This window comes from Rattus rattus, chromosome 15, assembly GCF_011064425.1.
Source record: "Rattus rattus isolate New Zealand chromosome 15, Rrattus_CSIRO_v1, whole genome shotgun sequence".
Classification (NCBI taxonomy): Eukaryota; Metazoa; Chordata; class Mammalia; order Rodentia; family Muridae; genus Rattus; species Rattus rattus.
This window is the reverse complement of record NC_046168.1, coordinates 29,010,034-29,070,981: the sequence shown is the minus strand read 5'-3', so window position 1 is coordinate 29,070,981 and position 60,948 is coordinate 29,010,034. Positions and strand designations below refer to the sequence as shown.

General features: G+C 42.4%; 1 protein-coding gene and 1 non-coding gene across 2 annotated transcripts; one reads left to right on the top strand and one right to left on the bottom strand.

The window, feature by feature from the left end:
* Positions 1-4,878: 4,878 nt before the first annotated feature.
* On the top strand, positions 4,879-40,956 carry Psma8 (proteasome 20S subunit alpha 8). Its single transcript, XM_032886155.1, has 5 exons — positions 4,879-4,980; positions 20,647-20,773; positions 31,595-31,719; positions 36,192-36,318; positions 40,835-40,956. Exons 1-5 carry the CDS (start codon positions 4,879-4,881, stop codon positions 40,954-40,956), a joined length of 603 nt encoding a protein of 200 aa, XP_032742046.1.
* Trnaa-agc lies at positions 22,057-22,129 on the bottom strand. The gene has a single exon. It is a non-coding gene; the product is annotated as a tRNA-Ala (tRNA).
* Positions 40,957-60,948: the final 19,992 nt, after the last annotated feature.

Sequence of the window (60,948 nt, the reverse complement as noted above, 5' to 3'; positions counted from 1 at the left end):
ATTATATAATATATAGTATTATATTAGTAGTCCACTCTATTTTTGACAATGTAAAACCCCTGGAAGTTCTCTCAGTATCTCCAAAGATCAGGAGGTTTCAGTTTGATAACTGATTTTCTTCCAGTTATAGATGGAAATTATTAAATCTTCACGTTACTCGGTGCAAGAAAATCTCTGTCTCTTTCTAGATCTGAAAACTTTTTGTTTGGATATTTTAAAAACCTGTTAATATCAATTAAGTTCTTTGAGTTTAAAAAAAAAAAAAAAAGAACCAGGAATTCCAGTGACTGCATTTTACTGACTGTAAAACACTTTGGAGGATTTTGAGTTTTATTATAAAATATTCTAAAGATTTATTTCTTATGTATGGGTGTGTGTGTGTGTGTGTGTGTGTGTGTGTGTGTGTGTGTGTGTGTGTGTGTGTGTGTCTACAGGGGCAGAAGAGAACACTGGCTCCCCTGGAGGGGTTACAGGGAATTGTGAGAGGCTTGGTTATGTGAGAAGTGCCCTTAACTGCAGCAACACCTCTCCAGCTTCTAATTTTTATTTGCGATTTCAGTGACCTCTCCCTTTCTTCCTATACCAATGTAAGTGGTTCTTTCCCACCAATGAGTCACACAGGTGCAAGAGACAAACCAGTCTTCAGTTGAGTCTGATTTAAGGGGCAGCAGAGCTGCCGAGACCTGACCCAATTGCTGTGCAAAACTTTCAAAGTTAAACAGTTAAAATAAGCAAGGCAGGTTAACGCCTCTGGCGTGTACAGTGAATGTCAGTGGCACGGGCTTTCTTACAATTTACCTGCTCGCTGCTCCTGTTCAGTTTATTTGGAGGCCAGGATGCGGCTTAGGGATAAAGTCTAAGGACCTGAGTTTGGATTCCCAATGCCTATGTAAGTCAGGTGTGGTAGCCAAATCTGTAATCCCAGAACTTCTATCCTGAGATGAAAGACAAGAGAATCCCCAAAATCTTGTGTGCCAGCTCCTCTGATGAGTGCAGCAGTGGTCAAGACCTTATCTCGAAGAAGGCAGAAAGCTCAAGGACTGCCACACTAGATGTCCTTTGTCGTTGACATGCGTACATGCCACAGCACACATACAACACACGCACACACACATGCACACACACACAAACACACACACATACACACACAAACACACATGCACAGGCACACGCACACATACGGTTGTATACACACATGTTTCGACCCATTTCTAGTTTTAAGACTATATCATTATGTTTGGCGATCATCACATTAGATTGGTCAGACATGTTGTAGAGGACATGTGAGAGGACAGTCCCTGTGCCACAGAACACACAACAGAAGCATGTTTGTTGTGTTTGTTGGGCTTGTATTCTGTGCCATAACCTTTGGGACTCAACACAGGTCTAAATGTGTACCACAACATTGGGACAGGTGTTGGTCTTCTATTTTGTCTCTCAAGGTCCACTTTGGTTTCTTAACTGTGTTAGGAGAATAGGCAAATACCTCAAGGGTAAAAGCCAAGCCTATCTTTTCTGCGTTTATCAGAACCGTGGAACTACCAATCTCCATTCTTTGCTAGCATTTTAGAGAGAACACAGACCTTCTTTAAAGACTTATTTTACTTTAAATTATGAATGTTCATATGGGTATGTGCGTGTGTGTGAAGGTACCTGTGAAGGCTGGAGGCATCAGGTGCCCTGGAACCTCTAGGAATTAAATTGTTTCATGCTGTTACTTCTGGTAAGTGTAAGGTAATCTATGCTCAAAAAATTCTAGATGACATACATACATACAGAGAGATAGAAGGAGGGAGAGAGAGAGAGAGAGAGAGAGAGAGAGAGAGAGAGAGAGAGAGAGAGAGAGACAGAGACAGAGAGAGACACAGAGAGAGGCAGAGAGAGACAGAGAGGGAAGGAGAGAGAGAGGCAGAGGTAGAGGCAGAGAGAGAGAGAAAGAGAGAGAGAGGAAGGGAGAGAGAGAGAGGAAGGGAGAGAGAGAGAGGAAGAGAGAGAGAGAGAGGCAGACACAGAGACACAGAGGCACAGAGAAAGAGAGACAGAGACAAAGGGAGAAAGAGGGAGACACAGAGTTTAATATAGCAATTTCTCCCTCATACACCTTTCTAATCTCTAGCCTGTTGCCAAGAAGGCTTTTGGTAAGTTGACATGTGTCTTTTCACTCCTTTCTCTATACAGCTCCAAATGTACATTTGCTCAAATATAGATCTTTGAACTTTTCTGACTTTTTTGAGGCTGAGCTTCCGTGAACCCCTTTGTAGATCATTTTGAACTCCTGATCTTCTTGCCTCCAACTCCCAAGTGCCGTCATGTTGGCTTAAATACATTTAAAAGAGGTATAAACTGGTTCCTGCTACAGCTGTGTGCTTTCTTTCTTAAAAATTTGTCATCTTTTCTCGACTCAATAATAAATAATAATAGCCAATATTCTAAAGAGCTTCCTCTGTTCCAGACGGCCATGGGAGAGCTTACTCAATGATTAATTTTCTTTCACTGCGACAACCTTGTGAGCAAGGAATTATACAGATTTTATAGGTGGGATAATTAAGTGTTAATGAATATTTGCGTACACACGAGCATATCTGCACAAAGATACAAAACTTTTAAGATGGAATTTGTGGAGCCTCGATCTTTAATTTTGTTTTGAAACAAGGCGTCTCTATGTAGCTGCTCACTACCCTGGAACTCACTATGTAGACCCAGGCTGGCCTAGAACTCACAAAGACCCACCTGCCTCTGCCTCCCGAATGCTGGGATTAAAGGTGTACTCTACTGTTCCTGGCCAAACATTCCTAATATTTCTAAAGTGCGTCCTCTAGTATGTTTTACTCTTTACAAAATGCTTTTAAGTCAAAACTAGACAGAGGGCTAGAGACATGGCTCAGTGTTTAAAGCATGTGTTGTCCTTATAGAGAGAAGACTTGAATTTGGTTCCCAGAAACCATACCAGGTGCCCCACACTGCCTTGTATCCCCATGTCCGGTGCTCTGACAGGAACCAATCTTGCTATCAGAAGCCTGTACTCATGTATACACACATCCTCGCTCTGGTCTCACAATGCAAATAGTAAAAAATAATTTTTCTTTAAATGCATAGCTATTCCCTGTACTAATGCTGGCCGCTGGCTTTTCTACCGTTCTGTGACTTTAAAGGTTATGCTTGACCATATAAGGGAGCACTTTAGCATTCCCTAACTTCCTGTGGCTCTAGATTTATTTTTTAAAATAAAAAGTCATAAAACATTTATATCCTAGATATCAACTTTTTGTAGAGAAAATCAAGAGATCAGGAATGGATTAATGTTTGTCAAAGTAACTGAAGCAGGAATAGGTAGGTGTGTTTTGCAAGTGGAATACTCAAGGGACTTAGACTATGGAGGTGGGTGTGGTGGCAACCTATACCTAATAGACTGCACGGAAATGCATATGAGGAGTACAGCGAGTTGTTGAAATCTAGAAAAGCTCTGTGAAGGACGTCAGTGTCAGCTTCCTGGTATCCATTCTGTACTTACTGTAGGTAGGAAACTATAGCCATCAGACTGAACTGGGTACAAGAGCCCCCTCTCTCCTCTATTTTTGAGACTTCCCGTGAATCTATGAGTATAATGAGTTTTTTTTTTTTAAGAGTGAATATTTAGCAAAGTAATCAAATACTTCTCAGAAACTTCTCCTGGCAAATGGTTTGTCCTGATGCAGTAAAATAACTGTAAGAGAAGATGATTTTGGTCCAGAACATACTTCCAAAGGATCAAACTTTCTAAAGAGTGGCTAATGTGGAAAAGAAGGGTTGAAGGGGTCGGGGAGGGATGAATACAGCTTGTTTTCAGAAGTCAACTAAAATCTAGGAATTTGAAAAGAGAAATGAGTTTCTTTGTTCTCTCTCTCTCTCTCTCTCTCTCTCTCTCTCTCTCTCTCTTTCAGTTAAGGTTGATTTCATCAACTTTAAGATCCTTCCCCATGGAAAATGGTATCTAATAAAAAATACATGGCAAGTAATAATAGCTAACTGTACCTGCCTGTTAGTACCCATCTGGAACCATTTTAAGTTATGACACCTATAAACACGTTTTAACCTCAGAACACATTGCTGCAGGTTTTTAAATATTCCCATCTTACTGATGAGGACAAAGACTTGTTTCACAGGCAGTAATGTTGCAACTGGGTTATATGTAACCCTTGCTACAGTTCCACTTTCGACATATTTATCTTTGGACCCTTATTTCTTTAATTAAAACATTATTATATTAATCTTCACCATTCATATTAATCTGACGGAGTATGTTCTTGAGTAAATGCGTTATTTGCCCATAAGCTCTATTTTGTTTACAAAGCGGGGGGGGGGTGTAGAAGAAACTTATGGCATTGGTAAAATTGTAATTTCTTTGCAAACCTGAGCAACTTAGGAAGACTGTTTCAAATTTTAAAGTCAGAGCAAGGGATGGATGTGTCTCAGGGATATAGTGCGCAAGATGGTAGATTCAAAGTCTACTATCAAAAGAGAATCTCACTTTTTTGGTTTTTTTGTTCTTTTTACAAGACAGGGCTGGCTTCTCCGTGTAGCTGTGGCTGTCTTGAAATTTACTCTGTAGACCAGGCTAGTCTCAACTCAGAGATCCGTTAAAGTAAATCTATATATTCTAGGTGTTTTGACATCTTTCCTATCCTTAAGGCCACACAAGCAAGACAGCCAAAGGCGCTCAGACTTGGGGGAGGGGGCGGGGGGAGGAACAAAGTCTGGAACTCCAGGACTTCCGGAGGCGGTTGGGAGCACTTGGTCGTTCAAGAGTAACTACTTCCGAGCGTTAGCACGAGCAGGCCCTGCGGACCCCTGTCCTAGGCAGCTTCTGAGGCCTTGTAGGATTCTTCGAAGGCCTGCGTGATGGCTTCTCGGTATGACAGGGCAATCACTGTCTTCTCCCCGGATGGACACCTTTTCCAAGTGGAGTATGCCCAGGAAGCAGTGAAGAAAGGCTCCACCGCGGTAAGCTGCTCCCCCAGGCAGCCGCTAATCCAGCTCTGGCACCCAGAGCAAAGGCTCTGGTGTGAGAAATATTTCCTTTACTGGGGACACAGCCACAGGTTGGCAGTGGAGGTTACAGAGTTCAGCCCTCTGCAACTGCCTTTGTTTAACAACAGCCACAGACTGGTGTATGTTTCTATTAACTGACAAAACACCTAGAACATTCTACATCGGTGCTCAGGGCCACGTCCTTGCGAATCCACTGACCCAAGGTAGAGTTTGTAGTTCTTTCATATTCAAAGCCATTGTTTAATAATGATAAAAATTAAAACCTTCAAGCACCACCACCCCACCCCCACCCCCCGCCAACACGCCCCCAATCCCAGAACGAATCAAATACTAACTTCCTGTTAGTGAGAGGAACAGTTAGAAATGCTAATCCAAATGGCTTCATTAAAAGTAATTGCTCAGATTTCAACCTCAGTACTTGGCAGTGTTTCAAAGGCCCCCGCCCTCCCAAATCCTCACTTTTGCACTGCTGTGTGTGCACGCACATGTGGGTGTTCAAGTAATACTGGAAATTTCATGAGATTCTACCCTGTTTTAGACTTATGAATCTACATTACCTAAAAACTTTTAAATACCCAGGACAGCTGTTACGCTGCTGCCAAGCTTTAACTGCGTTCAATAATCATCATAATTTATGAAAAATTTAAAGGACAAAAGTGCCCCAGTGAAAGATCTAGCACCCCCCAGGCTTCTGAGCCCTAGTCTATGAATACAGGATATGATTTTTTTTTTAAATCTCTCAAATTTCACGACTATGTTTGTGTGTGTTTTGGAAATTGAGACAGTAGCTATGAGAATTCACAGAACATCTCCCAGTCTACAAGTATCTGCTTCCACTTCTATATCAACTTGATAATGGAAAGAAGTTAATTCACTTTTGTTATAAATCTAATAAATCTATCAAATGTAAAATGGCAAAAATAATTACAAAAAAAGAGATCATTTTAAAAGTATTTTCCTGTTTATGTGGGCCCACTGGTTAAGCTTTGTTAGAACTAGAAGTTTAAGGAAAGCCCGGTATTGCTTAAACCAAAGGGGTACCATTTTGATAAAAACAAAAAGTTATATAGTCCCCAGCATGGTGCGTAGCATATGGTTAGGAAATAATGCCCCAGTTTTAGAGCCTAAAATAAGTAATAGGAGAAGATGGGGGTGTGATAAGAAACCACACCGGCTCATTTAAAGAGCTTTAAGGATGTTACGGAGCTGACTGATAGCTCCTTTGTAAGGAGCTATAAAAGGGTAAGGACATAAACAGACCTGCACTGGGCATCTTTAAGGATACACTGGAAGGATGAGACTCTTACCTCAGAATTCTGAAATTATAATTTGCATCTTTTTATGGAGTTATTCATTGTGTTTCCTTGAGGGTGCTATGACCTTTTACATTGAATAAAGTTATGCTGTTAAATATTGTTGTCTATAAACAGCAGATATGATGGATTACAAGTAAGCCTGCCTGATCAGCTTTGACCGCTATGAAGACATGACATTACTTAGTAAGATGATATAAAAATTATATGGGCCATAATTAGAGAGCCCGGTTCTGCTCCCTGCTTGGTAATTAGCTAATGGCACACTCTGGGGCCGGAGGGAAGGCTTCCTTCTTCTTGGTTCAGTTTCTTTTTCTATAAAGACAAAATATATTTGAATGACATTTTGGAAAAGTACCGCAATCTTAGGAGAGCCTGTGAATCATAGCATTATCATAAAAAAGTTAAAATTTATTCTCATTCTTCGATTTATCCTTTCCCTGACCCTGGATTTTTATGAGTGCTATATTTTAACTTGTTGAATCTCAGCTCTGTTGTATAACTTTCATAGCGTTCCTTAGTCACTATCCACATCTTTAATTAAGAGGTGGCTTCTAGATTTCACTAATCAAGGTTTCTGTCACTGTACACAGAAGGGAAAACATTTGCTTTTCCTTTTTTCCTTTTTCAAGACGAGGTTTTCCTGTGTAACTGTGGCTGTCCTAGAAGCCAGTCTGTAGACCAGGCTGGCCTCAAACTCAGAGATCCTCCTCTGCCTTTTGAGTGCTGGGGACTAAAGGGGTACACCAACACCCACATTTTATTTTTTTAATGTTGATTTGTGTCCTTTGTTTCTTGGTGCTAGATGTCAAACCCAGGGCCCTGAACATGCTGCGTGTGTGCTCTCCTGTTGAGTGATATTTCAGCCCTTACCTCTCCGTTAAGAATCTCCATTCGTAGGCTGAGAAATAGCTCCATGAGCAAAATGTTCACTGTGCAAGCATGAGACCTGGGGCTGAGTCTCCAGAACCTATGTTTAGGTAGCACAGAATGGTGCTACGTGTTTATAATGAAAGGGGAAGCAGAAGGCTTTCTGAGGCTCTCCGACTCGCCAGCCTAGTCTAATCGAACAGAAGGTGTGGATATTTGTACGCTACCCTGTGAGTGCTGGGAACCAAAACGGGTCTTCTGCAAGAGCAACAACAAGTGTTTCTAACTAATCGTTCCTTTTTATAATTTGAGAGATCTGTTTGTCTTATTTCTGTATATGACTGTGTGCACCTTCCTAAGTTTGTGTGCACTGTGTGTGTTGATATCCTCCAAAGCCAGAAGAGGGCGTAAGGTCCTCTGGAGCTGGAGTCGTAGCAGTTATGAGCTATCAGATGCGGGTGCTGGGACCCAAACCAGAGTCCTCTATGTGAGCAATAAAGACTCTTGACTGCCTAGCCATAGCAGTAGTATTTTTTTAGTAAAATAAACATCAAAAATAGCTCCTGCTTCATAAGATTGATGTGTGTGAAAGAAGCAGTACAAGTTAAGATGTAAGTCACATAAACTATTAACTGGAACTGTTACTATCTATGATTCTTCCCTTTTTTGATTCAGTTTGTCTCTGGTCCTTCCAGCATGTCAATTTTCTAAGTCCTTTCAGAAGGACGTACACATGCTAACCTAGATTGTAGGGTTTCACTGAGAAGTGGTAGATACTCTCCTAGTTTTTAAAGAACTTACTGTTTAGAAAGGAATTTCGAGAAATAGAGAAAAGTCCTAGATGGGAATGGTGGTACATGACCATACACGAGCACTCAGGAAGACTGAGTTCCAGGCCAGCGTGGGCTATGTTGGGATTCCCTTTATTATAAAATAAAAAGTCTGTACAAGGCCTAAATGAGTATGATAATAGAGATGGTAAGGAATGCTACAGAAATTGCAGTTACAAGAGAAACCCTCCTTAGAAAGCATATTTAAGGAGCCATTGGAAAGATGGACGTTATCAGGGGAGGAGGTGGAAAGCAGGGGAAGGAGGAGTATTTGAAACAAAGGGAATATCATGTGGGAAGACAAGACAACTACATTGTAGAGTGAAAAGACATTCAGAATGGCTGAGAAAACAATAGGAAGGTTTGAGTCCAGAAACCTGAAGGACCCTGGAAGGATTTGGGGGTGACTACTGTCCCTTTTTAGGTTCTTGATATTTTCTTCTCAAAACAGACTGCATATATATATGGGTTTGTTTCAAGCAAGATGATGCCCATCTGTTTCAGCACAAAGGACAGATGACATGCACAGTACAAATGTCCTTGGATCCTTTTGTCCTGTGTCTTGCTGTTGTCTTTGTTTGCTTAGTGAGAATCTGCTCTACATATGCAAAGTAGGAAGCAAAGAATGGTGACTGAGATACACCCCACCTCCATTTCTTCCTTTCTCCCCCCCCCTTCTTTCTCTTCTTCCCTTTCCCCTCTCCTTTCCAAAGATTTCTCCAGCTACCCTGTGAGCATTGGATGGGATGAGATTAGAACTAGATCTGGAGAGACCAGTTATACCCCTGTGATAATCACATAGATAAAAGCTGTTGCTAGGGCTCCAACAAAAGTGGTAACAAAGCAGATCCCGGGAAACACTGTCCTGACCGTCTCGTTGGTGTTGGTCAGGAAGGAGTAAGAATCTAAGACGGTGCCCCCGTCTGAGTTGAGCTGCAGTTTTATTATGAATGTGAATCGAGTGATACTATAACCGACTTGGTTAGACTAAGGTGTGCCTCACCTCGAATGCTCATGCTGGGTCACGGCCCCTCAGATGAGCGACGCTGATGGTTTACGTCTAAGGGATGAAGTGATGGAGATGGAGTGGCGATCAGGTGGCTCCGATTCCTCATCTTCGCTTGCCCACACCGCTTTCTGTAGCTCCCTCTAGTGGAGCCCATTTGCCATGTCACGAGTGGCCCTGCACAGAGGCCCGTGTTGCAAGACAGTTCAGAAAGCAGCTGTGCAGAGTATAATACTGAGTGTGGTGGACTTGAGCAAGAGGATTGCGAGCTCAAGGCCAGCCTAGGCTACATAGCAAGGCCTTGAGTCAAATCAAGAAACAAACAAATCTAGTATACAACCAATATACGTGTTTAAAACTCAAAGATTGATATTGGCTAGAGATTATATTAATTTAATCTATTAATTAAATTAATTAATAATTAACATTAATCACTAAAATAAAGTAATTAATTAGATTGTTTAATTATATCTTTATTAATTTGTATGTCTAAGTGTGTGTGTGCACATGTGAGTGTAGTGCCTACGGAGGCCAGCAGAGGGTTCTGGGTCCCCTGGAGATAGAGGAGGTTGTAACTCACTCTATGTGGTTCTAAGAAAGAACACTGAACACATGTACCACACGGCATATATGCAAGCAAAAACCCATACACTTAAAAATAAAGAAATTATTTTAAAAACAATTTGGGTGCTGGGAACTAAACCCCAGACAAGTTATACTATGACCACAAGTTACACAAGTACCACAGCACACATGCACATGCAAGTGAGTGTATACACACACACACACACACACACACACACACACCAAGTAAATAAACAATTTAAACTGCTAAGCCAGCTTACTAGCCTCTTTTTAATTTTTTAAAAATAATTATTTAGTTTATGTATATGAGTACACTGTAGCTGTCTTCAGACACACCAGAAGAGGGTATTGGATCCCATTACAGATGGTTGTGAGACACCATTATAGTTGCTGGGAATTGAACTCAGGACTTCTGGAAGAGCAGTCAGTGCTCTTAACTGCTGAGCCATCTCTCCAGTTCCTACTAACTTCTTTCTAAATTGTAAAATTACATGTATGTATTTGTTCAGTGCTCTCAGAAGCCAAAAGATGGCATTGAAACATGGGGTTACAGTCGGTCGTTTGTGTGTATGTGTGTGTGTTACTAACTGACGTGCACACACCACCGCCGCCCCAGCCCCAGCAAAGGCAACAGGTACTCCTAACCACGGCACCGAACCATCTAACCAGCCTCACCCACTGTATTTTAAAGCATGAGACAGAAGCAGGCTCCAAACATTGCAGGCAGCAGCAGACGGAGAGAACTGGGATATTCACTGAGCCTGCAACCTGAGCAGCAGTCTGAGAGCATCTGAAAAACACTCAGAACGGATTGCAGAAGTAGCATCAGCTCTTACTGTCCTTCCAGAGGATCTGAGTTCAATTCCCAGCACTTACACCTGACAGCTCACAGCCATCTTGTAACTCGAGGTGATGGAAAAGATTTGAGAACTACACAGGATTTGGCAAGATGTAAAACAAGTCAAAGACAGTGTCTATAGGGATCACAGACTACAAGCAGCACAACATCATCAGGAAAGACTACCCAGACCCAGGGACCAACATTTGCATCCTGACTCACGAAGAGTGGATTGGTATTATAGTGACCCAGCCTCACAAGGGCCTCCTTAGGAGAAACAGTACCATTAGAAACCAGCCTTCTGAAGGAATGCTAAGAAATTTAACCAACATCTGTCATGAGACCTCGCACTGACAATGAACTACTCAAAGGCAAGAACAGCCCTCACTACTTGACCCCAAAGGACTACTAGATGTGTGACTAGCATATGAGATTCCCACTAGAACTTCCAGCAATGTGATCAGTATCTGGGATCCCAGGAATAAGTGCCGAAAGAGTTGAGGTTTCAACTACCAACCAAGCAGTGTTTATTGGTTTATTTTATGTATATAGATATTTTGCCTGCATGTGTCCACAGAGGCCAGAATAAGGCAGCACCAGTAATCTTTTTTTTTTTTAAATGGAGAATACCAAAGACTGAGCCTGGAATTTGGAACAGAAGCCTAGCAGGGAAAAACAGCACCTCAAATGTACTATGATCTAGTCCCTCTTGAACATTACAAACATTTTCATTAATTAAAATGCTCTGGGCATAAAAGATGGCTCACTGGTTAAAAGTACTGGCTGTCCTTCCAGAGGACCCTGGTGTGAATCCCAGTACTCATGTAGTGGGTCACAAACATGGATGACTCCAGGCCCAGGGTTTGGATCCCTTCTCTGGCCTCCATGGGCACCAGGGATACATGTGCATAGACACATATGAGGCAAAACCCAGACACATAAAACAAGAAATACCTTGAAAATTCCAAACAATGGTTTACCATCTAATGCAAAAAACATGAAACACAAAAGCATCATGTCTCTTTCAGAAATTATTAATCTCAGTAATATGCTCAAATGAGAGTAAACAAGATGATATCCTTGACAAATTCAAAAGAATGATTATAAGTGTATTTGAAGAAATCAGAGAGTATACAAAGTCCTGAATGAATTTAAAACACATGCACACACACACACACACACACACACACACACACACACACACACACACCCCACAACTGGAGAGAATAAGGAAGTAAAAATAGGATAAGAAAGTAGAATTCAATAAAGAGAAGTAGTGAAAGGAATGCAGATTAAAAGTACTGCAAGTGAAATGGTCAGATAGTCTATTAAGATCCATAGAACCCTCGCCGATAGAACAGATCGAGGAAGGACAAAATTCTGGGCATAAAGTAATGCAGAACAATTTGAAGGTTCAGACAATGGCACAGATAGAGAGAAGCTATGTATAAGACACTGTAGATCGATGTGTAGATCTCAGTCAGGGTTTCTATTGCTGTGAATCGACACCATGGCCACAGCAGCTCTTACAAAGGACAGCATTTATTTGGGGCTGGGTTACAGGTTCAGAGGTTTAGTTCATTGTCATGGTGGGACACGTGGCACCTCATAGGCAGACCCGGTGCTGGAGAAGGAGCTCAGAGTTCTGCATGTGGATCAGGAAGCAGTAGGGAGGGAAAGAGCCACTGGCGTTGGCTTGAGTTCCTGAAACCTCGAAGTCCACCCCAAGTGACACAGTTTCCAAAGCTGCACCAATCCAACAAGGTCACATGTCCTAAGCCTTTTGAACAATCCTGTGCTCTATAAGCCTATGGGGAGCCATTTTAATTCAAACCACCACATGCCATTCTCTGACCCCATTTGCTTGTAGCCATCTCATAGTACAAAATGCATTCGGTCCAACTTCAAAAGTCCCCATAGTCTATCACAGTCTCAGCAATGTTTAACATTGGAAGTTCAAAGTCTCTGATACTCATGGCAGTGTGTAAAATCAAAATGAAAACGCAGATCACGTACTTGCAACAAGCAAATGGCACAAGTTATACCTTACCATTCCCAAGGAGAGGAAAGGGAGCCATAGTTAGGAAATACTGGACCAGAGCAATGCTGAAAGCCAACTGGACGAACTCTGCGTCTTTCTGCCTGGTACCAAAGTGCTCTTGAGATCTCTAACCCCCCAGCCGTGCTGACTGCAGCACACTTCTTTCTTTTGGGTTGGTTCCACACAGTTGCCAGCTTTCACTGGCAGTTACCCCCTAGCTCTGGCATTTCCAGCATCTTGGGGCCGCCAAAGCAATCTAGGGTTTACCTCTACTGCTTCATACAGAGGCCTTTCGCAGCCTCACACAGTGGCCTCTGGGCCTCCATGCAGCCATGGTCTTGGCCTCATCAGCTTTCTTTAGTCACAGAAGGCGATTCCACAGTCCGTTTTCTCTATCCTTGACTCTAAAGCCAAAACCAGTAGCCACAGCTGTCAGGTTTTGGTGCTCGCTGGGGCTGGAACATAACCGCATTAGATCAGTTACATAGAAAACATCATCTTTCTCTTTTTGATTGTTTCCTTCACTGCCTATACTTGGCTAGCCTAGAATTCACTCTCTAAATCAGGCTGTCCTTGGCGTCTGAAATCCACCTGCCTCTGCCTCCCAAGTGCTGGGGTTGAAAGTGTGCGCTTTTCGTTAGTCTCTTTCACAAGTAAGAAGTTTATGTGGGTGCCCTGTAGTCACTCCTCCCTTTATTCTTGGTGTTCCTTTTCTTCTCAAACTGTACAGCCTGGGTTTTTCCTTGCTCAGCTTGTCATTTTTGGTATAGATCTGCATAAATGTAGCCACCAATAACCAAGCAGCACAGTTCATACTCGGTTGTCTGGAGACTTCCTCTGCCAATGCTGTGAGTTCAAAACTCTCTAACTTAGCCTCAGGCCTATTTGTTTGGACAAGGGGAGAACACAGCCACCTTCTTTGCTAGAATGCCACAAGAATGATCTCTAGGTCACATGTCCAAATTCTCTTCTGAAACCTCATGAGCTGGGCTCCCACAGTTAAAATCACCCTCAGCACCACTGCCTTCCATGCTCACACTAGTGGAGCGCATTAAGCCCCACTGAAAATGTTCAGTCTATCCAGAGTCCCAAAATGTTCCATAGTTCTCCAGGCAAAACCATGGTAAGGCTTATAACAGCAATATCCCAGTCGCTTGGTAGCAACTTCTGTTTTAGTGTTTCTATGGCTGTGAAGGGACACCATGATCGTGCAGCTCTTACAGAGGAAAACATTTAACTGCAGCTGGCTTATAGGTACAGAGATTTAGTCCATCATCATCATGGTGGAAAGCATGGTGTCATGCTGGCAATCATGGTGGTGAAGGAGCCGAGTTCTACACCCAGATTGGCAGACAGCAAGAAAGGATAGAGAACCACTGGGCCTGACTTCAACTTCTGAAACCCCAAAACCCAACCCCAGTGACACACTTCCTCCAACAAAGCCACACCAATCCAACAAGGCCACATGTCCCAATCCTTTTGCTACTCCCTATGAGCCTATGAGAGCCATTTTCATTCAAAACACAACATTATGGGACACTAAATAGGCCAGACAATCTCCACTCATCATATTATAGTCAAATTATTAAATATACAAGAGAAAAATGATATTTGGCAACTATAAGAGGGAAACACCAAGTCACACACAAAAACAAGCTATCGTAATAACACCATATTTCAACAGAAACTTTAAAAGCTCTGAGTTCTTAGAATTATATATTTCAAGTTCTGAAAGAAAACAGTTATCAGCCCACACTACAATACACAGTAAAGCTGTTGATCATAAATGAAGGAGAAAGAAAAATAATAATAAAAGGCTAAAGGAATTTATGACCTCTATACTAGCTCTAAAGGGATTTTTGAAGGAATCTTTCCAACAAATAAACAAATCTATGAGGCCAAAGGGAAGACTAAACCACACAACAATACAACATAAGCAAACAAGGACTAAGAAAACACACAAAATATTGAAAAATGTCTCTGGAATTAGTAGCAGATTTCAATAAGTCAATACTAGTGATCTAAATTTCTTAGCCTAAAGACACAAACTAGAAGATTGAATTAAAAAAATAGGATCTAGGGGCTGGGGATTTAGCTCAGTGGTAGAGCGCTTGCCTAGGAAGCGCAAGGCCCTGGGTTCGATCCCCAGCTCCGAAATATGGTGTTATTAGGATAGCTTGTTTTTGTGTGTGACTTGGTGTTTCCCTCTTATAGTTGCCAAATATTCATTATAGTACTCAAAGTTCTAGCCAGAGCAGTCAGGCAACAAAAGGAGGTCAAAGGGATACAAATTGGAAAGGAAGAAGTAAAAATATCACTATTTGCAGATAATAAGGTAGTGTACTTAAGTGACCCCAAAAATTCCACCAGAGAACACCTAAACCTGTTAAACAACTTCAGCAAAGTGGCTGGATATCAAATGAACTCAAACAAATCAGTAACCTTCCTCTACTCAAAGGATAAACAGGCTGAGAAACAAATTAAGGAAACAACACCCTTCACAATAGTCCCAAATAATATAAAATATCTTGGTGTGATTCTAACCAAGCAAGTGAAAGATCTGTATGACAAAAACTTCAAGTCTCCGAAGAAATCAAAGATCTCAAAAGATGGAAAAATCTCCCGTGCTCATAGATTGGCCAGATCAATATAGTAAATATGGCCATCTTGCCAAAAACAATCTACAGAATTCCCACTCAATTCTTCATAGAGTTAGAAAGAGTAATTTGCAAATTCATTTGGAATAACAAAAATCTGTGATAGCAAAAACTATTCTCAACCATAAAAGGACTTCTAGGGAAATCACCATCCCTGACCTCAAGCAGTATTACAGAGCAATAGTGATAAAAACTGTATGGTATTGGTACAGAGACAGGCAGGTAGATCAGTGGAACAGAATTGAAGACCCAGAAATGACACACCTATAGTCACTAGATCTTTGACAAAGGAGCCAAAATCATTCAATGGGGGGAAAAAAGACAGCATTTTCAACAAATGGTGCTGGTTCAACTGGTAGTCAGCATGTAGAAAAATGCAAATTGACCCATTCTTATCTCCTTGTACAAAGCTCAAGTCCAAGTGGATCAAGGACCTCCACATCAAACCAAATACACTCAAACTAATAGAAGATAAAGTGGGGAAGAATCTCAAAAACATGGGCACAGGGAAAATTTTTCCTGAACAGAACACCAATGGCTTATCCTTTTAGATCAAGAACTGACAAATGGGACCTTATAAAATTGCAAAGCTTCTGTAAGGCAAATGACACTGTTAACAGAACAAAAAGGCAACCAACAGATTGGGAAAAGATCTTTACCAATTCTACATCCAATAGAGGGCTAATATCCAATATATACAAAGAACTCAAGAAACTAAAACCTGGCGGTTCCTTAGAAAATTGGACATAGTGCTGTCTGAGGACCCAACTATAACACTCCTGGTCATATTCCCAAAAGATGCTCCAACATATAAAAGGACACACATGCTTCACTATGTTCATAGCAGCTTTATTTATAAAAGCCAGAAGCTGGAAACAACCCAGATGTTCCTCAATAGAGAAATTAATACAGAAATGTGATATATTTCCACAATGGTGTACTAATCAGCTATTAGAAACACTGACTTCATGAAATTCACAGGCAAATGTATAGGACTAGAAAAATATCATCCTGAGTGAGGTAACCCAGTCACAAAAAAACCACACATGGTATGCACTCACTGATAAGTGGATATTAGCCCAAAAGCTCGGAATATCCATGATACAACTCACAGACCATATGAAGTTCAAGAATAGCCAAGTGTGGATGCTTCAGTCCTACTAAGAAGGGGAAACAAAATAATCATGGGAGGTAGAAGATGGTGGGAGGGGTTTGGGAGGAAGAGAGGAGGGGGAGGGGAAAAGGAAGGGCATGATCAAGTCTGGGAGGAGACAGGAGTGATGTATAGAGAGCCAGGAATTTGAACCGAGGTCCCTAGCAATGGGGGATTGGGATCTGGGGGTAGCTACCAGAAAGTCCCAGATGCCAGGAAAGCAAGTGGCTCCCAGGACTCAACAGGGATGTCATTAGCTTAATCCCCAACAAATGGGAGGGAGAACCTGTAAAGAACATATCCAGAGGTTAGGCATGGCCTTCCCTTGGAGGATAGGGTCATCCACTCATCTCCAAATTTTTAACCCAGAATTGCTCCTGTTTAAAGGTAACACAGGGACAAAGTATGGAGCAGAAACTGAAGAAAAGGCCATCCAGAGCCTGCCGCATCTGGGGATCCATCACTTATGCAGACACCAAACTCAGACAATATTGCTTATGCCAAGAAGCACATGCTGACAGGAGCCTGATGTAGCTGTATCCTGAGAGGCTCTGCCAGAGCATGACAAATACAGAGGCAGATGCTCACAGCCAACCATTGGACTAAGCACCGGGACCACAATGGAGGAGTTAGGGAAAGGACTGAAGGAGCAGAAGGGGTTTGCATGGCTCCAGCTGCATATGTCACCTAGGATGGCCTTATCTGGCATCAGTGGGAGGACAGACCCTTGGTCTTGTGAAGGCTCAGTGCCCCAGTGTAGGTTAATGCCGGTGTGGGGTGGGGGGTGGAAGTGTGTGGGTGGGTGGGGGAGCACCCTCATAGAAACAGGGGGAGGGGTGGGAGGTTTGCGGAGGGGAAACCGGGAAAGGGGCTAACATTTGAAATGTAAATAAAGAAAATATCCAATAAAAATAAATAAAATAGATCATATAACAGGAGGCAAAGTAAGTCTTTAAAGACCGGGAGATTATTTGACCAAAATGAAAAAAGCATAAATAATAGTAGAAGCTTGGGTATGTACAGACTCGTGAGCTTGAAAACCATGATGAATGAGTCATAGAGGAATAAAAAGGAAATGAGAAGGAAGTGGAAATGAAAACAATATGCCAGGACACAGGCGGAGCAGTGAGCACCGTTAAGAGTTTATAGCTACAAATGTCGATATTGAAGAGCCAGATCTGAAATTAATAACTTAATAATGGATGTTAGAGCCTCGGAAAGGCTCTAACAAAATCAGCAGAGAGGCAAAAAGAATTAAGATCAGAGCAGAAATTAATAAAATATGTTTTTAAAGGCAGACAATCAAAGAGCGAATCAAAGAATTAGATCCAATCTAACTGAAAGAGAGAGGTCTGGGCTGTAACTCCGTTGGTAAAGTGCCTGCCCCACATTGATGAATGCCTGAGTTGGATTCCCTGCCCGGCATGAGCAGGCAGGATAGTTTTCTCTGGAAGTTCAGATCTTAAAAGAGATGCAAGGATCAGGAAGTTAAGATCATCTACAGCTACTGCCCATGATTTTTGAGATCCAATGTGGATAATATGATACCTTACCTTTTCAGTGAAGAAACAGGATAGATTATTTACTTTCCTATTGCTCTATAAAATACTACGACCAAAGCAACTTACGGAAAAAAGTATTTATTTTAGCTTACAGTTCCATAAAAATAAAAGCCCATCAAAGTAGGAAGGCATAACAACAATTGACAGGCATGGTAACAGGAAACAGTACGCATCTTCAAATCATAAGCATAAAGCATAGAGAATGAACCAGAAGCGGGACCTAGTGACACACTTCCTCTAGCAATGGCGCACCTTCTAAACTCTCCAAATAGTGTGACCACTGGAGACCCAGAGTTGAAATACCCAAGCCTTGGGGAACATTCCTCATTCAACTCTCAGAGGAGGATCAGGCATGAAGAATATGTTCAGTGTACATTAAATACTTGTGTGCAAATGTCTAAATTCATAAAATTGGAAATAAAACAGGCATGACAGTGAAATTCAGAAAACTGTTATGATTATTAGAGACTCAATATTCCATTAGATTAGAAAATCCTAAATGTGATTATATATGACTGACCAAAATTAAATCATGAGGATAATATAACCAGATCTGTAATACAGCAAGATTGAAACAGTAATAAAAATTCTCCTGACCAAAGGTTCAGGCCTAGATTGATCTTGCTGCTCACTTCTAGACCACTAAAGACAAACTAACATCACTGTTTCTCAAGCTATTCCGTAAATTAGAAAAGCAAGCAATGCTTCCAAACTATTTACAAATCAGCATTACTCTGTTACTAAATAAGATAAGCGATCTCACAAAGGGAAATTACAAGCCATTCTTTCTGATGAAGATAGATACAAAGTTTCTTAATAAAATACTTGAAACTCAAGTCAAGAACACATCAGGAATTTTATTCATCACAGTCATTTGACTTAGATTCTGATAGGGTTCACATGAACAGAGCAATAAATGTAATACAGTGGACTCTCATCCAAGTACTAACCAGGGGTGACTTTGCTTAGCTTTTGACATAAGTGGTTTCAGGCCAGTGCATTGCGAACCATGTAAGCCACAATAATGTCCAGCTTGTTAAGACATTCTCACTGATGCCATCCATAGTGGCACAAACCTCACGGGAGCAGCCAACCATATTCTGACTATTTACTGCCTGCTCTAAACACTGAGGCCTAGTCTTGGCCCCATAACCTGGGCCAAGAACCTGTAGCTAGTTAGGTCTTGGTCCTATGGGAGAAATTATTGTTATTATTTTGATAAATGGACATATTAGATTAATACAGATACCCACAGTGACTAAGTATCTATACTGTGAGGTGCTGAGCCCTAAGTAGGACCTCGACATCACATACCCTCTTCCCAAGGCTCAGAAATTGTTATGGAAGAGGTGGAGGAAAGAGTGTTAGAGCCGGAGTGGTCAGTGACTGCAAGTAAACTGTTTTATGGAAATAACAAGGCACGGACACATATTAACTCAACAGTGGTTATGACAGCAGGCAGAAACCTATGTGAGCTCAAGCTAGACAGAATCCCAGCATGGAGAGGGACCAAGAGCACAGAGTCGTTCCTAGCAAAGGTTGATTGGCAATTGATGGCTTCCGGGAAAGAGTACGTCAGTTTTCTTTGAGGCCCCTGATAGGTCAGCCGTGCTCTAGGGGCGGGGATGACCAGACATGAACAAATTGGACTCCAGTGGTTTGAGAAAAGAAGACACAAAGTCGCGTGGATAGGCAAGCTAATCTGGGAGAAGTTGGAGGAGAGGTGATGGTCAAAATGCATTATTTGAAGTTCTCAAAGACCTAATACTAAGTGAGAAAAATGGGGAAAAATGGACTCAAAGACAAAAAACACATGATTATTTTATCAGTAGATACAGAAAAGGCTTTTAACAAAATTCAGTATCTCGTGGTGATAAAAGTTCAGAAGAGACTAGGAATAGAAGGAACATATGTGAACTCTATATCGCAAACCTGGGAGCCAGAATTGTATTAAATGGGGAGCAGTTCAAATCAGGAACAATACGAACGTATTTGTTTTATTTACTTTTATCCAATACACAGTGCTTCGGGTCTTAGCTAGGGTGGAAAGATAGAAGAATGACACAAACGTGAGACAAGCAAGAGAAGAAGTCAAATACCCCTATTTGCTCACAGTTGAAAGATGCAGTCCCTCGGGGTGGGGACGTCCCAGTGAGGAACTCGGGGCAGATGAGCACATTGCACCCACGTTCAAAAGGCAGAGACCAGGTCTGGATGACTGCAGGGAAAGGTGCTTGCTGCCGAGCCCGATACCCTGAGTGCTGCCCCCAGGAACCAAGTGGTTGTAAGAGAGAATTGAGCTCCCAAAATTGTCCTCTGACTGAACCAGACACCGGCCATTTCACCTAGGTCAGCTGGAAGCCGGCTTGCTATTGGGAACCCATCTGGCATGTTCATGTGGATGCTATGTTCATTCTCACACAGCAAGGTTCTTTCTCAAAGAGGAGGCATCTCCCAGCCCCAGCCTACCTTGTCAGGATTGGTTCTGCCACTGAAAGGCATCTGCTTGGATCACCAGCCTCTCCTTTCATTCGCCCTAAAGTTGTTGTGTATTTAGGTGTGGTTTTCATGCACCACTGATTGTATTTTCTTCTTGAGGCTGGGGACTAAGTATCTAGTCTTCCAGCACCTGGGCAGCCTGCATTCTAGATGGCTCCTTTTCCGTTTTATTAATTAAGAGAAACCCTTTAACTCTTTGAAACATGTTAGAGTAATTAGCCAGTTTTGACTTTAAATTTACTTTTACAAAAAATGTCTTTATAGGTTGGAATTCGAGGAACTAATATAGTTGTGCTCGGAGTAGAAAAAAAGTCAGTGGCCAAGCTTCAAGATGAAAGGACTGTGAGGAAAATCTGCGCCCTCGATGACCATGTCTGCATGGCCTTCGCAGGTGTGTACTGGTGCTCAGTGGTACCTACCATACTTTCCTGTAGGAGGCCAGTAACACAGCTACCCTGGTGCTACACTTTTGCTTCATTTACTTAAGTACAAAGTATCACCTATACTTAAAGCCCAGGACTCTGTACACTGGGAGTTTTAAAATAATGAACTTCGACAGTAAAGCATCCATGTGAAAGATGGACTTCTCCTTACTGTGCTTTATAGAACTTATAACTTATAGGATTTATAGAATTTTAAAAGATTTTATTTACCTTTATTTGTATAATATGTATATATGTGTGGGTTTCTGCATGTAAGTGCAGATGCCTGCAGAGGCCAGAAGAGGGCGTCAGATACTCCTCAGCTGGAGTTGTGAGCTGCGTGGTGTGGACGCAGGTAACTGACCTTGACTTAAATCTGACTTAATTGGTGAGCCATTCCTCCAACTCCAGTTTGAGAAGGGTGAGAGGGAGGGAGAGTGAGAGGGAGGGTGAGAGGGAGGGAGGGAGGGAGGGAGGGAGGGAGGGTAGCATAATGCCTTCATTGTGGGAGACAAAGACAATATTTTCAACTACCATTCTTCAAAATATATCAAATTGGTGTACCTTTGATTATATGTGTTAGACTGTTTGATTTTAAATGTTGGCTTGAGTCTCATAAACAAATATTCAATGAATTTGATTCAGTATATGTGTTGGTTTAGATGAGAATGGCCCCACTGGGCTGACATATCTGGATGCTTGGTCACCAGGGAATGGCACTACTTGGGGATTAGGATCTGTGGCCTTGTTGGAGGAAGTGTGTCACTGAGGATGGCCTTTAGGGTTTCAGATGCTCAAGCCAGGCCCCGTGTCCCACTCCCCCTGCTGCCTGTGGATCCGGGTGTAGACCTCTCAGGTACTTCTCCACACCGAGTCTGCCTACATGCTGCCATCCCAGTCATGATGGTAATCCACAGCCTCTGAAGCTGTAGGCAAGCCCCCAGGTAAATGCTGTCCTTTATAAGACTTCTGTGGTCATGGTGTCTCCTCTCAGCAGCAGGGTACTGACTAAGACAGTACAGAGTTTCCAAATATCTCTGAGATTACTTTAAATATATCATGTTACATTGTTCTATGTATTTATATGAAGTTGCATTCTCAGCATTGATTGTTATAAAATCAAAGTATTGATCAACTCTGAAAAAGATGGAAGCTGCTCAATGACCAACTGTACCAATTAGTCAACCATTAACTGTGTGAAAATAAACAACTATCAATAGTATGCAAATTTATTTTCTTTTTTTCTTTTTTTTTTGGAGCTGGGGATCGAACCCAGGGCCTTGTGCTTGCTAGGCAAACGCTCTACCACTGAGCCAAATCCCCAACCCCAATTTATTTTCTTTTAATGATACAATTGCATGTATACCAAACAATTATTTTCACAAAATATTTGGTTTGTGTACTTGTTTTATATGTCTATACATCTATACATGTAAAAGTTTCTCTGGTCCAAAGGAGTCATGAGTGTGCAAAGTTTTAAGAAGCCCTATGCCCGACAGACACTTGGCCTTTGAACTACCCTCAAACCCAAAATTGCGTTGGGGGTGGGGGTGTGTATAGAGCTTGTGCGCGTGTCTACGGCTGGGCATGCACAGGGAAGCCAGAGGTGGTTTAAGATAGCTTCCTTTATTGCTTTTCTACTGGATTTTTTCTGGAGGTCTTTAATCTCAGCACTCAGGAAGCAGAGGGTTCTCTGTGGGTAGAGGTCATCCTGGTCTAGTGGGCTGCAGGGCCGCCAGGGCTCTGGGGATCAGGCGTGTCCGCTTCCTCCAGCACTAGGGTCACAGCATGGCTGCCTGTGCTGGCTTACGTGGGTGTGGGGGGGCCAACCTTAGGCGACAGGTACCCTGCAGCTGAATCATTTCCTGTCCTATAGTATTTTGTAAATTTTATAAAGAGTCAAATGAAGTTTCTAAGAAACACAAAGGAGTCTTTTACACTTTCCCTCAGGGATACCATTTTTAAAACCATTTACGTAAGCCAATATAAACTGGCCGAGATTTCAGCAGCTCTTCACACATTTGTATACATGCGATGTTTGTAATGAGACGTGGTGGGGTGTGAGAATGTCCCGCCTTTGTTAACAGCTCAGCCGCTAAAAGATATTTGAGCCATTTCCAGTTTTCGTCCATTACAAGTGAAGTATGGACGTTTAAGTATAAGAGTCTCTGGGAACAGAGGATTCACTTCTCTGCAGAAGATCTGTTGAGCAGTTTGGATGTACTTAGCCCACACGTAGATTCACGCTGTTTCCACTGTATTCATGGCACAACTGTTCTGTCAGCTCAACATAACTCATGCCAGTCCCTTCCCCTTCTCTGACCAGACGCCCACTGGTCGTCTGCTTCTATAATTTGTCATTTTTGAATCTTCTCTGATTCACATGTGGAACCTTTGCTGGCGACCCTTGTTCATTTGGTGCAATTCCTCTGCAGTTCCCCCTGGCGGCTGGAGGTGTTAGCAGCAGCTTTTCCCTTCATCGATGGGGCCTGTTGAATGGGCCACTGTTGTTAACAGGCTACCTGCTTATCTTTGGGCCATTCTAGATTTTGCTTTTTACAGGTAAAGTGTGAATATCTTGGGGTAGGAGTTTTTGGGAATATGTAGTTTTATTTCTGTGAAATAGATACCGTACAATTGCCGGCTTGTGGGTAATACATCTTTAGTGTTTTTTCAGTGCCAGATTGTAAAGTGGCTGTGTTGTTTACGTCGCTACTGTCACAGCATTTGGTTTTGTAGTGACTTTTTTTAATCATTCTTTTAAATATGCACAATATGTTTATTTATTTATTTATTTATTTTTACACGATAGATTTATTTTCTTTTATTGGATTTTTAAATTTACATTTCTTTTTTATTAGATTTTTAAATTTACATTTCAAATGTTATCTGATTCTCTGGTTTCCCATCCATAAACCCCTTATTCCATCCATCCTCCCCCTTCTTCTAAGAAGGTGTTCCCCCACCCAACCACCCACCTCTTCCCACTTACCCACCCTAACATTTCCCTACACGGGGGTGGGGGGGTGTGGGGGGGTGGGGGGGTGGGGGGTTTGGGGGGTGGGACGTTCAGCCTTGGCAGACCAAGGGCTTCTCCTCCCATTGGTGCCCAACAAGGCCATCCTCTGCTACATAGGCAGCTGGAACCATGGTCAGTTCATGTATAGTCTTTGGGTAGTGGTTTAGTCCCTGGGAGCTCTGGTTGCTTGGCATTGTTGTTCTTATAGGGGTTGTAAGCCCCTTCAGCTCCTTCAATTCTTTCTCTAACTCATCCAATGGGAACCTGTTCTCAGTTCAATGGTTGGCTGTGAGCATCTGCCTCTGTATTTGTCATGCTCTGGCAGAGCCTCTCAGGCTCCTGTCAGCATGCATTTCTTGGCATCAGCGATATTGTCTGGGTTTGGTGGCTGTGTGTATATGGGCTGGATCCCCAGGTGGGGCAGGCTCTGAATGGCCATTCCTTCAGTCTCTGCTCCAAACTTTGTCCCCATATTTCCTGCTATGAATACTTTTGATCTACTTCTAAGAAGGACTGAAGCATCTGCATTTTGGTTGTCCTTCTTGAGCTTCATGTGGTTGGTGGATTGTATCTTGGGTAATTTGAGCTTTTGGGCTAATATCTACTTATCAGTGACTGCATGCCATGTGTGTTTTCCTGTGATTGGGTTACCTCTCTCAGGATGGTATTTTCTAGTTCCACCCATTTGCCTATGAATTTCATGGTCATTGTTTTTGATAGCTGAGAAATATTCCATTGTGTAGATGTACCACATTTTCTGTATCCATTCCTCTGTTGAAGGGCATCTGGGTTCTTTCCAGCTTCTGGCTATTAGAAATAAGGCTGCTATGAACATAGTGGAGCATGTGTCTTTGTCGTATGTTGGGGCATCTTTTGGGTATATGCCCAGGAGTGGTATAGCTGGGTCCTCAGGTAGTACTGCATCCAATTTTCTGAGGAATCTCCAGACTGATTTCCAAAATGGTTGTACCAGTCTGCAATCCCACCAACAATGGAGGAGTGTTACTCTTTCTCCACATCCTCACCAGCATTTGCTGTCACCTGAGTTTTTGATCTTAGCCATTCTGACTGGTGTGAGGTGAAATCTCAGGGTTGTTTTGATTTGCGTTTCCCTGATGACTAAGGATGTTGAACATTTCTTCAGGTGCTTTTCAGCCATTCTATAGTCCTCAGTTGAGAATTCTTTGTTTAGCTCTGTACCCCATTTTTATTAGGGTTAGTTAATTCTCTGGAGTCTAACTTCTTGCATTCTTTGTATATATTGGATATTAGCCCTCTATCAAATGGAGGATAGGTAAAAATCTTTCCCCAATCTATTGGTTACCTTTCTGTCCTATTAACAGTGTCATTTGCCTTACAGAAGCTTTGCAATTTTTTGAGGTCACATTTGTCAATTCTTATTTGTAGAGCATAAGCCATTGGTGATCTGGTCAGGAAAATTTTCCCTATCCATGTGTTTGAGATTCTTCCCCACTTTCTCTTCTATTAGTTTGAGTGTATCTGGTTTGATATGGAGGTCCTTGATCCATTTGGACTTGAGCTTTGTACAAGGAGATAAGAATGAGTCAATTTGCATTTTTCTACATGCTGACTACCAATTGAGCCAGCACCATTTGTTGAAAATGCTGTCTGTCATTTTTTCCCCCCACTGGATGGTTTTGGCTCCTTTGTCAAAGATCTAGTGACCATAGGTGTGTGGGTTCAATTCTATTCCATTGATCTATCTGCCTGTCTCTGTACGAATACCATACAGTTTTTAGCACTATTGCTCTGTAATACTGCTTGAAGTCAGGGATGGTGATTCCCCCAGAAGTTCTTTTATGGTTGAGCATAGTTTTCACTATCCTGGGTTCTTTATTATCCTAAATGATTTTTACAAATTGATCTTTCTACTTCTATGAAGAATTGAGTTGGAATTTTGATGGGGATTGCATTGAATCTGTAGATTGCTTTGGGCAAGATGGCCATTTTTCACAATATTAATCCTACCAATCCATGAGCATGGGAGATTTTTCCATCTTCTGAGATCTTCAATTTCTTTCTTCAGAGACTTGAAGTTCTTGTCATACAGATCTTTCACTTGCTTGGTTAGAGTCACACTAAGGCATTTTATATTATTTGTGACTATTGTGAAGGGTATCATTTCCTTAATTTCTTTCTCAGCCTGTTTATCCTTTGAGTAGAGGAAGGCTACTGATTTGTTTGAGTTAATTTTATATCCAGTCACTTTGCTGAAGTTGTTTATGAGACTTAGTAGTTCTCTGATGTAACTTTTGGGGTCACTTAAGTGTACTACCTTATCATCTGCAAATAGTGATATTTTTACTTCTTCCTTTCCAATTTATATCCCTTTAACCGCCTTTTGCCGTCTGATTTCTCTGACCAGGACTTTGAGTACTATGTTGAATAGGTAGGGAAAGAGTAGGCAGCCTTGTCTATTTCCTAATTTTAGTGGGATTGCTTCAAGTTTCTCTCCATTTCGTTTGATGTTGGTTACTGGTTTGCTGTATATGGCTTTTACTATGCTTAGGTATGAGCCTTGAATTCCTGATCTTTCCAAGACTTTTATCATGAAGGGGTGTTGAATTTTGTCAAATGCTTTCTCAGCATCTAATGAGATGTTCATGTTTTTTTTTTCTTTGAGTTTGCTTATATAGTGGATTTCGCTGACGGATCTTCGTATATTGAACCATCCCTGCATCCCGAGGTTGAAGCCTACTTGATCATGATGACTAATTGTTTTTGATGTGTTCTTGGGTTTTATTTGCGAGTATTTTATTGAATTTTTTGCATAGATATTCATAAGGGAAATTAGTTTGAAGTTCTCTTTCTTTGTATGGTTTAGATATAAGAATAATTGTGGATTCATAGAACAAATTGGGTAGTGTTCCTTCTGTTTCTATTTTGTGGAATAGTCTGTATAGTATTGGTATGAGGTCTTCTATGAAGGTCCGATAGAATTCTGCACTAAACACATCTAGTCCTGGGCTTTTTTGGTTGGGAGAATTTTAATAACTGCTTCTATTTCTTTAGGAGTTATGGGACTGTTTAGATGGTTTAACTGATCCTGATTTAAATGTGGTACCTTGTATCTGTCCATTTCATCTAGATTTTCCAGTTTTGTTGACTATAGGCTTTTGTAATAGGATCTGATGATTTTCTGAATTTCCTCAGATTTTGTTGTTATGTCTTCCTTTTCATTTCTGATTTTGTTAACTTGGATACTCTCTCAGTACCCCCTGGTTAGTCTGGCTAAGGGTTTATCTATCTTTTTGATTTTCTCAAAGAACCAGTTCCTGGTTTTGTTCATTCTTTGTATAGTTTTTTGTTTTTGTTTTTGTTTTGTTTTTTGTTTGGTTGGTTTTTTTTTGCTTATACTTGGTTGATTTCAGCCCTGCTGTTTATTCCTCTTGAGTGTACTTGCTCCTTTTTGTTTTAGAACTTTTGAGTGTGCTGTCAAGCTGTTAATGCATGCTCTCTCTAGTTTGTTTTTGGAGGTACTCAGATCTGTGAGTTTTCCTCTTAGCACTGCTTTCATTATATCTCCTAAGTTTGGGTATGCTGTTCCTTCATTTTCATTAAATTCTAAAAAGTATTTAATTTCATTCTTTATTTCTTCCTTGACCAAGTTATCATTAACTAGAGTGTTGTTCAACTTCCATGTGTATGTGGGTTTTCTGTCGTTATTGTTGCTATTGAAGACCAGTCTTAGTGCATAGTGATCAGATAGGATGCATGGGGTTATTTCAGTTTTCTTGTATCTGTTGAGGCCTGTTTTGTGACTGATTGTATGGTCAATTTAGGAGAAGGTACCATGAGGTTCTGAGAAGTAGGTATATTCTTTTGTTGTAGGATGACATGTTCTATAGATATCTGTTAAATACATTTGGTTCATAACTTCTGTTAGTTTCTCCATGTCTCTGTTTATTTTCTGTTTCCATGATCTGTCCATTGATGAGAGTGGGGTGTTGAAGTCTCCCACTATTATTGTGTGAGGTACAATGTGTATTTTGAGCTTTAATAAGATTTCTTTTATGAATGTAGGTGTCCTTGCTTTTGAAACATAGATATTCAGGATTGAGAATTCATCTTGGTGAATTTTTCCTTTGATGAATATGAAGTGTCTTTCCTTCTTTTTTGATAACTTTTCATTGAAAGTCAATTTTATTCGATATTAGAATGGCTACTCCTGCTTGTTTCTTGAAAACATTTGCTTGGAAAATTGTTTTCCAGCCTTTTATGCTGACGTAGCATCTGTCTTTGTCACTGAGGTGTGTTTCCTGTAGGCAGGGAAATACTGGGTCCTCTTTCAATATCTAGTCTGTTAGTCTATGTCTTTTTATTGGGGAATTGAGTCCATTGATGTTAAGAGATACTAAGGAACAATGATTGTTGTCTCCTGTTATTTTGTTCTTAGGGGTGGAATTACTGTTTGTGTGGCTCTCTTCTTTTGGGTTTGTTGCAAGAAGATTACTTTTTTGCTTTTCCTAGTGTGTAGTTTCCCTCCTTTTGTTGGAGTTTTCCATCTATTATCCTTTGTAGGGCTGGATTTGTGGATAGATATTGTGTAAATTTGGAATCAAATTATCATGGAATACCTTGGTTTCTCCATCTATGTTGAGAGTTTGCTGGATATATTAACCTGGACTGGCATTTGTGTTCTCTTAGTGTCTGTATGACATCTGCCCAGGATTTTCTGGATTTCATAGTCTCTGGTGAGAAGTCTGGTGTAATTCTGATAGGTCTGCCTTTATGTTACTTGACCTTTTTCCCTTACTGCTTTTAACATTCTTTCTTTCTTTTGTGCATTTGGTGTTTTGACTATTATGGGATGGGAGGAGTTTCTTTTTTTTTTCTTTTTTTTTTTCTTTTTTTTGGAGCTGGGGGCTGAACTCAGGGCCTTGGGCTTGCTAGGCAAGCGCTCTACCGCTGAGCTAAATCCCCAACCCCTGGAATTTCTTTTCTGGTCCAATCTATTTGGAGTTCTGTAGGCTTCTTGTATGTTTGTGGGCATCTTTTTCTTTAGGTTAGGGAAGTTTTCTTCTATAATTTTGTTGAAGATATTTACTGGTCCTTTAAGTTGGTAATCTTAGCTCTCTTCTGTATCTTTTATCCTTAGGTTTGGCCTTCACATTGTGTCCTGGATTTCCTGGATGTTTTGGGTTAGGAGCTTTTTGTGTTTTACATTTTCTTTGATGATTGAGTCAACGTTTTCTATGGTATCTTCTGCCCCTGAGATTCTCTCTTCTCTGTCTTGTATTCTGTTGGCAATGCTTGTGTCTATGACTCCTGATCTCTTTCCCAGGTTTTTGGGTTTTTTTTTGTTGTTTTGTTTTGTTTTTTATCTCCAGGAAATGTTTCTATTTCCATTTTAGATCCTGGATGGTTTTGTTCAATTCCTTTACCTGTTTGGTTGTGTTTTCCTGTAATTCTTTAAGGGATTTTTGTGTTTCCTTTTTAAGGGCTTTTACTTGTTTACCTGTGTTGTCTGGTATTTTTTTTAAAAAGAGTTATGTCCTTCTTAAAGTCCTCTATCATCATCATGACATGTTATTTTAAATCCAGTATTTTGCTTTGGTGGGAGAACTGGCCTCTGATGACAACAAGTAGTCTTGGTTTCTGTTTTTTAGATTCCTGTGCTTGTCTCTCACCCTCTGGTTGTCTCTGGTGTTAGCTGGTCTTGCTGTCTCTGACAGTGGCTTGACCCTCCTGTAAGCCTGCTTGTTAGCACTCCTGGAGACTGGCTTTCTCCCAGCAGTATCTGGGTACAAAGAGCTGTGGGCCAGCTCTGGGCACAGGCAGAGACCAGAAGGATCCTGTTCCTGACTGCTCCTAGGTTTCTGTGTCCAGAGGGTTCTAGGCGTGTTCCTCTTAGGTCAGGAATATGAGCAGAAGTGGTAGTCTCCCCTGAATTCTCAGGATTGTCTGAATCTATGAGAGTCCAGCTCTCTCTCCCACATGGGATTGGGTACAGAGAGCTTTGGGACTGGATCAGCTTCAGGCACAGGCAGAAACTGAAAGTTGTTTTTTTAAGATTTATTTATTTATTATATAAGTACACTGTAGCTGTCTTCAGACACACCAGACAGGGCATCAGATCTCATTACAGGTGGTTGTGAGCCACCATGTGGTTGCTGGGATTTGAACTCAGAACCTCTGGAAGATTAGTCAGTGCTCTTAACCACTGAGCCATCTCTCCAGCCCTATGCACAATTTCCGATTGTGGCTTAAACTTCTATTTACCCATGAATGATAGTATTGAGCATATTTTCTTGTGCATATTTGCCTTTTCTATAGATTAAGGCATGCTGCTGCATCATGCACGGCTTGTCACCTTAGCCTGATCAAAGGTAGCAAGGGTACGAAGAAAGAAGACCCACAGACATATGTACAGAATAGCTGGGGTCAGGTGGGCTGTGTGCCTAAGCCACCCTGACTGCTTCAGCAACCTGGAACCTCAGCACGTGTGGTACAGACAGAGCACAGGGATGAGAGCTGGTCTTGGTGGGGCGTGTCTATAGGGCAAAAGTCTCAAGCTGTGAATATCTGGAGGAAGTGCAGTTGTTAGCCCTGCACACAGTGGCCAATCCTTCCTAAACACTGCCACTTGAATACACTGTCAACATTTGTACTTGGATCAGGGGAAGGCTTTGCCATCAATCTGACACTGACCCTAGAGGACGGCTTTGCCAATTTCCATGGGCCTATGGCATTTATCCTTGATAGAGCCAGGCGACTAGTGCACTCCCCCTCAGGACTTCTGTCTTTCCCCCCACCCCATCACATTCACTCAAGTCCTCAGCTTCCACAACAACATGTTTCATCATATATTTTTGCTTAGCTTCTAGTTGTTTTGTTAAGAGGTATTTTATATTGAATCTTAAAATGTTCATTCAGCAAAAAAAAAAAAAAGTCCTTTAGCATAGTGTGCCTTGTAATTGTCACAAAACAGTTCTTGACAAATCTAAAAGATGATATCATATTTAGTATCTTTCTGCTTGAAAAGAAATGAAACCAGAAATCAATAGTGGAAGACAAACTTAAAGTTCACAAATGTATTTCAATTAAACAATGTAATTCTAAACTGACATGGATAAAAATAAATCATTTTTGAGAACACATATGCACACACACACAGGCACACACTTGCACACACACTTAATAAAATAAATCTTTTTTAAAAATGTGGTGAAAGAAACAAAATGGCCACAAAAACGTCAAACACCAGTGCAGTCCTTAGTTTGTGCACACTCAGTGTTGTGTCAGTCACGTGCCTCAGTCAGTCTCTGACTTCACCTACTACGTGCGCTCTCATCCTGGACATGCTGAGAATTAATATTTACTTGTTTGGATATTTTATCTCTCTCAGAAGTCCGTCTGTTTTGACATCTTTGACTTCCAAAGGTTTCATTTTGACAAAAAAATTAAGAATTGATATATCACAGTTATTCAAACGTACTCTGAATACAATGCCTATGTTCTTCAGAATAGTGTATTGTTCTTGCTTTCATAAGAAAAATAAAACCCAACTTACAAATAGTGTTTAAAGCAAACTACTTACTATTTCCTTTACAAATGAGAGGGGACATGTGAAATTAGTCGTAAAAAGGAAATAAATCACAGTTAAGGCACGTGGCACTTTCTAGTTCCTTCTGAAGACGTTACTGCAGGGCAAAAAGTGCTGTAAGAAAGAATTGAAAACTAAACCTTTTGACAAGGGAAATACATTTTGAGACATGTATAGACGTTACAGTTTTGACTGTTTTTACAGGTCTGACAGCTGACGCCAGAGTAGTGATCAGCAGAGCGCGGGTGGAGTGCCAGAGCCACAAGCTCACGGTGGAGGACCCTGTCACCGTAGAGTACATAACTCGCTTCATAGCGACTCTAAAGCAGGTGAGCTTTAGCTCGTAGCGCCGTCTCTCGGCTTTCTGTTTTCCGCCATCATTGGTCCTGTCTTAGAAATATGCAGGAGCTCCCAGCACTTAGTCACGGAGTGCCTTAGGCTCAGGAGCACTTGGTCTCGGAGTGCCTCGGCTCCGTATTCATTCGCAGAATTACCGCATGCACGTATGTGTGTAAAGTGTGTTGCATCCCCAGAGATCCAAATCAGTTTCAATTCTTGGTATTATAATATTTTTAGAGAATGTGAGATTTTTAAAGGAAAATTTTACCTTCTAGAGATACAATAACAATATCATTGCTTAAAGTTTTCCAAAGATAAATCCATTACTTCACCTGTAAACCAAAGTCCACCTATCAGGGTTAGGAGTGATCTTTTCTGAATCCATGCATGCCGTGTTATTGGATGCTGAGAGTAACGGTGGCACGCAGGGCTGGCTTCCTCTCACTTACCCTGATGTTTGACTCTGTGACCAGCTCTGGTGTCATTTGAAGGTGGCATCGCGGAACCTTCTTGTTCTCCCTCTCCCTGATACCCAATATCATTATTCTGGTTTGATCCTGCTTGTTCTTCTTTTTAAAATTGTATTATTAAATTGTTTTAAGTAAACAGTCACCAGATTGGAGATCGTAATTGATTTTAAGGCTCTTGTTACATGGGCCACATTGTTTCCTAGAAGCCAGCTACCCCCGAGGGCTCATCAATACTGGTTTTCATTTTCCTTTCCCTTGTGAGTATTGTATAATGTAATAGTTGCTTTAATTTGTGTTTTACTATTAGTGACATTGAATTCCCCACATGCTGGTTCACTTTTTTCATTTCTACTTGAGCAAATTGTTCTTCAACAGGAACTTTAGACTTTTTGCTTTCTTTTTTGTCACCTAATCTCCTTTAACCAGATGCTCAGTGTGAGGATTTGTGTCAATTCATGTTCTCTTCAAAAAAATATTTTTAATCTTTTTTTAAAAAAGAAGTATTTATGTATACAGTGTTCTGTATGCATTTGTGCCTGCAGGCCAGAAGAGGGCACCAGATGTCACTATAGATGGTGTGAGCCACCATGTGGTGGCTGGAAATTGAACTTGAAACCTCTGGAAGAGCAGCCAGGCCTCTGAACCTCTGAGCCACCTCTCCAGTCCCTGAGTGGACATTTTTAATTACATATTTATCCTAAGTTCAGTGACATGTGTCACAGTACTCATATGGAGGACAAACTGAGAGAGATGGTTCTCTTCTAGCAAGGGGGCCCTGGTGACAAAACTCAGGTCAGGCTTGGCAGCAAGCGTTTTACCCACTCGTCTGTCTGTCCTACCGGGCCAGCATTCCTCTTTTCAAATATGTTTCTGAATGTAAATATATTCCAGTAAGTATATATTGTATATTGGACAAATCTCCCCATGTCTATCCCACATCTCCATCCTCCCTCTCACCTCTCACCCCACTAAAACCCCTCTCCATTCTTCTGTGGTTTCACTTCATTTGTACATATATAACATGTCATTTGTATATACATGAAACATCATCTGTACATGCCTGACTTGTACATGACTTTATGTGTCGATTTAAAATACAGGAACCAAAAACAGAGAAAATCTATTTTTTCTCTTTGAGACTGCTATAATTCCCTTAGTAGGATTGTTTCCAGTCCCATTCATTACCCTACAACAGAGTAATTTGGTTCTTCTTTGTGCTTAGAACACTCTAGTGTGTGTACGTCATATGTGTGCACCATATTTCCTTAAGCTGTCCCTCTGTTAACAAGCAGTTTGTCAAGAGTAGTCTGCAAATGCTGTAACTTAACGATGGAACCCTGGCTTTCCAGTATCTTACGCCTTTAGGAAGCCATCAATTTGCTTTCCCTCCATGAGCACGGGTGGTAGACCCCCCACCCCCACCACCCCCCACCCCCGCTTCGCTGACTTGCACCTCCAGCTGCTCTGTCAGGGAAGGTACCCTGGTTCTAAGTGGAGGTTTTTATAGATGCTTTGTAAATCCAAATACTGAAGTTCTGGGAGGATAACACACATCGAAGCACTCTTTTGGTTTTTAAAAGCTTATTGCTTGGTTTTAGAAGAAACTTTTGTGTTGTTACTCTTATATTTGTTTCAATTTTCCCAGTTATTAAAAGGGAATTTAGCAAAAAGCAAGACACAGAACTGCACTATGCAAGGTTCTTACGTGTGGCTTTTAAAGCTGCTTCTGGAGAAACCAAGGCCTTGAGAATAGACTGTGGAAACATAGTCGTAAGCCTGTGACAGTAAGATCGCCACTGGGACCTGCGCCTCTGGCCAGAGAAGTCTCGTGTGCACCTTAAAGATTTGACTTGCTTATATTACCTTTCTACTAAAATGAAAGATTAAAAAGTAAAGTAAGAAGGTCTTTCTTCTAAAACATCTAATGCATCTATGTCATATGTCAGTGTGAACTAGAATATTAGACAGTACACAGGAATTATAGACATAGCCCATATTTTAAAAGAGGATATTTGTGCTCATAGCTTAGCAGTTTGTACAAACATTACTAGCAAAGCATGACAGTATACACTTGAAAACTGAGAAAATAGATCCCATATGTAGATAAAGCGAAAGAAAGTCACTAAAATCTGTTTCAAACCACAGAATTATACAACGCTACATCCAGTCACAGAGCTAAGTGAAGTTACCTATGTATTCAGTCCGTAGCCTTCTGTCAGGGCTGCCTCTTCCTCCAACCGTCTCCGAACGCCACTCCTTGGAGCACAGATCCAGAAGGTTCCCAGTCACAGAGCAATAAGAAGCAGAGTTGGTGTCAGTGTTGCATTGTGTATAGGGAAGTGTGGTTCCAGCCACAGTGTAGTAAGAAATGTAGTTGATGTTAGTGTTGTGTTGTCTATAGGGGAAATGTGTGCTTTTCTTCAAGAGAAACAAAAGGTCCCTTTTCCTGGGACAGAAGGAGATGGCACAGTACAGTGAACAGAGAACACTTGGTAGCAATATTATCAAGTAGGAGTAGCCCTAACAGTAGCTACAGTGTTCCTCTAGGCAAACAAGGGTGTGCTTCTAAAGCACAGCTTCTTAACACAGCTTCTGACAAGCAAAGCGAATGCCCAGTCCTCCACTGGGTCAAAGAGATTTCATACTGTCACAGTCATGGTTCTTTTGTTGTGACACCATGGCCATGACAACTCTTATAAAAGAAAGTATTTAAGTGGGTCTGCTTACAGTTTCAGAGGGTTAGTCCACTGTCACCATGCTTGGGAGCGTGGTGGCACAAAGACACAGGGCCGGGGAGGAGTCGAGAGTTCTGCACCTGGACCCACAGACCGCAGGAAGAGAGGCGGGGGTGGGGGGCACAGAGCCTGGCTCGAGCATCTGGATACCCCAAAGCCCACCCCACTGACACACTTTCTCCAATGAGGCCATGCCTCCTAATTGCTAAAGTAGCGTAACTCCCTGGTGACGTGCGAGCACAGGAGCCCCTGGGGCCATTCTTACCCAAGCCACCACACATAGCTACATTCTTGGTTGGCCGAAGAATGAGATCCAACAGACATGAAAGCGCAGGAGGGAAGTTAAACACCAGCAAAAGGAGGTAGGGAAAGGGAGCGCCAAGGGGGAAGGCATGACTGAGAACAAAGTTGATACAGTAACCTAAAATTTTAATTTAAAAATGGGATATAACAAAGATGGAGGGGTTGGGATTTAGCTCAATGGTAGAGCGCTTGCCTAGCAAGCTGCAAGGCCCTGGGTTCTGTCCTCAGCCCCTAAAAAAAGAAAAAAAAAAACTGAACAAAGATGGAGTATGGGGTCTTTTAAGAAAAAATAAGATATATTAGCAAATTTGTGATTATATTTTACAGATTATGCACATTGATTTATTTAAAGTGTCATTATGAATTAACAATAGTCAAAAAACACTAAAAATGTATACAACAAAATTAGAAATGTAGGGGCTGGAGAGATGGCTCAGTGGTTAAGAGCGGTTAACTGCTCTTCCAGAGGTCCAGAGGTTGGGTCCTAGCAGCTCATAACCTCCTGTGACTCCAGCCCCACGGGATCCCTGTGCTCACATGTATACACCTACATAAAGACACATACATACATAATTAAAAATACTAAAACATTTTCTTAAAAAATTAGAAAAGTAGGTCATATACAGGTGACCAAGGAGTGCACCTATCTGAAAGGATTGTAACAGTTAGGAGGTGTGGCTTGTTGGAGTAGGTGTGTCATGGGCGGGTAGGCTTTGAGGTTTCAAAAGCCCACACAAGCCCAGTCTCTAACCGGTTAACTACTTCTCCCAGAACAACTCCTATCTGCTGCCATGCTCCCTGCCATGATGATATTGGACTAATAAACCTCTGAAACAGTAAGCAAGCCCCCAATTAAATGCTTTCTTTCATAAAAGTTGCCTTGGTCATGGTGTCTCTTCAGAGCAATAGAATACTAAGACAGTGTTATGGTAAAAATAAATTTTATATTTTTAGAAATATACCCAGAGCAATGGACGAAGGCCTTTTGGTATTTCAGCCTTAATTGTAGGCTTTGATGATGATGGTATCCCAAGATTGTATCAGACAGATCCCTCCGGTACTTACCACGCTTGGAAAGTGAGTAATGAATTTATTAATTTTTCATAGAACTTGTCAAATAAATGCATTAATTTATTGCAAGATTTGTAATAAATGCAAATGATTTATTGCTTTCAGGGACAAGACAGAATCGTGTTGCATTAAAATAGTGACAGTAACACAGACTACAGACTGTAGTCATTTATTCTTCAGAAATGATGGTTTAGGATAGTGAAAAGATCTTGATGGAAGCAAGCCATGATGGTGCATGCCTATAATCCCAGCTTTTAGAAAGCTGGGGCCACAGAATTGCTGGGAGTTCAAGGACAGCCAGGGTTACAGAGTGAGTTTCAGGTCAGCCTGAGTGAGATCTTGTCTCAGAAAACAAAACAGAACAAACCCCAAACAGGTGAATAAACACTGCATCGATGTTTGAGGTGTGTTAATATTTTATGCACACACTCCATTCATGTTTGTTCATCCAGTACCATCCCTGTTTCTTACCACCCCTACCTTGCAAACCTACTTTCATGTGTTTTGTGGAGAGAAATATAGTATTTGTCTTTCTGAGTCTGGTTTCCACAGCGAAATATTTAATTTGTTCCATTTATATGTATGGATGCTTTGTCTGACTGCATGCATGCCCAGTGCTCAGAGGCCAGAAAAGGAAATCAGACCCCCTGGAACTGCTGTAAGCCTTCACGAGGGTGTGCTCCTAACTGCTGTGCTATGTCTCCAATCCCATGTCCTCTATGTCCTCTATTCTAGGAGAGTCAGGTAACATGAATTGGAATTTACTTACTATTTGTTAGCATATAGCAATAATCTTCACATGCTACGTGGAATTGTTTTCTGCATAAGTTATTCTTGTTTCAAAATACTCTACTACCTTCCTTAATGGTGTGCTCAAAGGAAATATGAATGCCCAGGGTCCAGAGAAACTGGTAACAGTTTCCAGCGGTGAATTTTCATAAACTACCCTGTGTAAGAATAAGGCTACATCTCCAGAGTGTAGTATAAGTGATTTTAACTTCATTATTAAAGTTCAGTATTCAAGCTTTAAATAATTCCACATTGAGCTTATTTTACAAGCACTAAAAGCCAAAGAAATAAATGGTGGAAACATCACCATGGCCTCTATTACCTGTACAAAGTCGGAGTCCTGCCGAGGGCGGAGGATGTACTTCACATGGCACAGCACTGGCCTAGCATGCACGGAGCCCTGGGTTGGACTCCCAGGAGCAGCAGACGAGTGCGGGGGATCTGAAGTTCAGGATCACGGTCGGCTGTACAGTAAGCTCGGGGCCAGGTTGGGACACACATGAAGTACAGTCTCCCAGGGGAAAAGCGAGCTATTGTTTCTTAACTCGGAGGCCAATAAAGCAGCTGATTGTAGTCTTGCAACCAACATAAGGGTGCTGTTCTCGGCTGCCTTTAATCTGCCTGCGGAAGCTAGTAGACAGAAGCTATGGGTTTACTTTTGAAAAGTGTTAGCATTTCATCCTGCCACTTAGAAACGTCATGACCTGCACTCTCTTTCTTTTTACATTTTATTACACTTGTTTATTGTGTGTGTGAAGTAAATGTGTGGAGGTTACAGGACCTCCCGCAGTAGTCAGGTTTCTTCTTCTGTCTTCTCATCCTGAGGATCCAACCGAGGTTCTTCAGGGTCAGCAGCAAGTCCTGCCCTGCAGGGCCAGCCCTGCCCTTACTTGCTTTCCGTGCCTTTCAGTCATTGCCCTAAACAAAGCTAACTGTTATACGGTCACTCTTGAAATATATTTTAAGCTTGCTATCTTCAGTTTGCAGTTACCTTTGCAACATTACTACCCGTTCTAATGTAGTTTTAAATTTGTGTTAAAGTGGTTTTCATTTTAGTTGGCCTAATGTCTGAAGGCATCTGGATTTGAAGCATGCTCTGCTCTGGTGTCTGCCAGTCAAATAGCAGCCTCAGCTCCAGTCTAGTGAGAATATGCTCTCTGTAGAAACGTCCTCCACACACACGGGAACTTAGAGACTGTGTCTAGTATCAGAGAAGACTCCATTTGAATTTATTAGAGTGGCTTATAGAGTGTGGTCCAGCTAGTGCGAGAGTGGCTGTCTACCAACGGGCAGTCCAAGGGGCTGGCGGTCTCAGCTCACACCAGAATCCTGAGGAAGTAAGCTCTAGTACCAGTAAAAGAGTGGACTTGCTAATGAGAGCCAGGGCAAGCAGGCATCTCAAGAACTTCCTTCTTCCATGTCCTCTGTGTAGACCGCCACCAAAAGGTGGGACCCATACAAAGTGGGTCTTCGTATTTCAAATGATTTCATTAAGAAAAGTCTCTTGCCGGGTGAGTTGGTCTACATAGCAAGTTCCAGGACACTCAGAGGTAAACAGATAAACTCTGTCTTAAGAAACTAAAAATAAATTCCTTGTAGATACCAGCAACTTGGGTTTTAGTTAATTCTTGATGTAGTCAAGTTGACAAAAATAGCCATCACAGTGGCTGAAATGACAATGCGCTTCCTGATGATGCCTTGAAAAGGAAATAGTATCACCTTGGAAGTCTTCATACCACTGGGTCTAGTAAGGAAGGAACAATCGGATATATTCAGACCGTGAAATAGTCTCCTGCTATTGAAAGACAGAATAAACACAGGGAGACTTTTCTAATGCACGTGAGTCAAAACGGACGAATGTGAACCACAGCTGCTGATTATATTCTGGATGTGGAATGTAGCCTCAAAGAAGGTTTTGGAAGCGCAGAGATACTCACATGTGGGCTTGCACTAGATAATACCGTGAAGCTCTCTGGATCGGGTAAGTATAGTGTAGTCAAAATAGACCACCTAGGCTGACAGGATGGCTCAGGAGGTGGAGATGCTTGGCCATGGCTCATGGCTTGAGTGAAATCCCCAGAGCCCACCTGATGGGAGAAAACTAACGTCTTCAAATGTCCTCTGACCTCCACCCCCAACACAACTCATACCACAAATAAATGAAAGTAATGAAGTGTGGTATCTATAACACTGAAATTGTGTGTGTGTGTGCGTGTGTGTGTGTGTGTGTGTGTGTGTGGAGAGAGAGAGAGGGGGGGGCACAATACATATCTCAGTGTTCACATATAAAGAATATACTGTTAATATTTCATTATATGTTCATAACTTTTGAAGTTCCCCCCACCCCCAAAAAACCATAGGCAATGAAGAAGGCAGTGGCAGTGGTTTTGTCTTTTTATGATTAGCAAGAGGAGCATAGAAACAGAACGGTAGCTAGATGAGAATAGAGGTGCAAGGGAGCTCTTCTTCCTTCAACAAGACGACCAAGGCCGATTTGCCAAGACCTGTTCTGAACACTGGAGATACGAGAGCCTAAAACAAACCTGTTACCTTCTGGATGCTGGAGAAAGACAAGCCATGTGGTGGTATGTTAGCTGGGTTATGAAAGACTCTGTCCACAGGCTTGTTATGAAAGTAGGCATGGGTCAATTATTTTCTATATAGCAGTTGCGGGGACCTAAATGTGTAAAATATTTAGCCAAATGAGGTATAAAGTATAAATTACAGTTCTCAAAATAGGATCTGCAAATCCCTACTCCAGGAGGTAACTGGTTTTGATAGACCTCTCCAGTAATGCTTTCGTGAGTGTGTAAAGTACTTTCTATGTCTTTCCTGGCCAATGAGATCTGGAAGGCAGACTTTCACCATGTCTGGTCTCAGGACTGGTCCAGGGAGACTGTAAGCTCCCATGGGAATCCCGTGTTGGGGTAGATTTCTTTACTTCAGAAGGTTTCTTCAGTTCTACTGTACCTAGAACTACAAGATGATGATAAGACTCATGATAAGAGAAAGCGTATCTCAAAAGCTCAAGATAGAGTATTATACCTTAGGTAATAATATAATATAATATAATATAATATAATATTATATGTAATATAATATAATCCCTTAGGTAATAATATAATATAATAGAGTATTATACCTTAGATAATATGTATAAAACTAGTGCACATTCCAAGATTAGCAGGAAACCCTAGTGTCTTGGAATAAAAGTCTGATAATCTGGAAAAGAGGACCAAGATGGGTAGATGAAAAATAAATCTAAATTTAGTGTTGAGTCCTTTTGATGTCTGAAAGTCTGTTGTCTTTCTGCTTGTACATCACCACTTTGTCTGGCCACTACAAGGGGAGTTTGATAGCTCTCAATCACCCTGCCAACTGTCACTTTCAGTGTCCAGTGTGAGTTTTATCTGGCAACAGCTGGCCGTCCATGACTACCATTATCACAGCCCCTGCATAGAAGCCATCCCAGGACAACAGAGGAGTCAAGGGGCCTGGAACTGCCGAGTTCACTCATGGTGTCTGGAAACAGTGGTAAATCACAGTTGTGCGGCAGGAACAGCCTCTGGGCCTGGGAAATGTGGTTTGAGCTCTGTGATTTCACAACACCTGCAGGCATGTTACATGTAAGGAGCTGGCTGACCTGGATAAGTCCTTATCAGGGATACTGTCTTAGTTAGGGGTTTATTGCTGAGCAGAGACACAATGGGCAAGCCAATCAAACCACATTTAATTAGGATTGGCTTACAGGCTCAGAGGTTCAGTCCATGCATGGAGTACGGAGGGAAGCATGGCAGCGTTCAGGCAGACATGGTGCTGGATAAGGAGCCAAGAGTTGTACATCTTGATCAGAACGTAGCCAGGAGAAGACTGCCCTCCAGGCAGCCAAGAGGAGGGTCTCAAAGCCCAGCCCACAGTGACACACTTCCTCCAACAAGGCCACAGCCCCTAATAGTGCCACTCCTCGGGCCAAGCATATTCAAACCAGATACTCAGTGTTCTCTATCAAAGACCTTTAGATCAGAGTGACCAACAAGCTTGGCCAATTTACGATTGATTCTGTAGTTTAAGCGGTAGGAGACAATCTTATAGCAACCAACCCAAAGTAAATTCGTAAGTGATTGTCCAGCTGTATCCTGCTCTAAGAAGAGATGGGTTCCACAACTGTTTCTCTTCTGGCCTCCAAGCTGACTGGGCATTTTAGTATCATATCAATCCAGAAATATTCGTGATACCCTCACTGTCGGCGTAGGAATTAAGCTGGGGAGTGGGGTTCCACCCTTGGCAGTAAAGTCCGAGGCATCTTGTGAGCAAGTATAATTTCCTCCATACATGACAATGGGCTGAGGTCGTAGACGGGAACTTTGCTGCCCCTCCAGTTGAGTAAGGTGTGGACAGGTGAGCCACTGAACCCTTCAGTCACTAGCTGAAGTCACCAATGGAAGACTGAGGCCTTATCAATAATTGAAGAAAACTTCGAGAAATCTTTGAGAGTTTCCCTTTCCTACCCCTTTGATAATCTCAGTGCTCCCTCAGAATTTCTATAAAGGGGCAAGATTGAACATCTGGAAGCCAATAAGAAATGCTAAGTCAGTTGTCATGCGATTGCCCCCGATCACTGCATTCTCGCTTTCCTTCCCATGGTATGTATGTCTGAGGCTAGCTGCGCCTCTACAACCCATGAGTAACCATTCCCTTTTTATTTGTGGACAGGTAGGATAATTAAATGTGGTAAAGCAGTTAGTGCCAGAGCACCAAGCCTTAGTGGTACTCATTACTCTACACCATCATGAATTTGCAGCAAGTAAACGAGCAAATTCAAATTATCTTTGATGAAAGAGTAGATGCTGTTAATTGCTGCTGTAACATTCTGGCCACATGCCCCGCCCTTCAGCATTTTGTGTGAGGGAGTGATCACGTGCACACAGCACTTCTGCAAGGACAGTGTGCTCAGAAAAGCAGTTAGGTTGTTCTTTCCCTTGCAGTCAGAACTGCCCACATTTAATGGCACTTCACTCGTGAATCACAGAACAATAGACAGCAGTGGTGTTTGTTCAGATGTGAAATTTGCCAGGACGTGTTCTCAGGATTGTAGAGGCTGAGCCTGTTTCTGCAGAAAACATCAGATAGTATTTGTTGCTAATGATACAATTCAAGGTTTTAAGCAAGATTTGGAACCATGTATTTATCACAATGTGCCCGACAGTTTCTCAATATTTCTTTGATGAAACTATCCTAAAGTTTCTTTTTTATTTGATATGTTAGAAATGAGGGCTGGGGATTTAGCTCAGTGGTAGAGCGTTTACCTAGGAAGCGCATAAGGCCCTGGGTTGGTCCCCAGCTCGAAAAAAAAAAAAAAAAAAAAAAAAAAAATGAAATAGGCCAACATTTAGAATATCTGTATAATTCTGTGAGCCAGTGTTTTCCAGGGGACCAAGGCACAGTATAAAAGATTCATTCCAAACTACCAAGTTGTTGACTATTCAAAGTTAAAACTGATCACAGCACCCTGTTACTGAGTCAAGAGGATAAATGATTTGAGTCCAGCCTGAGATGCATACAGCCTAGGGAGGAGCCTTTACAAAAGCAAAGCAAACCCAAAAGGAAAATAGTTACACTACTGTCACTACTGAGAACAGAATTCTAAAATTGTAGGGTTGTTTGTTTGTTTGCTTTTTTGTTTGTTTGCTTTTAGACAGGCTCTTTCTGTGTGGTTCATGCTGGCTTATAACTCATGTCTCGACTTCCTGACTTCTGGGGTCATAGGCATGCACCACCATATCCTAACAAGAAAATTTTAGTTCACCTTAAAATAATTATTGGCCAAGAGACTTTAGTGTAAACAGTTTTAAAAGTCCCAGTTTAAAAAGGCTGGAGAGAAGGCTCAGTGATTGAGAGCACTGACTGCTCTTCCAGAGGTTCTGAGTTCAAATCCCAGCAACCACATGATGGCTCACAGAACCATCTGTAATGAGATCTGATGCTCTCTTCTGGTGTGTCTGAAGACAGCTACAGAATACTTATATATAATAAATAAAGAAAATCTTTTAAAAAAAGGTTTAAAATGTGTGGTTCCAGATTCCAGCCTGCAATCAAGTGTTAGAAAGCAACTACCTTGGGTAGAATATGAACACTTCACTGAGGACATTAAAATGTCCCTTTCTTTCTAATGCTCAGACGATGCTGTAGTTCACCTGAATTAACTATTTCTGCTCATGTGTGTGTGTGTGCGTGTGTGCGTGTAGTGTGTGTGCGTGAGTGTGTGTATGTGGACTACAGGTGGTGGTTTAGTTGCCATGTGGGTGTTTGGTATGAAACCCAGATCCTCTGGAAGAGCAGATTGTACTCTTAACTGCTGAGCCATCTCTCTGCTCAAGTTTACTTTTAAAAAGTATTTTATTTTTAATTAAAATATAATCTTCTCACTTTCCCTCTTTGCTCTCCATCCTCCAACACTTCTTCTCTATCCTGTTCCCTCCCAAATTTATAGTCTCTTTTTCTTCACTCTTGTTACACATATATGTATATGTGTATATTTGTGTTAATATGTATGTATGTATGTATATATGTACACACAAAATCACTGAGTCTGTTTGCTTCATGTTGCTTTTATTATGTATATATTTTAGGGTTAGCCACACTGTACTGGATAACCAACTAGAGGGCTTATCCCTGGTGGGGGGAGACTAATTCTACCCCTCCAGTAGTTGTTAACTGGCTGGATCTCTTCATAGAGGTGGGGCCCTGTGATATTTTCCCATTCCTGCTGGCATGTTCTCATAGAAAAGGTGGCTTAGGTGTCTCTCTCATCTCAAAGGAACACAAAAATTAAAGTCCTAATTTTAAGAATCTCATTTAACCTCAATTATCTCACCAAATATCTTAAGCTTCAAAACTAGTCATATTGAAGGGTTAGGACTTCAACTTATGAATTGAAGGAAACATAACAAATTCTAGTAAGTTAATATAAAGGCTATGGTTTTATTTAAAATCCTACTTTTCCCAAGCAGGATTGGGGTGGGGTAGGGTGGCTGTGTGAGGATATTGTAAGAAAACCCTTGTTTGAAAGCAGTTTACAATTCAAGTCTCCAGACCTTTGAGAATTTTTCATTCTTGAAGTCACTTAATTGTTGGTATTTTGTAGTGGTTGACCAAAAAGACTAATATAGCAAACATATAATGCACATGTTATTTTTAAATGAATTTAAGTATTTCAACATTGTCTCAGTGTTCTTTTCTTTTTTGTTTTTTCTTTTCTTTTTTAGTTTTTCAAGACTGTCCTAGAACTCACTCTGTAGACCAGGCTGGTCTTGAACTCAGAGAGATCTGCCTATTGGGATTAAAAGATGCACTCCACCGAGCACCTCAGTGTTTATTTCTAATTATTGGGTTCGGACTTGATTTTATACCATATTATTTACATGTTATGTAAATTAGCTTGCTGCTTTTTTAATGGTAAAAGAGTCAGATGCCCCTGATTCAGAAACAGTATTGAAGTGGAAACTTAAGGGTTCTTTGGAAAGTCAGTTGTGTTGGATGGTGTTTTGCTGGGACAAAACACATGAAGGAACAAGTTGCTGAAGCAGACACAGGTGAAAGATGTTCTGCTAAAGCAAGTGTGTGATACAGGATTCTTTGCTAACAACACTCATGTATTGCCTTGCTTTACATCGTGTAATTAAGCTCCATTTGTTGGGACTCCATAGAGAGAAATGCATCAAAAAACTTATGGTGTTGTGCCTCAAATTCTTGCCAGTTCAGTGGACGTGGGCCAATTGGCAGAGTGATGTCACTAAGTCTAGTCCCCGCCTATTTTGTAACACTACTCCACTCAGAGAATCTCTGTCATGCTCCAGGTGGGAAATGGATCCTTCTAGGCGCTGGATATCTTCATTCATGTCTGCTTTTAAACTGTTACAGTTCTTTTCCTGTAATGCCACTGCAGCTATTCCAATGCCAACTCTGGCTAGCCCTGCACCTAGAATCAATGCTAAAGTCAAAGAAGTAGGTTCTCTTTTTTGTCTCATTAAGCCCCTCTCAGTTTGTCCTATCAAGCGTTTCCTTTGAATAATAGGTTATACGGGGCATTAATTGAACCAAGATACAGAACCTGCCTGGGGTAGAAGAATTAAGAACCACTCCGTTCATACAGGGGTTAGTCCTATTAAGTAGACCCGCCATGCCTGTTCTGGGGGGATAATCCATTTGGAATGGACTATGGGAACAGTTTAATTACAGAGGTGTTGATATGACAAGGGGACCTTTCCCAGGCAGATGCCCTGTCCTGATATGCTTTGGAGGGTTAAAGCTGGACCTTCCTGAGACCATCTACATGCAGAATGTCTTTCAGAAACTTTGTATTATGCTATCAACCCAAGACCTTTATAAAAGGTCTAACCAGCAGGAGGTGGTAAGTTCAGGCTTGGAAGCACTTAATATCTGGAAGGTATTTATTTGTCATCCTTGACCAGAGGGGATCTGCTGATTCTGGTTGTGTAAGAGGGAGCTCTGAAACTAAGGGTCCCTGTGATTGGGTAACTGATGGTAAGGTAGTTGTTGGTCTAGAAGGTGTTGGGACCAGTACTGGTTTAAGGGGTGCTAGAATTTGACTTGAGTCTCCTGCCATTGGTGATGACAGTGGTTAGCCTCATTAGGAGTTTGACTGTAGAGAGAAACCTGGGATTTAACCCCGATGATGCCGAGTCAGAGACCAGACATTTCCTGGCTTCCCATCCCTTGGCTTGTTTTCTCTTGTCAGTGAACCTGACAAAACTTTGACCTATCTCCTTGTTGGGCAACCGTGATAAGATCCTCTTTCAACACCCTCCACGCCCTATTTCCAGTGACTGACGTTTCACATCCCCAGGCAGCACAGTAAAACTGTTCGGGACCACCACATTTGATAGTTCTTTTTGTCTCAGAAATATGTAAAAAGTCCTCTATCAGCATTCAAGGTATGAATCTTGAGGAGTCTGTTGGGTATTGGACCATGAGTTATCAGCCAGCTGGCATAAATCAAAAATCAAGTCGGGGAACTGGGATATTCCATTTGACCCTTTTACAGGCCAGTTGGGCATGATAGCCAGTCTCAGAATTTTCAGTCACCCACGTTAAATCAAAAGGCTGGTGTGGATTAAAGGCTGCAATACATACAGTTAATAGGGACAGTAGATTCAGGACTGAGTCGATTTTAACTTGAGGGGATTGGTGCCCTTTTGAACTTTCCGTTCTGTTGAGGCTGGAGTCAGGTAGTGTTCTTTAGTGGAGAAGGGATCAGCAGGTCTGGTGTGTGTGTAGTGTAGTGAGGTGGTGATTTCGTTCATTTTAATGGCAGTCAGCGAGGTCAAGGGGATGATGTAAGGTCCTTTCCAGCTGGGCTCAAACGTGCCTTGGTGAAATCTCCTCACATAGACTCAGTCTCCTGGTTGAAAGTTATGTGGTTCTGGAACCAAGCCTGCTTCATAAAGGGCATGTAATTAGACCAAACATGTTTATGAACCCATTGGGTAGCTCTGACCCTAAATATTAAATCATCATCCTCCAGGTCTGCAATGGCTGCTGACTGCAGGCTGGGTACAATGAAAGCTGGGATAAGCCCAAGAGGGTTAGTCATCTGGCAAGGAGAATTCCTTACCCGATATAGGGTAAAGGTAAGGAGCCATCCAGTACCCACCAGTCTCTAAGGCTAATTCAGTTAAGGTCTATTTTAATGTTCTAGTCATTCTTTCTCCCTGCCCTGAGCTTTGGGATCAGTATGTACAATGCAATTCCCAATCTGCCCCAGTGACCTTTGCTACATCCTGACTTACCTTGGACACAAATGCCAGTCTATTGCCTGACCCTGTCATATGAGGAAATCCATACCCGGGCAAGATGTCATCCAGCAATTTCTTGGCCACTACCTTTGCTGGTTTAGTCTTAGTTGGGAATGCCTCTGTCCACCTGGAGAAAGTATCCACAAGTAGCTGGACCTTACTGGTTTGACCTCTTTTCAGAGGTCAAAAATCAATTTCCATCTCTTACCTCACAGTCAGGAACCTAGAGGCTTGGGGTTGCTGGGAGAATTGGTCAGCTGGCAAGCTTTACGGTTTGTAAAGAGTGCTCTGTATAGCCTTGAAAGTCACTTTGGATTGTCTGACCACATTTGCCATTCATCTGACACCCATGTGGGTGACTCTGGATTTTTCTAAGAATGATTTTTGCTAAAGAGGTAGGCACTATTAGCTTACCTTCAGCCGATCATCACCAGCCCTCTAGACATTGACTCATGGGCTGGGTTTTTTTAGTCCAGTTAGTCTCTTCTTCTGTGTAGACCAGTTGCTTTGGCAGGTTAGGATTAGACGGTTCGGGTAAGACAGTGGCCAACACAGACATGACTGTTTTCTATAAAGCGACTTCCTTAGCAGCCTTGCCAGCTAGGTTGTTACCTCCAGCCACTGGTGCTATTCCTTTTTAGTGCCCTGGGCAATGAATGATTGCCAATCTTTTTGACAGCCAGAGAACTTTAAAGGTTGTAGAATTTCACCTTTATTTGTTCTTCCTTCTGATGTTAGGAGCCCTCATTCCTGGTAAGTAGCTCCATACACATGAGCGGTTGCAAATGCATACCAGCTGTCTGTATAGATGTTAAAGTAATATTCAGTTCCTTTTCCATGATGAGGGCCTGTGTTAATGCTATCAGCTCACCCCATTGAGCTGAAGTATCTGGAGGAAGAGCCTGAGCCCAGATTACCTCCATTTCTGTAGTCATTACTGCCCCTGCTCTCCTTTGACTCTCATGGCTGAAGCTGCTTCCATCTGTAAGCCAAATTTGCTCTGCCTCTGGAAGCGGAGAGTCTTTCAGGTAGGATGTAGGTACCTGAGCCAGAATCTGGTCACATTGATGGAGCGGATGGTCCAAGTCAGGATTGGGTAGGAGAGTCGTTAGGGTTCAGGGAAACAGGTGGCTGGAAAGTAACTCAGCCAGGGTTGATCAGTAAAGTCTGATAATGAGTCATGTGGGCATTACCGAGCCATCTCTCGGGATGCATTGGGGTAGTCACAATCAAATTCTATTCCAGAGTTAATTTATCTGCAGCTTTGACCAACAGTGCCATAGCTGCAATAATATGTAGGCAAGGTGGCCATCCTGTTGCCACTGGGTTCAGTTTCTTTGATAAATAAGCCTCCAGCTGTTTCCATGGCCCTAAAGTTTAGGTTAAGACCCCTTTAGCTACACCTCCATGCTCGTCAACATACAGATGGAATGATTTAGTGATGTCTGGCAGCCCCAGAGCAGGGGCAGACAACAGGGTCTGTTTTACCTTTTCAAAAGCCTTCTGTTGTTCTTGAGTCCAGATAAAGTCCTTAGTTTCCTTGGTGGCTTCTTATGGAGGCTTAGTCATCACAGCAAAGCCTGGAATCCATAGCCTACAGAAGCCTGTGGACCCCAAGAACTCTCTCACCTGTCAAGGGGGTTAGGGGACAGGAATACTGAGGACAGTCTCTTTTCTTGCTGCCGAGAGTCATCAGTGGCTTTCATTCAGAATGAAACTGAGGTAACTCACCTCAGTCTTGCAGAGCTGCACCTTTTTAGCTGATGTTCGATACCCTGTGCACCCTTAGAGTCTGCAAGAATCTCTGAGGCCCCTTTGCCAACACTCCATGGACTCTGTCGCAATCAGAAGATCATCGACATATTTGAGAAGGGTAATATCTGCGTTGTTAGTTTGGTACTCACCCAGTTCCTATGCAGAGCTTCATCAAAGATGGTGGGTGAGTTCTTGAAGCCTTGGGCAAGGCAAGTTCACTTAAGCTGTCTGTTGATGCCTTCCTCTGGATCATTCCATTCAAAGGCAAAGTATTCCCTACTCTTAGCAGGCTAGGGGGAAACTTAAAAATGCATTATTTAGACCAAGGACAGAGTATCACTTCTAGTCAGGTGACATCAAGCTCAGCAAAGTATATGGGTTAGACATCATGGGGTGTATGTCCATTACCCCATGATTAACTTCCTATAGGCCCTGGATGGGATGGTAATCACTACAATTTGGCTTTCTCACTGGTCGCAGTGGAGTATTCCAAGCCAACTGTCATGGCTTGAGGATCCTAGGGCCAATAGTTTACAAATATAGGGTGTGATCCCCTTCCATGCTTTCATGGACCTCCTGGTTTAAACTCAGCAAACACTGGAGGTCAATGTTTTGCTAGGCCCCTTGTTTCTGCCCATGCTTGGGGAAATTTCCTCAGTGAGATGTCCAAGTCTTATGGGGAGTTTGGTGACTCATATAGTCCATACTCCGTCTTAGAGCCCAAGTTAAGGGTTAGAACCTGGATTGGGTTGCCTTTGTGATCCAGTAACTGGACTCCTTCAGTTTAAAATGAATCTGAGCTCTTACCTTTGTTAACAAATCTTTCTCTAGAAAGGGGTAGGAGCATTCAGGGAAGACCATAAATGAATGGGTTACCCATCCCATTCCCAAATCTACTGATCTTTGGGTAGTCTATGAATGTTGTTTGGTACTTGCGGTCCCTTGGACCCAGGACCTTTTGGAAGACATTGGCCTGTCGGCCTTCAGGTGCACCAAATGTTGAGCCCTAGTATCTACCATGAAGCCCAGGGGCTTCTCCCCTACTCTAAAGGTTACTCTGGGTTCAGGGAGGGGGGTCTGAACCTGTCTTCCTCAATCTTCTTCCCCCATGACCATGACCTTAGCCTGTTTCTTCTTTGGACAGTCTCTAGCCCAATGACCTTCTTCCTCACAGTAAGCACATTGATTCTTACCCGATTGGCAGCCTCCTTTAGTCTCTTTTCCTCTAACAATCCATTGGAGCTGACATTTCCTTTCCCCTGGATCCGAGGCATTGTTGGCTAGGATGACTCTGGCCAAATCTCTATTCAATGTCTTTCCTGTCTTAATCTGTTTTTCTTCTAAACTTTCTCTGTTATTGTATCTCTGCAACTTCCACTAGATCCCTCAATAACTTTTCTCCTAAGCTTTCTTGCCTCTGTAACTTCTTCCTGATGTCCAGCACTGACTGGTTGATGAAAGCCAAGGCTACCATGCTAGAATTCTCTGTTTTCTCAGGGTTTGTGTATGTATAGCAGTGGAAAACCTCCAGGACCTGTTCAAGAAATGCTGCTGGACTTTCATCTGCTCCCTGCCTAACATCATAAATCTTGGCCAAATTAGTGGGCCACCTAGCAGCCACTTTGAGCCTGGTGGTAGACCTGGAGCTACCCCTTACCTTCAGCCATGTTGAAATCCTGGTCTGGTCTCCTAAGGGGGAAATCCTTCATCATTGTGGGCTTGGTCCTGGGTTGGGGTGCCATTATTTCCTAGAACATTTTTTCTGAGCCGCTAGGAAAATGTGCTCCCTTTCTTCAGTAGTAAAAAGAACCTGAAAAAGCTGCTGATAATCATCCCAGGTAGGCTGATGAGTAAAAAGAACTTTAAGAAGTCAATAAGGTCCTTAGGGTTCTCAGAAAATTGGACGTTTTGCATCAGCAGCATCAAAGGGTCAGTAATAGTGAGGTTGATTCCCAGGTTGGTCTGCTGGCTCCGTTGCCTATAAGGGCAGAGCAGTGGAATCTGCTTCTGGTCCTCTAACGTCAGGGGACACAGTGTGCCTACTTCTTGTGCCCCATGCAGATCTCCCTTCTGAGCCCAAAGCTGATGCCACCAGGGCATGTGGCAGTGCTGGAGCCAGCTCCAATTGCTCCCTGTCACCCTGTGGCACAGGTAAAGGGGATCCATAAGGGGGAATGAGATCTTCTGGGGTACTATCTTGAAAAACAGGGAAGTAGAGAGGTACTTGTTGGTCACCAGGGTTGGAACTATTTCTGTTGACAAGTTTTAGCAAGGGGAAAGAGGAAAGGCTCACTCCAAGGTGGAGGGTTAGTAACTCAGTCCTTCCAGACTATTATATAGGGGCATGATCAGGGTGTCCTTGAGCCTTTTGAAACACTTTATTTTCTACTGCTGATCAGTGGGGAGGTGGACGGTCTCCTCTGTGGCCATCCACCATCTAGGGCTGGCCGTTCCGAGCTGCAGTAAGTGACCATCTTCCCTTTCTTCACATATAAAAAGAGGTTATGAGCCCGAGCCTTAAATTCCTTAAAATGAATTAAAATAAGATTGAGGGGGTCAGAGGTGGTCTGTCCCATGGTATCTGTCATAGTCCTATGCAGACAAAGACCAAACACAAGAATCAGAACAGACAGACATAGAATAAATGCTTGGCAACTGAAAACAAAAATGAACCATCTAATAACTCAGACTCACAGTTTCCTACTTCAGAAACTGAAAGCAGCACAGGAAGGAAAGTAACTGATGGTGGAACACTCTTGTCTTTCACCAAAAATTCCTCCAACTGAAAGGGGGGGGGTGTGAGCACCTCATCCACCCTAGGGGGGGGATGTCTCCTTGACCCCCGCTGCTGTGACCCACCAGCACTTCTGCTCTAAGTCACTCCCTGAAACATACACCAACACCTCAAGGCGCTTTTGTTTTTCAAAACAAAAACAAACGAACAAACAAACCCACAAAAGAAGAGACACAGACAATACACAAAGATTCTAGACACTTAAGAGCCGATGCCAGATCCTCTGGGTCAGGATTGGGGGAGGGAGTCCTGGGACTCTGGGGATTTCCTGGCCAACTCACCAAATGATGTGCCCAAATTGTCAGATCCCCAAAGAGACCATCAGGAACCACAACCCACGAGAGTCTTTCTTCAAGCTTGCGAGCCTGGGCCACAAACCTTCCTGATGCTGGAACAGGATAGGAGAGCTGCCCTGAGGTGTAGGGGAAAGAGGTTTATAAAGGAAAATCTGCAAGCTGGAGTTTCCAAGTCTTAGCATTATGTGAGGGGTAAAGGAATGTTGGCTTTTAAGCTGATTGCTCACAACATCCGGTCAAACCACAAGGAGGGACCGTACATCAGAAAGGAGCATCCTGACCGGGGAATGACTAGTGTTTTCTTAGCTCACTCTGTTTTCTTCAGCGGCTTTGTCTATTTTGAACTGTCAGACACATTTCATGTTTTTCTCAGAACCAAGGGTGGGGTCGATGCCTCTCTAAGGGCGAGTTAACTTAAAATGGAGTCTGAAAAACAATGAGTCTGAAAAACAAAATGAAGTTTGTTCTGCTCCTCTGGTCCCTTCACCTACTTAGCTGTCCACCGTCCCTGCCATCTTGGCTCAGCCCACTGTGTCTTCGGTTCTTCTACGCCAGCACTTGCTTCCTCACAGCTTTTCTCTTTTGCTTTTCTCTGCTTTGAGCTTTCTACTCAAAGATGTCTGCATGGTTTTGAAGATACCTCTCCTAACCATTCTTCCTGGCACTGCAATCTATTCCGCATGCCCTTCTCTTCGTGGTTTATTTTGTATTTTCCACCAGCATATAGTTTTACGTAGTATTTCCTTGTGCATTGTCTGCTTCCCCAAGTCACAGTGGACTTTAAACGATCCAAAGGCTGGGATTGTCGTCTGTGTCTTCCACTATTGGAATCCTAGCGCCAACCCGGAATCTTACATACTAGAGAGGCATTAATTATAGTTAATGAATAAAGAAGGAAGGCATATAACATGGCCTACTTGTATCTCAGCTGGAAGTAATCTCTTGAACTTTTGAAACCTTATCAATTCTTATTTTTGAACGTAATTTTCTAATTATTTCTATTACATAAAAATGTACTAGAGAAAGTTTGTGTCCTGAACATTTAAGATTTGTCTTATGGTAAACAGTAATAATATATTTTATGATGAGGAAATATGGCCTTCAGATTATTAAATTCTGAATTTATTTCACTATAATCCTGATTGATTTTTAACAAAATATTTTGTGATATATATATCCATATATATAAATATGTGGTTACAACAGTTCTGAAGTATAGGTACCTAAAATGTATGTAATAAGTGGTATATATGCTTATAAAAATCTGTTCTTTCATTTATGTTATTGCTTATAAAAATTTTACTACAGTTGCCATTACCATCCAAACTTTATATTCAAAGATTTCTTGCTTCTTATTTATTTCTTTAAACTTTCATTTAAAAGCATTAAGATGAGCTGATAGTGGACACTGATAAACCCTGATAAGAAGGCATAGTGAGCATGAGTATGAGTGAGGTGTGTGTTTAATGAAAGATTATCCTATACTCATTTGTCAGGAACTCACTTTTATAGACTAAGGCCTCATCACTAATAGTACTGATGCTTTGGGGACAGGTTTTGCTGTTTTCAACATTAAGCATACTACTTAAAATTGAGAAGTAAGATACTATGTTATACGTTTAAGATTATAATTTCTCCAAATTTTTTCTTTTTATGTTAAAGAATCTAATGAGCTCTACGTATCTGTGGGAAGCATTTTCCTAAAGAAATTTAGTATTTCATTATTGCAACACTTCCAGGTCTACTAAAAAGCACTGCAGATATTTAATTGTGGTTAACTAGTTCATTAGTCCCTTCAAATTATTTCAATTTAGAACCACTTTATCTTACATCTTCCCTCTCTAAATCCTGACAGTCTATGGAATCTACTTTAAAAGCTGACACCTTAAAGGCAAAACCTTGGGCCTGAAAAGATTTCTTAAATTTAAAAAATTTAATATGTATCTTTTTATGTGTATGAATGCATCATCTCCATGTATTTATGTGCATGCCTAATTTCCATGGTAGCCAGAAGGAGTCATGAATGGTGGTGAACTGGAGTTATGAATGGTTGTGGGCCGCCACATAGGTTCTATGAACTGAACCTGGATTCTCTGCAAGACCAGTAAGAACTCTTAACTACTGGGGTACCTCTTCACATATGCATGTGTGATCCTACGCAGGCCACAGTGTTCATGGAAGGTCAGAGGAGGTTGTTTTCTTCCAACTCTATGTGGGTTGTGGAGGTAAACACCTCATAGATCCTTGCTTAGTCACCTGGGCAGACCCTGAGGAAGATCTTCAGGGTCCTCACTCATTGTTAAAAACACTTGGCTTATCCTGTTTTCTGTTGTATGTATTTTAAAAGAGACATTATTACTAATTTTATATATTATGAATAGTTTCATATTCTACATTTCTAGACTTTCATAAGCATTTACAATGAAATATGGTCATATCTAGACCTTCATTTCCCTTCTGCCTTCCCTTATGTCTCAACTTGCCAGCCTGTAGACTGTGTGTATGTATGTTTGATCCTTTTTGGGATCATATTGTCTCAAGAAAAGTATTCAGGGGGCTTTGATTTTCTTGGTTTAACTCATGGGGTCACTGACAGAGAATAACGGGCATTACAGGGCAGGAAGAAAATGTAAAGTCTCGACTTTGATTGTCCATTGCAAACTAATTCTATGAAAAATTAACAGAGACTTGTGTGATAATGTAGACAGTGCAGTCTGAAGGGGCAAGAGACTGACCCCATGGAAAACTCTAGATCTGTGGCAGTTCCTCAGTGTTCTTTCAAGTTCGGATGAAGGGACTAGATATTAATGGCTCTTTTCTTAGTTCTGTCCATGGAATTGGAAACAATGGAAATAATCCATGGACACTGGTGATTTGAAGAATGCCACCCCACAGACCCATAGGGTGCTGTTGAGGGAGGTGGTGTGGCTTGATGGAGGAAATATGGCATTGGGGATGGACTGAGAAATCAGGGCCTGTCCCACTTCTAATTTGTTCTCTCTGTGTTGTGATTGTGACCGAAGGTGTGATCTCTAAGCTTCCAGTTCCATCTCCCTGATGGCATACCTTGGCCACCATTAACTATTCTTCCCCATGTAACTGAACTATAAGTCCAAATCAACTTTTCTTTTGTAAGCTGCCTTGGCCCTAGTATTTTATCACAGCTACAGGAAAGTGAGTAGGACAGACAGTTAACTCCAGGAGGCTTTCGCTGTGAAGGTCTAGTTTGGAGACGTATAGAACATTTTGGAATTGCCCAGTAGAAAAGTGGATGAGTGCTGTAAGCTGTCGTAATGAGATCCTGGACTGTAGTGCTGACAGGAAGATCCTGGACTGTGGTGCTCACAGGAAGATCCTGGACTGTGGTGCTCACAGGAAGATCCTGGACTGTGGTGCTCACAGGAAGATCCTGGACTGTGGTGCTCACAGGAAGATCCTGGACTGTAGTGCTCACAGGAAGATCCTGGATTGTAGTGCTCACAGGAAGATCCTGGACTGTAGTGCTGACAGGAAGATCCTGGACTGTAGTGCTCACAGGAAGATCCTGGACTGTGGTGCTGACAGGAAGATCCTGGACTGTGGTGCTCACAGGAAGATCCTGGACTGTGGTGCTCACACAGTAGAAGGATCCTGGACTGTGGTGCTGACAGGAAGATCCTGGATTGTAGTGCTCACAGGAAGATCCTGGACTGTAGTGCTCACAGGAAGATCCTGGACTGTGGTGCTCACAGGAAGATCCTGGACTGTGGTGCTGACAGGAAGATCCTGGACTGTGGTGCTCACAGGAAGATCCTGGACTGTAGTGCTCACAGGAAGATCCTGGACTGTAGTGCTCACAGGAAGATCCTGGACTGTAGTGCTCACAGGAAGATCCTGGACTGTAGTGCTCACAGGAAGATCCTGGATTGTAGTGCTCACAGGAAGATCCTGGATTGTAGTGCTCACAGGAAGATCCTGGACTGTGGTGCTGACAGGAAGATCCTGGACTGTAGTACTCACAGGAAGATCCGGGACTGTGGTGCTCACAGGAAGATCCTGGATTGTAGTGCTGACAGGAAGATCCTGGACTGTGGTGCTGACAGGAAGATCCTGGATTGTAGTGCTCACAGGAAGATCCTGGATTGTAGTGCTCACAGGAAGATCCTGGACTGTGGTGCTCACAGGAAGATCCTGGACTGTAGTACTCACAGGAAGATCCTGGATTGTAGTGCTCACAGGAAGATCCTGGACTGTGGTGCTGACAGGAAGATCCTGACTGTGGTGCTGTGGTGCTGACAGGAAGATCCTGGATTGTAGTGCTCGCAGGAAGATCCTGGACTGTAGTGCTCACAGGAAGATCCTGGACTGTGGTGCTGACAGGAAGATCCTGGACTGTAGTGCTCACAGGAAGATCCTGGATTGTAGTGCTCACAGGAAGATCCTGGATTGTAGTGCTCACAGGAAGATCCTGGACTGTAGTGCTGACAGGAAGATCCTGGACTGTGGTGCTGACAGGAAGATCCTGGACTGTGGTGCTCACAGGAAGATCCTGGACTGTCCTGGATTGTAGTGCTCACAGGAAGATCCTGGACTGTAGTGCTCACAGGAAGATCCTGGATTGTAGTGCTCACAGGAAGATCCTGGACTGTGGTGCTGACAGGAAGATCCTGGACTGTGGTGCTCACAGGAAGATCCTGGATTGTAGTGCTCACAGGAAGATCCTGGACTGTAGTGCTCACAGGAAGATCCTGGACTGTGGTGCTGACAGGAAGATCCTGGATTGTAGTGCTCACAGGAAGATCCTGGATTGTAGTGCTCACAGGAAGATCCTGGACTGTGGTGCTGACAGGAAGATCCTGGACTGTAGTACTCACAGGAAGATCCTGGACTGTGGTGCTTACAGGAAGATCCTGGATTGTAGTGCTGACAGGAAGATCCTGGACTGTGGTGCTGACAGGAAGATCCTGGATTGTGGTGCTCACAGGAAGATCCTGGATTGTAGTGCTCACAGGAAGATCCTGGACTGTGGTGCTCACAGGAAGATCCTGGACTGTAGTGCTCACAGGAAGATCCTGGATTGTAGTGCTCACAGGAAGATCCTGGACTGTGGTGCTCACAGGAAGATCCTGACTGTGGTGCTCACAGGAAGATCCTGACTGTGGTGCTGACAGGAAGATCCTGGACTGTGGTGCTGACAGGAAGATCCTGGACTGTAGTGCTCACAGGAAGATCCTGGACTGTAGTGCTGACAGGAAGATCCTGGACTGTGGTGCTGACAGGAAGATCCTGGATTGTGGTGCTCACAGGAAGATCCTGGATTGTAGTGCCCACAGGAAGATCCTGGACTGTAGTGCTCACAGGAAGATCCTGGATTGTAGTGCTCACAGGAAGATCCTGGATTGTAGTGCTCACAGGAAGATCCTGGATTGTAGTGCTCACAGGAAGATCCTGGATTGTAGTGCTCACAGGAAGATCCTGGATTGTAGTGCTCATAGGAAGATCCTGGACTGTGGTGCTCACAGGAAGATCCTGGATTGTAGTGCTCACAGGAAGATCCTGGATTGTAGTGCTCACAGGAAGATCCTGGATTGTAGTGCTCACAGGAAGATCCTGGACTGTAGTGCTCACAGGAAGATCCTGGACTGTGGTGCTCACAGGAAGATCCTGGATTGTAGTGCTCACAGGAAGATCCTGGATTGTGGTGCTCACAGGAAGATCCTGGACTGTGGTGCTCACAGGGATTGCAACAGAGCTGTCTTGTGGTGTTTTGGCAAAGAAGCTGGTTGACTTCTTCTCTTAAGAACTTATCTGAACCTAAATTAGAAGGTAGCAGACTAATTCTTTGGTGGAGAAAATCTGAAGACTGCATAATGTTTAGTCTGTGGAATGGTTGTTTTTAATAATGCTACAATGAAAAAGCGAAAATGGGACAGAAAGAAATATAAAATATACAATTTGGAGAGTAGAAGAACATTAAGAAGCTTAGTGTTGCAGCCAAAGTGTATGTGGGGGGAGGGGATCTGTAATTGTTAAAGGAGATTAGTGCACTTAAGAGGCCTGCTTTGTGCTGATCAAAGGGGATGGTGCTCTCAGAGCAAACCGTGATCTGGCTAAGCTTCTAACGTGGGAAAGAGAGGAGCAAACAGAAGCTGCTGAACACGGATTCAAGGCAGGCAAAGTTCTCAAGCCGGCAGCAGAACTTGATGGTGTGAGGATGCCACGCAAGGGGGTTGTGACTCTTTCATGATTTTCGAGAGTCACTATGGCCACTTAAGATGACAAAGGGAGTCTTAGAGATGAAATAGCTGTGAAAGGCCATTAAATGAAGCAGCAAAAGTGAAGTGTGTGTTTCAATGGAGACTGTTGTGGTGCAGAGAACCAAGGCTAACATTGAGATGTTGCAAGGTAAAACTTGTATTTTTATGACCAGGCCAAACTTAGTTTCCTCAATAGCAGGAGAATGAAGCAGACCAGACTTGCTATAAAACCTTTGTTATAGCAAAGGAGCGAGTAATTACAAGGAGGAAGTTTGCACTTGTTTTTAATGATCATGGGAAAGGTCCTTGTTACAGGTCTATGGTCAAACAGGTCCTGTAACATACCATTAAAATTATGACAGGTAAATCGCAAGATTATAAAGGGAAAACTTGACAGAAAACCAAGCTCAGGACATGATTAGAGAGGAAAAAAAACACCGTAAGAAACAATACAGAAATAAATCAAATTCTAGCATTATATTTAACTAGGACAACAAAAAATGGAGCCAGTTGTTCCTTAATAAAGACCTCAAGATGTTGGAGATGGCAGAGATAGGACGCACCTGCCAAGGAGAGACGCATACAAGGAGCAGAACTAGCCTAAGAGAGAGGATGATGCGAAGAGACTAGGAAGTGGGTGTTGCGGGTAAAATTAAAAACACCTGGCTCCTCCTTTGCGCGTGTGCATAGGGGGAGTTGGGGGGTGCTCAAGGCTTATCTCCGAGGTCACGCTCCCACCAGTCTGCGCTCCCAACTTAGCTCTGCCAACCTTCCCTGGCACCTTTCTCTGGAGCTCAGCCCATGCTCAGACTTCTCCTGGTTCCCTTTGTTCTATCTGGCTCAGCCCAGGATTGAATGCAACCATCCCCAACCATCCCCAACACAGGAACTGGAAGCTGCAGTCCACACTCCACCAGTTCTCTTTTGGCTTTACCTTTTATCCCCACGCCCCAACTCCCACCCCCGCTAGCTTCTCCAAGCCTCCATCAACTGCCCGGCTGCTCTCTTTCTCCTCCTGCCCACCTTAGCTCTGTGGAAGAAAAACACCAGGCCGCTTTATTATTTTAAAACTCGTCAGATAGCACAAATGCTGGGCAAAGAATTTCCTGCCCTAACCTTAACAGTTAGCCTATTCCAGCCATCTGCTGGTGTGGAGGCTGCTATTTCCAGCCACCCAAGATCTTACATGGTTGTCAAGTGCCTCCTTCCCAAAGCCTACAGAAAGACCTCCTCTTTTCCTGGGTTCCTTCTCTTCCTCCTGGGACCCAGAAGTCCCACCTCTTTCCTTTCACTCAGTAATCGGCTTCTGACTTCTTTATTGACACCATCAAGAACCAATTAGAGAATCAGCACCTCCCTCTACAAGTGGAGAAGGGAGGGAGAAGTTCTGGGCTGCAAATGTGGAGGGCTTAAACCACAAATTCTTTTGAAACTAAAGCCCCAGACCTCATAAATGGAGCTACAGGATTTATTGTTTTGCCTTGCTAGGTTCCCATCCTCTTTTGATCCAGTATTTCCTCACTATATCCTTTTGGAATAGAAATGTATATTCTATTGTATGGCATGTTGGAAGTATGTCATTTGGTAATTTTTTATTGGGGGTTCTTAATTTCAAATTAAGAATTTGACTCAAGAAGAGGTTTGGGAGTTTTAAACACCGTTGGAACTGTTAAAGATTGTGGGGGTTCTCGAGGTTGAACTTTGTAAGTGTATTTTGCATTATGATATGGCCATGGGCCTATGGCAGGGAGAAGAATGTGTTGGTTTGAATACTTAACCCCCAGTGTGCACGAACACACACACACACATACACACACACACACACACACACACACACACACACAGAGAGAGAGAGAGAGAGAGAGAGAGAGAGAGAGAGAGAGAGAGAGAGAGAGCGCACTTCGCCTTGGCTCTTGTTTCTCAGTTGGTGCCACTGTTAGGGCATTTGAATCCACTAAGAAAGACCAAAGACATAGACTCAATTCAAATTTAGATTAAATAAATTTATTCTTACTAGCAGAAGGATGACAGCCTTAGAATCAGACTTCCCGAATGCTGGATGGGCTAAAAGAAGGGCTTATCAAGGTGCATATCAACGGTGGACGTAAGGGTATCTGTGGGGTCCACAGCTGGACAAGAGAACCGTCTGACTTCCCCCAGATGTTTCTCCTGAAGTGTGTCACTGGAGGTGGGTTTTGAGACTTTGTAGCCTCCTCCTAGTGTAGCAGGCCCAGTCTGCATTGTGCTTCTGGTTGACATGTGGGATGGTAGCTTCCTGTTTCCGCTGTCACACCTGTTGCTTGTTGCTATGCTTCTCTTCATGACAGACTCTGAGTCTCTGAGACCGTAAGCCCAGACTGGCTGTTTTATTACTTGCTTTTGGTCCTGGTGTATAATCACAGCAACTAAAAGTAGCTAATACAAAGGCATTCTTGTGATAGTTTGGCAAGGAGTCTGATTGCTTTCTGCCTGTGTCCTAAGCGCTTGCTTGAGGCTAAATTAAAACATACTGGACTAATGTCTTTGGTGGAGGAAAATTGAGTATGTGCAGGATTGAATCTGTGGAATGACTACTACTGATTTCCCTTGTGCAGGGTCTACAGTGAAAACAAGTAGCAGAAAGAAATTTAAAACACAGAGTTTGGATAAAAAAGGGCACTAGGAAGCTTAATGTTGCTTAATGTGGAGAGACAGAGGTTATTGTAATGGAAGCCGGAACACTTGGGGAGAGGCCTGCCCTACACTGGAGCGAAGTGAAGGGTGCTCTCAACTAAACCTCCAAGTTGTGGGAGGGAAAGGCCCCAGGATACAAAAGCGGCTGCATGTCTCATGGGGGCGGGGGGAGTGAGTGTCAAGCCCAGGTTGGCAGCCACACTTGGCAGTGTGGTTCACGCTTTTGATGCATGAAAAAAATGCAAGCCTAAGTAGTGTTATGGAGTCTTCTCTGTGTCGGGA

What these genes read in the sequence shown, in the direction of transcription:
- Psma8 (XM_032886155.1), top strand. Translation starts at nt 4,879, where the DNA reads ATGGCTTCTCGGTATGACAGGGCAATCACTGTCTTCTCCCCGGATGGA. An exon ending in TGTCTGCATGGCCTTCGCAG is followed by an intron (nt 20,774 to 31,594) that starts GTGTGTACTGGT and finishes CTGTTTTTACAG; the next exon opens with GTCTGACAGCTGACGCCAGA. An exon ending in TTACCACGCTTGGAAAGTGA is followed by an intron (nt 36,319 to 40,834) that starts GTAATGAATTTA and finishes ACATTTAATTAG; the next exon opens with GATTGGCTTACAGGCTCAGA.